At 41.3% G+C, this 60948-nt stretch overlaps 2 protein-coding genes across 5 annotated transcripts; one reads left to right on the forward strand and one right to left on the reverse strand.

Moving 5' to 3' along the window:
* The first annotated feature begins 7970 nt into the window (after positions 1 to 7970).
* CRH (corticotropin releasing hormone) lies at positions 7971 to 10289 on the forward strand. Its single transcript, XM_003274809.4, has 2 exons — positions 7971 to 8402; positions 9174 to 10289. The coding sequence occupies exon 2, from the start codon at positions 9188 to 9190 to the stop codon at positions 9776 to 9778; it is 591 nt and encodes a 196-aa protein (XP_003274857.1). The 5' UTR covers positions 7971 to 8402; positions 9174 to 9187; the 3' UTR covers positions 9779 to 10289.
* Positions 10290 to 11193: 904 nt separating this feature from the next.
* Positions 11194 to 60697, reverse strand: TRIM55 (tripartite motif containing 55). Of its 4 annotated transcripts, XM_003274802.3 has the most exons (11): positions 60157 to 60550; positions 59116 to 59288; positions 52435 to 52600; positions 50405 to 50500; positions 37596 to 37829; positions 37239 to 37261; positions 37012 to 37136; positions 34875 to 35122; positions 33153 to 33440; positions 31775 to 31862; positions 11849 to 12207 (listed from the first exon to the last, which is right to left on the reverse strand). In XM_003274802.3, exons 1-11 carry the CDS (start codon positions 60322 to 60324, stop codon positions 12197 to 12199), a joined length of 1620 nt encoding a protein of 539 aa, XP_003274850.1. In that variant the 5' UTR covers positions 60325 to 60550; the 3' UTR covers positions 11849 to 12196. The 4 variants fall into 4 exon arrangements, with proteins under 4 accessions (XP_003274849.1, XP_003274851.1, XP_003274850.1 ...); XM_003274801.3 differs by lacking the exon at positions 31775 to 31862 and having other exon boundaries at positions 11194 to 12207; XM_003274800.3 differs by lacking the exons at positions 31775 to 31862; positions 33153 to 33440 and having other exon boundaries at positions 60157 to 60697.
* Between the last annotated feature and the right edge of the window lie 251 nt (positions 60698 to 60948).

The raw sequence follows: 60948 nt of genomic DNA on the forward strand, positions 1-60948 counted from the left end.
AATTGATGTATTATGATGTAAATAGAAAGGGCAATCGTGTCTGTCAAGACCAGGGCTTGTAAGAGAAGCAGAAACGTGCTGGTTTTCTGATGCTCTGAGTCATCTTCCCCAGGTCAGTTACTTCTCAAGTTATGGAAAAATAGACACACAGGTAACAAAGTCGGCGTCATTTTCTCAGGAAAGGAGATAAGACACTCAGTGATGACTCACGGGTGCTGACAGAATTTTTGATTGATGGGGAACTGTCCCCACCAAAACGTGGACAGCGATGTGGCTGCCCACAGGTAGAGAGTCCTGGGCTCCTGGGACACTGCCCTTGCCTTCCGCACCTCCTGTTTTCCCTGGGCCTGTGATGCTCATTCTGTGGAGGCCCAAGGCTAATAACCCAAAGACCATAAGTCTCTTTTCTGCCTTCTGGCCCCACCAATGTACCCTCCATACTGCATTCAGAGGGGTCTTTCAAAATGCTTGTGTGTTTACCTCTCATTTCTATGGGACTCCATTAAATGATAGTATAAACCCCAAATGATGAAAATAACAGGATAAAAAATGTAAGCAGGTGAGAGGGTTTAGCAAACTTCTGAAATAATGAGAGCAGACAAGATGGTGTTTGAGGAAGCAAGGAAGAGAAAGCAGCTGTAAGGGGTCCACAAAAGGACAGGAAGGAGGAGGACAGAGAAGACGCAGTGTCTCCCAAGGAAAATGCAGATGAAGTGGCTGTAGGAGGCAGGCAGCTGAGGAAGGAGCCCATCTGCAGAGCCTAGGAGGGGCTCAAGGCTCAGAACCTCCAAGTCTCGCCAAAGACAGGAATGAGAAAAGGGTCAAAAATATGGGGAATACTTGAAAGTTTGTATATGGAAGAGTCAACCTCTCCACCAGCTTTTCTCATCCCATGTGGATAATGCCAGACGTTCAAATGTCTGCCTGTCAGGCAACAAGCAAACAAAGAAAGAAACATCGCCAGGTGTATTGTTATTGGCCTAAATGTGTCTCCTAGATGTAGAAAAATTCACATGTTGAAGTCCTAACTTCCCATATTTCAGAATGTGACTGTTTTTGGAAACAGAGCCTTTAAAGAGGTAATTAAGGTTAAATTAGGTCATATGGGTTGGCCCTAATCCAATATGGCTGATGTCTTTGTAGGCAGAGGAGATGGAAGCATGGACATGCACAGAGGAAAGGCCATGTGAAAGCACAGGGAGAAGATGGCCAACTACAAGCCAAGGAGAGAGGCCTGGGAAGAAAGCAACTCTGTTGACAGTTTGATCTTGGACTTCTGGCCTCCAGAAGGGAGAAAATAAATTTCTGCTGTTTAAGTTATCCAGTCTGGTATTTGCTATGGCATACTCAGAAAACTAATACATACATTTTTCTTAAATAAAATTGAATGGCTACAGAGAGGAATTCTCTACAATATGATATTCATGGGTATCCTGAGTAAAGACTAGCTCACCATGTGATCACCCTGGAAGGAAGGCTGCTTGGCGAGAAGCAGGCTCCTTATCCTGCACATAGAGTTCTTCATCAACTTTGTACTGAATAACTATTAAACATGAGAGTGCTACCAATCATACACAGGGTAGCCTTCAGGGATTTCACAAAGATCCCCAACATAAAATTGAGAAATTAAGATAAATAAAGATTTTTAAATGACCACGGATGGAATAGATAATTCAGGCAAAGAAAGAAAACTTAGAAACCTTCTAGTTAACATTCTTAAAGAAATCGGAGAGAACATTCCACTGTAAAGCAAGAACAGGAGTTATGAAAAAGGAATGGAAAAAGAATAAAAAGTCTGGAGGTTGAATATACAGTTGTAAAATGAAAGTAACTGAAGAGCTGGAAGATATTGAAGAATATCTTAGAAAGTAGAATCGCAAACTAAAAGTTCTAACAGGACAGAAAATAGTAAACACAGACGGCCAATAGAGGGGAGAACATCTCATAATAGAAATCCCCAAAAAGAAAGAATAGAGAAAATGGAAAAAATTAAAATATAAATAATACAGGAGTATTTTTTCACCGTTGAAGAGTAAGAATCTCCAAATTAAAATGAGTACATGAAAAAAAGACCCAAAGACCATTCTAAAATTTCAGAACATCAACAAAAAAAGAAGAGACTAAAAGCTTCAAGAGAGAATAAGAAAAAAGGTCCTGTGAAAAATGAGAATCAGGCTGGGCATGGTGGGTCACTCTTGTAATCCCAGCACTTTAGGAGGCCGAGGTGGGTGGATCACTTGAGGTCAGGAGTTCAAGACCAGCCTGGCCAACATGGTGAAACTCCATCTCTACTAAAAATACAAAAATTAGCCAGGCATGGTGGCACATGCCTGTAGTCCCAGCTACTTGGGAAGCTGAGGTAGGAGAATCGCTTGAACCTGGGAGGCAGAGATTGCAGTGATTTGAGATCGCACCACTACACTGTCCAGCGTGGGCAGCAGAGTGAGACTCCATGAAAAACAAAGAAAGAAAGAAAAGGAAAATTAGAATGATACTGGATTTCTTATCAGCAGCACTGGATAATACAACACAAGAGAATAATACTTTAAGTTCTAGAAGAGAATTATATTTAACTTGAAATTATATACCTTGGTAAAGCATCACTCAAATATCTGGGTAAAATATAACCATTTTCAGGAATGCAAGGAGTCAGAAAACATGCTTCTCATACATCCTTTCCTAGAAAGTTACCTGAGGATGTTCTCCAGCAAAATAAAATTCAGAAATCAAAAGGGAAAAAGTCCTGTGATTCTGGACAGGGAATTCAATCCAGGGAAGAAGAAAAGAGAAGTCCCAGGAAGAAACCTGTGTGTCAGATTTAGAAAGTAACTAGTTTGAAGGCAGCAGGTTAGCATGCTCAAGGATCGAGGTCTTAAAAAGAGGGGGAGGACTTAATAGATTACTTATCATGATTGAAAATTTGAAAGAATATGAAAACAAAATTAAGGCGGCTTGTAATTCTAGGAAAAAACCAAACTGGGATTATAAAAAATATAAAAGTGTCAATAGAAAATTGTAGGAAAAAAAACAAGATAGGAAATGTAATCAGTCTATGATCTTATTCTTCAGTGAACAATTTACATAGTCAATAACTGACTTCCCACTTTTAGAATCTATCTATCTAACTATCATCTGTCTATCTATCATCTATCTACATCTATCTAGAGCTTCTTGGCCTTTTGGCTAAGATCAAGTCTAGAATCAATTATAGTAAAAGCACAAAAGCATGGGAGATTTAACTATGATTATAAAAATAATTCATATGGACAATTTAGAAGTAAAAGTATAGATGAAAGAGACTGAGAGATCAAGGTGCAGGAGGGTGTCTGAAAAGTTGAAGGGATAAATAATCTTATCTTACAATCTGAGAGTTAAGAGATATTGTTTATATTTGAAGAATCAAGAAATAATTCTGTGGGTATATTACTTAAAAGTGCAAGGGTAAAATGAAAAAGAATAAAAAGCAGGTCATTAGGGCAGTGATCAACAATGAAGAATGAATAGAAAATTTGGCACATATTAATGCAATACCACGCAGTAAAAAAAGGATTTCATTTAGATATAAGAAAATGCTTGAGATGTAATTTTAAGTGGAAAAAAGTAGATTATAAAATTTTAACTATAAAATGTTATTTAGTTATGTCTGGATAATATGTACGGTTTGTGGGTAATTTTTATATTTCACTCATTCAACAGATTTTCTGCATTTCATTAATTCAACAGGCTTACTGGGAATCTACCATGTTTGGGGCAAGAGAAATGGATATGGCAACTTACAAAGATGATCAAAGCCCTGCTACACAGTTTACTGTCCAGCAAAGGAGGTACATATTGTACCAGTAACTTATTGTGAGCTTTACAGTGAAGGACATTCATGCTGTTAGGAAAATATAAAGCACAGGTGCTGAACCTCATATAGGAATCTGGGGAAGATTTCTTCAACAAATTATTTTGCAATGAATTAATTAATGTAAATTGACAAGTAAAAATTGTATATGTTTATGGTGTATGACATGTTTTGATATATGCATATATTGTGAAATGGCTAAATCAAGTTATTAACATATCCATTACCTCACTTACTTACCAATTTCTGGCGATGAGAACATTTAAAATTTACTATCTCAATTATTTTAAATGTTAAAATGAGAGTTTTTTTTTTTTAAGCAGAGATTCAGTATTAAGAACATGGTGTTATCTAAATTATGATTATGAGTTCAGGAAAAATGCTCAAGGGAAACAACAAAATATTAATTATCTGTGGAGATCTTTAGATTCTGATATTCTGAGGAATTTTATACTCTTTATGCTTTTCTGATTTTTCTGTTTTCTGCAAAGAGCACATATGGCTTTCATAATCAGAAGAGACTAACAAAAGTTATTGTTGCCAGTGAAGCAGTTAGATACTTTGCTGTTTGAGAGCCTTTCCTCAGTCCTCCTGTGGAAGCAGAAGGCAGTTACTTAATCTATCTAAAGAACAGTTACAAACAATTACCAAACCACCTGTCCACCCTAGGCATTTCTGAAGGCTGTCATTGGAAACGGTAGTTTCATTTCAACAAATGTTTCTGTTAGCCAACTTGGAGATGGTGTTTGTTCGCCACGAGCTGTGCTAATAGAAGCTTGTGAAGGTACAAGTTGATGTGAGTGACAAAAATATGCCCACCAATTACCTATTATTTCTGATATTTCTTTATTAGACTGTTGTGTTGGGTCTGTTTTAATTTACCTATACTGTATATTATGTAGCCATTGAAAAATATGATTTAAAACATGAAGTAATCCCTGTTTTTGTGCCCATGTTTCTTGGATTCTGTTTTTAGGTTCTAAAAGCATTGAGATTGATTTTCCAATGACTCCTTTCCAGAAGTTATTCTTACATGTAAGATCAGATCTGTCAGTGGTGATTTCTATGGATTTGGATATTTAGTTTATGGCACATTTAAGTTATCTGCATTATGTTACTTCTCAAATCATAGATCTATATTATAATTTTAAGAATCCCTTTCACCCTCCATACTGTATCCAAAGATCACTTTATTCAAAGGTCACCTAGGCAGAATAATCAAATTAATGCTTTTAATTTGGTAATACTGAAAAGTAAATTGCAATGTATGCACACACAGATTGAAAATCAGGTGCCACAGACACGAGCATGCACAGAGAATTTCTGCATTCTCATGCCTTAGTTTATCAAATAAGGAAAATGTACAAAAAGCTACTCCACAATTGGTGTGTGAATATATTACTTTATCTAAATGCATCTTCTCAGGCCAGGCATGGTGATTGATGCCTATAATTCCAACTGCTCAGGAGTCTGAGGATCACGTGAGCCCTGGAGTTCTAGGCTGCAGTGAGCTACCACAGTGCCTTCAGCCTGGGCAAGAAAGTGAGATTCTAGCTCTAAAATGTTTTAAAATTCATCTTTTCACCTCAGTTTGTGTGCCTCTGCTGGAAAAGAAAGTCCAAAAGTTATTGTTACATTATGCAAATAATATGGGCTGGCAATCAAAAGAGCTGGGTCCTAATTCTCACTTTACCACTAACTAGCTGAGTGACTTCAGGTAAGTCACTTAACTTCTCTGGTTCTCATTTAAACCAAGTGATCTCTTTAAGTCATTTCTAATCTGAATACTGGGTGATTTAATGAAATATACATTTTGGATAATGATATGGTTAGGTTGTGTCCTCACCCAAATCTCATCTTGAATTGTAGCCCCCATAATTCCCACGTGTTGTGGGAGGGACCTGGTGGGAGGTAACTGAATCATAAGTGTGGGTCGTTCCCATGCTGTTCTTGTGATAGTAAATAGGTCTCATCAGATCTGACGGTTTTAGAAAGGGGAGTTCTCTTTCACATGCTCTCTCATGCCTGCCACCATGTAAGACATGCCTTTGCTTCTCCATTGCCTTCTGCCATGATTGTGAGGCCTCCCCTACCATGTGAAAATGTGAGTCCATTAAACTGCTTTCCTTTATAAATTACCCAGTCTCAGGTATGTCTCTATTAGCAGTGTGAGAACAGACAAATACAGATAAATTGTGGCTGTGCATAGCTTCTCTTCCTCTGGGGTTCAGGAACATTTTTTTCCTTACTCCCTAGTTGGAGCCACTTTGGCTCCGTTAATGACTTACCCCAAGAAAATCTCACAGCAAGGACTCAACAGTGATGAGGGAGTTATACTAAAACAATATCCCCCAGATAGCCCAATGGGAGAGAGGCTGGTACGGGCATGGGGTTAGTCAGAGCCCAAAACTTGTTGTGTCTTCTCTGGAAGAACCTCCCAGACCTCCCCAGCTAAACTCATAACCACATCCCTTTCCTAGTTTATCTTCTGTATCCATTTACTGCACTGAAACTTCCTATTCCAAGTCAACGTTTCACCTCCAGATTGACATCCAAGCTGAAATCTGCTAACGGGGTCAAAAAACAGGTCATAAGGGAAAGTAAGCAAAAATGTTGAACCCATTCCAGCTTAATAAAAAAAAAAGCCCACAATAACAAAATCTAAGGTTCTGTGTGCTTTCCTACTGATATAAACCATAGCTTTCTCCCAGAAACTCAACCATTTTCCATAATCATGATCTTCTATTAACAACTCACATCTTTCCAAGTAGGCACATTCTCTGTTCTCTTGTGTCAAAAGTACATAACATGGTTCAGTGATCCAACTATGGGCTGGCTTCTCTGCAAATTGTCAGCATTTCTCTCCCTGCCTTCCTTTTGTTCCTAAGAGCAGTTGTGGATTGGTATAGACCCAAAATGGAAGTTGAAATATGCGTTGCATCATTTGTCACATTAGCTACAAAGGAAGCAGCAGAAGTAATCAGAAATGAGGAGGAGGAAATTTCCGATAAACAACTCTGATGGTTATTTGGAAGCTGAATTGAATCACAGGCACAAGAACTTGGAATTGCATTTTGAATTGCAGAATTAGAGGTAACTGCCTCCCACCTATATGATAGTGTCAATTAATTCAAAAATTGAGTATAGTTTTACAGGCTTAGCACTCCATTCCATTCTGCGACATGTTAGAGAGCATTTATTTATTTAACAGGCTCACATGAAGCACATTTGCATTTGGAAAAGGAAACGATTAAAAAGAACCTGGGTGGCCCAGATGTGGATACTATTATGGATGTTGATAGTATTTGGAGGTGAAATGAATGAGACTTTTTTTTACAGACTCAATATTGATCAATGAAAACATGTAACTGATGAATTTAGCCCTATAGTCGAGCAGTTTAAGCCTTTTTCAACATAGATTAGGAAGTTAGAATGGATGCCTTTCATTGAGTTTGCATTCAGTAGAATAAGTAAAGCTTGTTTAACTCATGCATCTCTCACTGGCCTTCTCTCTCTTTAATTTGGGAATAGAAAAGGGAGTCCACAATTAATTTTAGATTGTGAGAAGAGACAAAGAAGGAGCAGAGAGTTTCTGAGATAACCTAAAATCTTTGCCGCACCCCTTACTAACCCTGGTTTGTGCCCCTTCACTATGGGAGTAGCTCTTGTCATCATTTAAAAAACTTGAACTGCATTTTGAGAGACTTATTGGCCTTGCTTCTGCAGGCTCATAACTCCTTTATGTGCTTGCTCTTGGGAGGAAAAAGCAGATAGACGTTTAAAAGCTGGATGTTCCTGCACACCCCTCTCCTGATGCTTCATTCTTTTCCAGGCAGAAAGATGGTGGGACTCTGTCTCTAGCAAAGGGATATTTCCAGATACTGAGGTGTTGTCAGAGACACCTGGTCAGGGAGGTTAGGAGAAGGGGCATCCAGATCCACCCCCTCCAGCTGGCTGCTGCTTTCCTGGCAGGGCTGCACTGGGACACCTCCCTTCCTTCCCACTTCCCCTTCCTCCTCCCATTCGCTGTCTCTTTGCACACTCCTAATATGGCCTTTCATAGTAAGAGGTCAATATGTTTTCACACTTGGGAAATCTCATTCAAGAATTTTTGTCAATGGACAAGTCATAAGAATCCCTTCCATTTTAGGGCTCGTTGACGTCACCAAGAGGCGATAAATATCTGTTGATATAATTGGATGTGAGATTCAGTGTTGAGATAGCAAAATTCTGCCCCTCGTTCCTTGGCAGGGCCCTATGATTTATGCAGGAGCAGAGGCAGCACGCAATCGAGCTGTCAAGAGAGCGTCAGCTTATTAGGCAAATGCTGCGTGGTTTTTGAAGAGGGTCGACACTATAAAATCCCACTCCAGGCTCTGGAGTGGAGAAACTCGGAGACCAAGTCCATTGAGAGACTGAGGGGAAAGAGAGGAGAGAAAGAAAAAGAAAGTGGGAACAGTGAAGAGAAAGGAAGACAACCTCCAGAGAAAGCCCCGGAGACGTCCCTGTGCAGAGAGGTGGCAGCACCCGGCTCACCTGCGAAGCGCCTGGGAAGGTAGGGAGCGCCTGGACGGAACACGCCACCAACTTTGCGCTGCCTGAGCTGCCGCGATGTGCGCCGCGGAGCCGGCTGCCCCTGGCTGTGTACGTGTGTATGCGTGTGTGTGTGTGTGCGTGTGTGTATGCTTGTGTGTGTGTGTGTGTATGTGTATGCCTGCGTGCGTGTGTGTGCGCGCGTGTTCGCGGACTGTTCCTTAAGATTACAATAGTAGCTGGGATGTGGCAAAAGCAAACTTAGACGGCTGCTCTTCGTTATCCGTGCTACCAGTTGTTCCTTGCTGGCTGTGTAAAGGAGCTTCCCACCCCCTTCTATCCTAACCCCCGAGGTAAGGCAGCAAGGGCAGGAGTGGAGAGGGAGAACCAGGAGGCAGTAGTTCTCAATTTGGAAAAAAATGCTGAAATATCCGGAAGGCAGGTAGTCAGCGCGGGTGGGATCTTAAATCTGTGGCTCTTCTCTAGGATCGGGAAAATTAGTTTTGAGGATCGTTAGGAAGACGACGCAGGGACCGTCCCTTCAGAGTCTAGAAAGAAGGCGAGCGCGTGAGCTTAGGTGCGGAGCCCTGCAGGAGCCCCCTATCCCCGCTCCCCAGGCGCTTCAGCACCGCGGACAGCGCCCATCAGACCCACAGAGGCCAGAGCCCAGCACGTCTAAGGTAGTCCAGTAGGAAGACCCCGTGTGCACCTCCCAGCTGAGCAAACTCTGACCAACTCTTTCTTTCTCTCTTCCCCTCCCTCATTCCGCCCTCCGCCCACCTCTGTGCCGCAGCGAGTGCCCCTAACATGCGGCTGCCGCTGCTCGTGTCCGCGGGCGTCCTGCTGGTGGCTCTCCTGCCCTGCCCGCCATGCAGGGCGCTCCTGAGCCGCGGGCCGGTCCCGGGAGCTCGGCAGGCGCCGCAGTACCCTCAGCCCTTGGATTTCTTCCAGCCGCCGCCGCAGTCCGAGCAGCCCCAGCAGCCGCAGGCTCGGCCGGTCCTGCTCCGCATGGGAGAGGAGTACTTCCTCCGCCTGGGGAACCTCAACAAGAGCCCGGCCGCTCCCCTTTCGCCCGCCTCCTCGCTCCTCGCCGGCGGCAGCGGCAGCCGCCCTTCGCCGGAACAGGCGACCGCCAACTTTTTCCGCGGGTTGCTGCAGCAGCAGCTGCTGCATCGGCGCTCGCTCGACAGCCCCGCGGCTCCCGCGGAGCGCGGCGCTGAGAATGCCTTCGGCGGCCACCAGGAGGCACCGGAGAGAGAAAGGCGGTCCGAGGAGCCTCCCATCTCCCTGGATCTCACCTTCCACCTCCTCCGGGAAGTCTTGGAAATGGCCAGGGCCGAGCAGTTAGCGCAGCAAGCCCACAGCAACAGGAAACTCATGGAGATTATTGGGAAATAAAAAGGTGCGTTTGGCCAAAAAGAATCTGCATTTAGCACAAAAATAAAAATAAAATACAGTATTCTGTACCATAGCGCTGCTCTTATGCCATTTGTTTATTTTTATATAGCTTGAAACATAGAGGGAGAGAGGGAGAGAGGGAGAGAGCCTATACCCCTTAGTTAGCATGCACAAAGTGTATTCAAGTGCAGTAACAACACAATGTTATTCGTTTTGTCTACGTTTAGTTTCCGTTTCCAGGTGTTTATAGTGGTGTTTTAAAGAGAATGTAGACCTGTGAGAAAACGTTTTGTTTGAAAAAGCAGACAGAAGTCACCCAACTGTTTTTCTTGTGGTCTGAGCCAAAGAGAATGCCATTCTCTTGGGTGGGTAAGACTAAATCTGTAAGCTCTTTGAAACAACTTTTTCTTGTAAACGTTTCAGTAATAAAACATCTTTCCAGTCCTTGGTCAGTTTGGTTGTGTAAGAGAATGTTGAATATTTATATTTTTAATAAAAGTTGCAAAGGTAATCATGACTTTATTTTTTCTCTTCGGTGCTCATACACTGGAAATACTCTCATCTCTTAGCTTCCTCCAAATTGTCTTCAGCACCAGAAAAGAAAAACAAAACTTCCTGCATTATATTTTTCCACTAAAAATGCAAACATATGTCAGTGGCTTACACAGACCCTGTAATCACGTTGGGCCCATCTCTGTGCCATGGACTACTGCTCTGAGGTTGAGTTAATAATTCAGGAAGTTGCTCCCAGCATCTCTAAAACATGGTAATTCTAAAAGGGAAGATCATTTTATCATGGAAATAACATTTAGCCCTGATCGATTAAAAGATGTGAAATAATTGGAGATAGTGGGGACAAGATGAAAGGAAGAGAGAAGTGTCAAGGTAGAAATTCTTCCAAACTATATGGCCAAAATGCTGCATTCTTTTTCTATGAGCAAGACTCACTCTGTCAAACTACTACTTTGGTACCACAAAACTATTTTTTCTAAGCTATTTTCCAATGACTACATCTAATAAGAGAAACTTAATAGCATCTCCACTTAAGACGACTAAATTTAGTCATTATAAAATGTCACATAGGAAAAATTTTCTTATGAAGAACATTTTGACTTTAATAATTACACAAATATCCTCCACATTTATGCCTATGTCAACCCTAATCACTTTTATTCTTAGGAACAGGAACTACCTTTGTTCATTTCTAAAACTGAGCAGCACATTTAATTAGTTTTACAGTGCATTTACATTTGGTAGTTTAGTTATAGCTTTAAACAATTCAATCAAATGTTTAATACTTCAAAATTAATTTGTCTGTATGAAGATGCATCTTATCCTGGGACCCTTGAAATACACTTAACTAATGGATGAATAAGATAATACAGAACATTGAATAAATCATTATAAGATGAAGCTTTTAAAAACATCATTTATTTAAGAGTTCATATAGAGTAAAGTTACACTTATGTTCTGAAGGAGGCATTACGGTGGGACAAATATTAACAAAGCATGATTTAAATATATATATTTAATGTGTGATATGTTTGTATATATATTTAAATACATGCAATTGTTCTACAGTTTACCAGATTGGTGCCACAGTGAATACAAGAGAAAGTAGACAGCTTTTGCTGGAAGATTCAACTAAAGTGCCTAATATGTGAAAATCTAAAACTAATATTAGAAAAATGTCACAAGAGATGCCCAGGCCTTCAGCTTTCTGGACCATGAAAGTGTCACCAAATTCAAAGAACATTTCTGAATGTACATCCAGTGACATCTGTTATGCAAAAGAGGAAAACTTTGTGAAACATTTCATAGCTTTGGTCAATGATTTACTTTTTGTCCATGTATTGATAAATCAGTCACTTCTGAGTTGACACTGATTTTCACTGACCACCTGCACTGTTAAAGAGGAAAGGAAATGAGAGCTACTATAATATAATAACAAAAAGCGCCTATGAGAGACAAGAGCATAGTGACCACTTTTTTCACCATTTGCCAGTTGTTACTGACATACACATGTACCACACATACACACCCTTCACAATGTTTTCCACACAATAAAAGATTTGTGTAAGATCAAGTTTATTATTTCCAGTGCTTTCTGCAACTATTTTCTCACAATATTCTTTCCTCCCAAGATGTTAGATAAGTCATCTGGAATTACAGTTTTGGGTTATGTTTGCAGAAATCCTGTTCAGAGGTCCCTTTCATCATCTGCATAATATTAATTTCACTTGGGCTTCCTGCTGCCCACATGCATCTCAGCCAGGCAGACAGAGAGGCAGCAGTTGGAATGAATATCATTCATTTAGGGAGTTCAACCAGGAAAAGGAGAAGATATGGCGAGCTGGCTCAGAATCAGCTCCACTGCCACTCGCTGGAGCTGCAGCCTGTCCCTGGAGGGGAGGAGCCTCAAATCCAATCTGCAATGGAAGAAAATGGGAATCAGAGAAAAAAGAGGTTTGTTCTTTTTGGATTGGTCCAGTCACTTTTCTACTGAAGAGAAAGTATAATAATAATAACAATTATTATAATAACAATATTATTATGTGGCACATAGTTATTAGAAATAGAAAGCAAGCTCAGATTATTTTGGCTACAGCCAAGAGTCATGAAAATAATTCACACTCATGATACAAAAAGAAGGAACAGTAATGCATGCAGTGGAGAGAAGTTCTTGGGAAAAAGGAGTTCAGGCTATTCTAGTTTTTTTTTTTTAAGTCCACTTGTACATGATTTATTCAGATGAAAGTCTCATTGAAACTGCTAGGAATTGGGTTTAGAAAGGGTTGCAGAATTTTAAAAAATTCCAAATTTAAATGGCACTGCTATGCCACATGACATTGTGGGACATATTAATATAATCCCTCCACTGCTGAAGAAGTTTCTACCATGCATATACATATATATTTTCTTACTATAATTTTTGCAAAACTACAGGCTTAATTTTGGGCAAATCATGATGGGATTTTTTTCTCTAGGTAATAAAATCTAATAACCATATCTATATTAAATCAAATCCAATATAAGCATGTCTAAAGAAATAATTATCTTTTATAGACACCTAAGATACACAGGTTGCAATTCTGAATTCACTGATTAATCTAATGTCATAAGCAAAATTTACTTATGTTGTTTTGCCTTTAAAAATCGCAACTTAATGGAATGAGGGACAATCATGAAGAAGTCTTGCTGTAATGCAATTTGATTTTATGAGCTCAAACTCTTTACATTTCAAGGTACCATGACAAACACCGTTCTTCCTAGGAGAACTATGGATAAATAAGCAAATATGTTCCGACGACATCACTGGTAAAACTATCCCACCAGATCAGAATGCCACTGATTTCAAAGCAATGAGGTAGCCGCATGCATTCAGCTCAGAAGCCCTGGATGATTTTATGAAGCTGCGATATGAGTGGATAATACCTGGCACGAGCAAAGCAGAACTTTGGTTAAGTACGTTGTTTTACTGCCACTCAAAATAGTCTTGAGAGCAAAATGAGTTATTGGCCTGCACTTTACCAGATTTTACCCTAAACATATGTTTGGGGATGATGTTTCAAGAGCAATAAAATTATCCTAAGTCTTTATGGCTTTGGGATAATCCTTTGTACTGCCACATTGCTTCCTGATAGAAAGTTAAAAAGGGCCATGAAATCATATTAGCCACAGTAGAATAAAACTGAAATATGTAGTTTTCTATGAAGGAATAGTGGAAACATCAAGTGAAATTGGGCTTTTTGAAAAAGAATGTTACTAGATTCTGTTGGTAATGTGTCAGATACCTCAATGTCCTTGAAAGTGAAGTAAAATAAACATTATCCTGACAGAATCCTGCACTTATTTTTACACGTCAAACTCCTCCCTTGCCCACCATAGTCCTCTTACCCTGGCTAATAAACAAACAAACAAAAAACAAACCCTTAAATCTCATGTATGGTTTATGCAAACAACAACAACAACAAACCCCGAAAGCCCAAATGACCTGGGCATATATAAAAAGACTTATTTCTAACCATTCAATTTGAGTGAATAGTGAATTCCGCCTGGATGAACAGACCATCAAGGTCCATTTTGTGGCCTCTTTTTCTTGAAGGCGGTTTCTAATCTAAAGGGAACTTCCACGGCAGCTGTTCTGACATAGCTGAAGGGTGACACAAGTTGGGTAATGTGTTTTCTGCAGAAGGCGTAATCTTTGGGAAACTGCTGGTAGCGAACAAGCCCCTGGGACTGCTTTTGGAATGTGTATAAATTGTTGTGTTTCCTGTTCTAGAGATTGACATCTATCTTCCATTTAAGATGTTCTCGTTGTTGACCCGCCATTGCCTTCATATTTGGGATTACATAGTTTGAGTTGGCTTCTCTTACACCTCCGTGTTTCCAGGAAATTATTAAGTTTTCCTCCAAGCAATATGGACCAATGCTGTCTTTCAGAAAAGAAAAGCCAGTACCAGAGTGGGGGGTTATCCAATAGCAGAGGTTATCCTGAGTATCTTTAGATAATTGCACCATCTCCTTGGTCTTGTTTATATCCACTGAGGACCCAACAACCAGCTCAGCAAAGAAAGTTCTGTGCAAAGAGGCTTAGCCTAGTTTTGAATCCAACACCAACTACTTATTAGCTGTATGACTTGGACAAGTTAGTTAACTCTCTGAGCCTTAGTTTTCTCTTCTGTAAAATAGAGATGAGAACCTACCCTGCAAGGCTGCTGTAAGGACTGAATAAAGCACTTTACACATGCCTCACTTATATTAGGTTGGTCCTTCCTTCCTTCTTTCCTTCTTTCCTTCCTTCCCCTCTTCCCCCTCTCCTTTCTTTCAACAGTGAAGAGGCTCCTCTGCCATGCAGAATCACCTGGGTACTGTTTATGACAAACCATATACAATAGCACTGACCCCCAGTAAGAAAAGACAATAGTATTTGCAATCTCATTTTTCCAGAATTGGGCATCTTTTCTATGATTTAATCCCTTCAGTGTGCTGTAATCACAGGCATCAATGACACTGTCCAGTGTATCTCCAAGAGGCCCAACTTCATACATGGCTACCTCATAAAGGAACAATGAGTTAAAGATCTAAAACTCTTTTCCATAAGTACAGCCCATCAAATCAAAAGCAGATCTTTTTCCTACAGCCTTCCCGAGATGGAGTTGTATATATGTGTTCCTTCAAATAGTTTCCTAAATGCTGTCTCTCCTTTATCACAGGAAGTGCTATTTCTTGGGAATAGTGATGTTCTATGAAGCAGAACAAGGGACAGAGAATTACAAGCGCTGATCTCTTCTACCTGCTTGGGAGCTTGTCCTGCATTCCAGTTTGGTCTGATATGTATAAAAAGGTAAACAACAGATTGTTAGTTCCATATTATAGTCACGTGTTTTTTAATGACAGGGATACCTTCTAATAAATGCATCCTTAGATACTAAGCAGACATAAAAAAGAACAAGATCATGTCTTTTGCAGAGATGTGGATGGAGCGGGAGGCCATTATCCTTAACAAACTAACACAGAAACAGAAAACCAAATACCACATGTTCTCACTTATCAGCGGGAGCTAAATGATGAGAACGCACGAACACATAGAGGGGAACAACACATACTGGGGCCTTTCGGAGGGTGGAGGGTGGGAGGAGGGAGAGGATCAGGAAAAACAACTAATGAGTGCTAGGCTTACTACCTGGGTGATGAAATAATCTGTACAACAAACCCCCATGACACAAGTTTACCTATGTAACAAACCTGTACCCCTGAACTTAAAATAAAGTGTTTTTAAAAAAGAAATGCATCCTTAGGTGATTTTGTTGTTACGTAAACATTATAGAACGTACTTACACGAACCTCAGTTTGGGTTAGGCGAACACTGTCCATACCATGGAACAGTACACAGAGACAGATGTCCACAAGGCTCTGACAGAATGCATGCTCATTAACACCGATCAACAAGAAATGATTTTAGATTTAGGTTGCTTCTACCTCTTGGCTATTGTGAATAATGTTGCTTGAACAGGAGTGTGCAAATATCTGTGTGAGGCCCTGCTTTCAATTCTTTTGAGTATCTACTCAGAAGTGGAATTGCAGGATTTTATGGTAACTCTGTTAAATTTTTTGAGGAACCTCTGTACTGTTTTCTATAGCAGCTGCTATGGACCATTTTACATTCTCCCAGCAGTGCATGAGGGTTCCAATTTTACCACATCCTCACTCCTAATTGCTTAATGTTTGCAGGGTATTTTTTTTTTAATGTGAATTCGTTGCAAACAAAAAAGAAGGACCTGGCACAGATACTTGCCATGTTCACAGAAACATTATTCACAATAGCCAAGAGGTAGAAACAACCCAAGTGTCCATCCATGGAGAAGTGGATAAACAAAATGTCATGCGTACATATATCGTCAAGAATCAATGGAATAGAATGGAACACTGTTCAGCCTTAAAAAGGAGAAAAATTCTGGCACATGCTACAGCATGGATGTACCTTGAGGACCTTATGCTAAGTGAAATAAGCCAGACACAAGGGGACAAATATTATATGATTCCACTTACATAACGTATCTAGATAGTCAAATTCATAGAAAGAAACTAGAATGATGGTTACCAGGGGCTGGGGAAGGGTGAAATGGGGAGTTTTTGTTTAATGTGTATAGTGCAATTGGTTGCACAATAGTGTGAATACACCTAACACTACTGAACTGGACACTTAGAATGTGTAATGGGAGTATACACATTATATACTCCCATTTTCTGTTCTACTGTTTATACTAGCATGTTTTCTGTTACCTGGCCTGCTTTTTCATTCATGTTACCTTCTTGCCTCCTAAAGACACACAGACTTATTGCCCTTAACAGACACTATAGACACTTAGAATGTGTAATGGGAGTGGTTAAGATGGTAAATTTATGTTTTGCATTCTTTACTAGAATTAAAAATTTAACAAAAAATTCAGGCAACATCACATTAAAATCTGGATTTGCAGTTTCTTTGGTCAAAGCAAAAATGAACAACCCAGAACTTGCATGGAGAGCTAAGCAGTGCTGTGCCTTGGATTGGGAATGCTCCCTCCCTTCTGCCCATCTCGGTCAGGGTCACCGTGCCCAACACTCCCTTTGCTGCCCCTGCTGCAAGGCTGCTTTCAGTTGCCATTTAGCTGTGTGCTTACACAGTTGCTATGCTCAGAGTAAAAAGGAAAGCAATCAATGTCTTGTATTTATGCTTCTATTAACATTTTTCTGTCACCTGGCCTGCTTTTTCATTCGTGTTACCTTCTTGGCTCCTAAAGGCGCACAATCTTACTGCTCTTAACAGAAGGTTAATTTTTAGTATGAAGGTGTCAAAGAAAAGAAAGTAAAATGCTCAACGGAGATTTGGCTTGATTTTTAATGTTAAATGTGATGAGTGATTTTTTTTAAAGCTAAAGTGTGTCTCATGGCAAGAATCTTGACAGTGAAAGCATGAAACTGCCTTTAAAATTCATTTGAGTGCAGATTAGTCCCCAGGATCTTAGCATAAGGGATATAACTGGGCACAGATTGGTGAATATGTGCTTGTTTGGGCTTGGGAGTCAATGCCAGTAGCCCCCTTTACCTAAATGCATCTCACCCCACCTCTTCTACTTAATGAAACTAAACAAATGCTTTCCTGACATTCACTCTGGCACAAGTTTGAGTAGCCACATTTAGGGGAGGATGCATTTTTTTTTAGCTACCCCAAAGTAGAAGAGTGAGCTTATTTTAGTCAGTGACCAGTGCCTTTGAGTCTCTAAGTTTCCAGGGCCTCCATGGCATGCCAGCATCAGCCCTTCCCCACATGATCATTCTCTACATCATCCATGGCTCTGATCCACTAACGCTTACCTGTCTTGTGTTCCATTCCTTAAGGCTCAGTCAAGCGATAGCAATCAAGCTGAGAAGATGAATTGCAATGAAGACATTAATGGATAATGATGGCCTCAAGTATGCCCCTGTCAGATAATACTTTACCTAGAAATATTCATGTCTTATCCTGAGGGATGACTGATGCCAGGCCATTGAGAGATATTGGGGGCCTTGAGGAAATTTATGCCCAGGCCTCCAGAGCTGGGCTGCCATTTCCTCAATCTCTGAGTGCTACAGGGAATGCCAGTCAGAAATTCAACCTGACATAGGATCTGGTTACCAATGCATGTTAAATGCCTGTCTTTCTGGGTCAATTTAAAGAAAGCTTTGCCCACCTATCATGAAATGCCTTTGCCTTAAAGGAATGTGGACAGGAGAGATATGGCTAGACTTAAGGCTGCTGAGTGGGCAACCACCCAGTATCCACCTTGCACCTGCTAGGCTGGGTCAGAGAACCAAAGCCAGATGCTGGAAGCAGGTGTGAGTAGGAACGCTGAGACCAAGTTTAGGATGTTTATTCAGAAAAATCAAGCCCAAGCATTGGCCTGCTCCTCTACTTAGCATTCCTCAGGCTCTTGGATAGTTTAGGTATTACAGATTCCTAACTGGGAAGGAGAGTACAGCCAAGAACCCAGGCCAGTCACCCATGGTGAGAAGTAACTGAGGCACTATCTCTGACTCACAGCCAAGGGTGGAAGCCTTAGAAACTCTGTTAGGCAGCTCTGCTGTCATGGATGTCTCTTTCACAGGAATGCAGACATTTCTGCTTGGGGCAGAGCAATCAAGCCATGTTAGGAATGAAATGTAGAGCTGTGAAAATACAGCACAGCTAGAGGAAGCAGAAAATAGGAACCCCCAAAAAGAGCTCTGGAAGGAAAACACTCGCTAAAATGCATTTTTTGGCCAGGGATGATGTCTCATGCCTGTAATCCCAGTGCTTTGGCAAGTTGAGGCAGGAGGATTGCTTGAGGTCAGGAGTTTGAGGCCAGCCTGGGCAATATGGCACGACCCCACCCCTACAAAAAACTTTTAAAAAATTGCTGGATGTGGTGGCACGTGCCTGTAGTCCTAGCTACTCAGGAGGCTGGGTGGGAGAATCATTTGAACTCAGGAGTTTGAGGTTGTAATGAGCTATGATCACACCACTGCATTCTAGCCTGATTGTCAGAGCGAGATCCTTTTTCTAAAAAAAAGGAAAGCATTTTTTCTTGGGAGGATTCACAGCCATACAAACTGAGTGATTAAGGGAGTGTGTGGAGTGAACTGACTGGGGGGCTTTGTTGCCATCAGCTGCTTCCTTCTTGCTAAGAGAAAATCGGAAACGAGAATAATTTCCTGAGGCCCATCAAACAAGCAGGAATTAAACTCACTTCTTCCTGACGTGGAGGAGGATGCTGTGGTGTGTACTGTTTGGTTTGTGTTAAGTGTGTTGTCCAGGAATTGATGGGATCAGGGGGGAGAGGATGGGTTATGGAAGTTGATATCACAGCCTGGCAAAAACTTGCAGCCAGTCTTCTCAGATATGGAGCTGACAATTTTGTGTCATATAGAAAGTGTGTATGTATTCTTGCTCTTCCTGAAAAGAGAACTGGATTGTGAAGAATTAGATCATTAATTATTCACAGACAGGGGTTTCTTACATTGTATTAGGCAAACAGACCCAACAGGTTGTCCTTAAGAACCATGGGAGGTTGATAGTATTATTATCAGTTATAGATGAGAAAGTTCAGACTCAGGAAGTTTGAGGACTTTGCTCAAAGTAACTCTAGGATAAAGTGCCAAGAGTTGTTCATAGTGACCAGAAGTCCAAAAGGAAACAGGGCAGCTGGTGTTGTTGCACACCTGAGACTCGGGACAGGGTCAGCCTCTCCACTGAAGGCAGACAGAGAGGCAGGTTGGTTGACAGCATGGGATGCATCTGAAGGATCAGCTCGCCCTCATTTGCAGTGGACAGCTACATCCCTGCCAGCAGTGGAGGCCTAGAAACGACCCACCTGTGCTTGTGAGGCTGTGCCAATCTATCCTGAGTGGTGCGTCAAAGCAGAAGAGCCCCTGGTCACGCTGATTTTTGCCTCAGTCCCATGAACCTAAGTGAAGTGGGGATTCCTCCCCTTTTCTTAGATGCTGCTTGGCTTCTATTATACTGCATGCCCCATTTGGGGGAGGATGAGAGATCAAAAGGCAACAAGCTCCCAGCTACTCTGTGATCCTAAGCCAGTCATGCCTCCTCTAGAATCCTCATTTTCCTCCACTATAAAATGGGGAAGTTTAACAGTTCCTACTGTAGTGGGCTGTTGTGAGGTTTAAACAAGAGAATCCTTATGAAAGACTTTGTAGATGATAAAGCAACGGACACACATTTGTTACAGCCACTGCCATGTGCCATTGTTTTTTCAGATGCATTAACACGTTGGTGGACTAACTCTTCACTTCGTGGAGTGTAGCGGAAGAAAAGGTGTACCATGGGAATCACTGAGATACACAAATAAAGACAGAAAAAAACCCACAGGATGTACAACACTAACAAAAGTCTTAGGTTAAATCAGAATAATAAACAATTTGAAAGCACAGGAAGCTTAGCTCAGCTAGCTGTGTCATAACAGCTCCCCAAGAGAGCTCACCCAGAGCTGTAGTCACAGAATTGTAGAGTTGTAGGCACAGGTTGCCAGGGGAAATGAATGAATTCATTACCCTACTCACACACAATTTACATTATATTTTCCTCTTTAAAATGGATACATCCATTTTAGCTTCCTATTAAAGTGACATTTACTTAGGATGCCATTTGATCCTGAGAAATGTAGTCTACAATTTTAGTATTGACTTTATTTTGTCCTTCTGGTAAAACCCCCAAATTGACAGTTAATAGGAGATATAGTGACAGATATTGGGGGCCTTGAGGAGATTGAGGAGATGGCAGCCCAGCTGTGGGGGCCTGGATGTAAATTTCCTCAAGGCCCCCAATATCTGGCACTTTCTCAGCAGGAAAACAAAAAAAAAAGCCCAGAAAAATAATATTGCAGTTGTAGGGTACAAATGAAAAAGCATTAATGATGTTAATGTAATGGTCTCATTCAAACTTACTTGTTAAAGTAAAGTTACTTGTTAAAGTAAAGTTACTTGTTAAAAATCTTACCCTCTCCTACAATTTTTTTCCTAGGTAAGAAGGTCTGCATCTTGATACCATAGCTTCTTATAATTTCCAGGATTATTAGGCCCCGGACAATGTTTTGGAGTAAATATAGGCCAGTCCTGAGGACTGATCAGTTTTTCTCTATTGTTATCAAGTTGAAATTCCAGCACAGTCAGGGTGCCTGGCATATCAGAAATTTGTAAGCTTGAATATCCTAATTTGTAAAACACGTAGCAATTGCTCTCAGTAGGGATCTCTGTTTGAAAATAATTTGACACCCTGAATCCTTCAATTAAATTTAGAGAACAGAGTTAAATTTTCATTCACTTCCGTTTGTTTTGGAAAATTAAATAGATCATTTCAAAGAACCCGAGACCTATAGTCACACTCATGGGAAATCATGTTCTTAGTCTCTAGTTTTTTTTTTTAATGCTTTGTAATATCTTGTGAAATTAATCTTCTTCAGAAAAGCAGCTTCCTGGCCCTCTAGCCTCCTGCATCTCTCACCTCTCAGTCTCTAGTGGCAGCTGGAGTGGATGTTTGCACTTGAAATCAGAATGTATAGCTTGGTCTCAAAAATCATTTGCATAAAAATGCTTTTATCTTTTTGCATGTTATACCCAGTAGAGATGCGGGGCTCACAAAGGTTGCTCCTCCTTGGAACTTTGGCCCATTGTCCATCCTGGCTTAGGAAAATATGAATATTTTCAAGGGCACTGAACCTTGAGTGATGAGAAAGGCTCAGGTCTGGGGACACATGTATTGGTTTCTGAAAGCCTGGGAAATAAACCCTGGGCTTCAAGAGGGAAAAGAGTCTGCTAGCCCCTTCCTCCCTCACCCGCTACCAGTCTTTTAAACCATTTAAACTGTAAGTCCCTTCCTTCCTCCCTCCCTTCCTTCCTTCCTTCCTTCCTTCTTTCCTCCTTCCCATTTTTCCTTTACCTTCCATTTTCCTTTCCTCCCTGCCTTTTTTCTGTAATGTAATGTTTTTTATTTTCCTCCGGGATCACCTTTATAATCTTACAAAACAACAATCACAGAGCCTGGGTTGGAGACTAAGAGGACCGCAGGCTGGTTTTCCTTGGTGACATTTTCTCCACTGCATCTGTCTATATAGGCTATTGGCCTTGCCCTCTGCATCTCTGCTATTTGAGAGTGAAGAGCCGTAAGGTGTGAGGAACCCACTTTGTTCCTGAGGCTGTCTCTGAGATAATGACATGTCAGATAGAAAGAAACTGGGGACACTTGGGAAAGGGGAAGGGACTATTTGCACCTTTTTGTTGATACTTGGGCTGGGAACCATTGGACTTTCTCAGCCAAGAGGACAAGCCAGTGCTGGAAGTCACTGGTCCATGACAGGTGGCCTCTGCAGTTTTGTGGAAACTGGTTTAGACAGAGAAGGGATGAACTAGGGCACAGGTATGTCATGAAAATGTACAAGAGATATTAGCTTCTAAAGCAAGTGATATCAAAACTTAAAATAGAGCCCCACAGAACAGTGACAACTAATTATCAGATTGTGAGGTTCAGCTTAGACACTTAAAGGTATCAGGCACCTCAACCGCCCCAGTCTTTGTTGTGCTTGGCCCTGCTTGTGGCTGAAGGAGGAAGGGGACACAGGCCTGTTGGATTCAGGCAGTGAAGCCTTCCCCATGGCCTGCCATGTGCAATAATGCCTTCATGACTGTCAGCATAGTTCCCCTCCAGGCGCCCCACCCCTATCTTTTTAAAGTTACCTTGGAAGATGTTGTATGTGAATGAGGACCCTCTCTCTACCCATTTCAGCATGCAGACACAAAAAGAGGAGAGGTAGACAAGTTTTGCTTTAAAAAAACACTCATCTTGGAATCAATTCTTCAAGAAAATAAATAAACAATGCTAAATGTGAATGTACCTAAACAGTTTCCAAATACATGAGGCAAAAACTGATACTGTAAGAATAGACAAATCCACAATTCTAGTCAAAGATCTCAAAATTCCCCTCTCAGAAACTGATGAAACAGGTAAACTGAAAATCAGTATGGACATAGTAGACTTAAACAACACTATCAACCAACTGCCTTAATTGACAGGTACAGAACACCATGCCCAACAACAACAGAAAACACTTGTGTTTTCAAATGCATGTGGAACATTCACCAAGGTTGATCACATTCTGAGACATAAAACAAATCTTAATAAACTTAAAAAGATTGGAAACATATAAAGTATATTCTGGTCTTTCTCCACAACAGAATTAAACTGCAAGTCAAAAAGAAAGATATCGGAAAATCTTCAAATATCTGGAAATGAAATGCCACTCATCTAAACAACCCATGGGTCAAAGAAGAAACTACAAAGTAAACTAGAAAATGTTTTAAATTAAATAAAAATGAAAATACAACATATCAAAACTTGTGGGATACAACAAAAGCAGTGATGAGAAGTAACTTTATAGCACTGAAAGCTTATATCAGAAAGCAAGAAAAATCTCATGTCAATAATCAGAGCTTTAACCCTAACAAACAGAAAGAGAAGAGAAAATTAAACCCAAAGTAGGCACAAGGAAGAAAATCATTAAGAGCAGAAATGAATAGAATAGAAAAACTGACCAAAAAATGGAGAAAACCAACAAAGCCAAAAGCTGGGGGTTTTTTAAAGATAAATAATCAAAACATTGTGGAAACTAGATTGAAATTGGAGACTACATTGACTTATTTGGAGGCTTCTATTAAAGCTATAATAATCAAGACAATGTGGTATTGGGGGAGGGACAAACATATACATCAATGGTACAAAATACAAAGTCCAGAAATAGACTCACACATATATGGTCAATTGAATTTCTACAAAAGTATTAATGTAATTCATTGAGGAAAAGGATAGCCTTTTAACAAATAGTGCTGGAATAAATGAAAAGCAAATAACAAACTTCGATCCTTACCTCATCTACACAAAAATTAACAAAATGATTTTAGACCTAATTTAAGAGCTAAAACTATAAAAATTCTAGAAGAAAACATTGGAGAAAATCTTTGTAATTTTGAGTTAAGCAAAGTTTTCTTAAATGGGACATAAAAAGCACAAACTATAAAGAAAACAAAATTGGGCTTCATCAAAACTAAAAATGTTTACTCCTCAAAATATTCTAAGAAATGAATAACAAGCAGTGAGATTGAAATGGTAATAAAAACATTGCCAACAAAAAAAGTCTAGGACCAGATGGATTCATAGCTGAATTCTATCAGACATTCAAAGAAGAATTGGTACCAATCCTATGGACACTACTCTAAAAGAGAGAGAAAAAGGGAATCCTCCTTAAATCATTCTATGAAGCCAGTATTACCCTAATACCAAAACCAGGGAAGGACATTACAAAAAAAAGAATACTACAGACCAATATCCCTGATGAACATAGATGCAAAAATCCTCAACAAAATACTAGCAAACCGAATCCAACAGCATATTAAAAATTTAGTTCACCATGATCAACTGGGTTTCATACCAGGAATGCAGGGATGGTTTAATATACATAAGCCAATAAATGTGATATGCCACATAAACAGAATTAAAAACAAAAATCACATGATCATTGCAACAGATGCAGAAGCATTTGACAAAATCCAGCATCCCTTTATGATTAAAACCCTCAGCAAAATTAGCATAGAAGGGACATACCTTAAGGTAATAAAAAACCATTTACAACAAACCCACAGCCAACAAAATACTGAACAGGGAGAAGTTGAAAGCATTCCCCCTGAGAACAAGAACAAGACAAGGATGCCCACTTTCACCATTTCTATTCAACATAGTACTGGAAATCCTAACCAGAGCAATCAGACAAGAGAAGGAATAAAGGCATCCAAATTGGTAAAGAGGAAGTCATACTATTGCTGTTTGCTGATGATAGGATCGTATACCTACAAAATCCTAATGACTCATCCAAAAAGCTCTAGAACTGATAAATGAATTCAGCAAAGTTTCAGGATACAAAATTAACGTACACAAATCAGTAGCTCTGCTATACACCAGCAGCAACCAAGCTACTCTTGATCAAATCAAGAACTCAAACCCCTTTCACAATACTTGCAAAAAAAAAAAAATACCCTTAGGAATATATCTAACCAAGGACATGAACGACCTCTACCAGGAAAACCACAAAACACTGTGGAAAGAAATCATAGATGAAACAAACAAATGGAAACACATCCCATGCTCATGGATGGGTAGAATCAGTGACCATACTGCCAAAAACAATCTAAAAATTCAATGCAATTCACGTCAAAATACCACCATCAATCTTCACAGAACTAGAAAAAAGAATCCAAAATTCATATAGAACCAAAAAAGAGCCCTCGTAAGCCAAAGAAAGACTAAGCAAAAAGAACAAATCAGTAGGCATCACATTACCCAACTTCAAACTATCCTAGAAGGCCATAATTACCAAAACAGCATGGTACTGGTATAAAAATATGCACATAGACCAATGGAACAGAATAGAGAACCTGGAAATAAAGCCAAATACTTATAGCCAACTGATCTTTGACAAAACAAACAAAAACATAAAGTGGGGAAAGGACACCATATTTAACAAATGGTGCTGGGATAATTGGCAAGCCACATGTAGTAGAATGAAACTTGAGCCTCATATTGCGTCTTATACAAAAATCAACTCAAAATGGATCTTAAATCCATCTTAAATCTGAGACCTGAAACCATAAAAATTCTAGACAATAGCGTCAGAAAAACCCTTCTAGATATTGGCTTAGGAAAAGACTTCATGACCAAGAATCCAAAAGCAAATATAACAAAAGCAAAGACAAATAGATGGGACTTAATTAAACTAAAAAGCTTCTGCACAGCAAAAGAAATATCAGCAGAGTTAACAGACAACCCACAGAGTGGAAGAAAATCTGCACAATCTATACATCCAACAAAGGACTAATATCCAGAATCTACAAGGAATTGAAACAAATCAGCAAGAAAAAAAAATCCCATCAAAAACTAGGCAAAGGTCATGAACAGACAATTCTCAAAGAAGATATACAAATGGCCAACAAGCATACGGAAAAGTGCTCAACCTCACTAATTATCAGGGAAATGCAAATCAAAACCACAAAGCAATACCACCTCACTCCTGCAAGAATGGCCATAATCAAAACATTAAAAGAAAAAATGTTGGTGGGGACGAGGTGAAAAAGGAAAAATTTACACTGTTGGTGGGAACGTAAACTAGTACAACCACTATGGAAAACAGTTTGGAGATTCCTTAAAGAACTAAAAGTAGATCTACCATTTGATCCAGCAATGGGATACCACTACTGGGTATCTACCCAGAGGAAAATAAGTCATTATACAAAAAAAGATACTTGCACATGCATCATATGCATGTTTATAGCAGCACAATTCACAATTGAAAAATTATGAAACCAGCCCAAATGCCCATCAGTTAATGAGTGGCTAAAGAAAATATGATACAGACACACACACACACACACACACCATGGAATACTAATCAGCCATAAAAAGGAATGAAGTAATGGCATTCGCAACAACCTGGATGGAATTGGAGACTATCATTCTAAATGAAGTAACTCAGGAATGGAAAACCAAACATTGTATGTTCTCACTTATATGTGGGAGCTAAGCTATAAGGATGCAAAGGCATAAGAATAATACATGGTACTTTGGGGACTTGGGAGAAAGAGTAGGGGATGTGGAGGGATAGAAGACTACACGTTGGGTAGAGTGTACACTGCTTGGGTGCACCAAAATCTCAGAAATCACCACTAAAAAACTTATTCATGTAATCAAACACCACCTGTTCCCCAAAAACGTATTGAAATAAAAAATAAGGCCGGGCGTGGTGGCTCACGCTTGTAATCCCAGCACTTTGGGAGGCCGAGGCGGGCGGATCACGAGGTCAGGAGATCGAGACCACGGTGAAACCCCGTCTCTACTAAAAATACAAAAAATTAGCCGGGCGTGGTGGCGGGCGCCTGTAGTCCCAGCTACTCGGAGAGGCTGAGGCAGGAGAATGGCGTGAACCCGGGAGGCGGAGCTTGCAGTGAGCCGAGATCGCACCACTGCACTCCAGCCTGGGTGAAAGAGCGAGACTCCGTCTCAAAAAAAAAATAAATAAAAATAAAAAATTAAAAGAAATGGAAGGGAAAGCCACAGACTGGGAGAAATTGTTTGCAAAACATCTATCCAATAAGGAAGTTTTATCCAGAACGCATAAAGAACTTCTCTCTAAGAAGATAAACAACTGAATAAAAAGTTGGGCAAAAGATGTGTACATTTACTTCACCAAAGAAAATATAAAGATGACCAATAAGCACAAGAAAAGGTGCTAACCATTAGTCTTTGTCAAAATGCAAATTAAAACCATAAAGAGATACCATGCATAATCATCCACCCAGAATAGCTGAAATATGAAAGATTGACATAATACCATGAGCTGGTAGAACGTAGAGTAGGTAGAGCTCTCTTACCTTGCTGGTGGAAACAGAAAAAAATAAATAACCACTATGGAAAACAGTCTGACAGTTTCTTATGAAGTTAACCACAAACTTACCATACAATCCAGCAATTCCATTCCTTCATTTACTCAAGAGAGATGAAAACATGTATTCACACAAAGACCTATATGTGAGTGTTCACAGCAGCTTTACTTATTATAGCCAAAGCTGCTAAGAACACAAACATCCATCAAGTGATGTATAGATAAATAACTAGTGGCATACCCACACAATAGAATACCACTTGGGAATAAAAAGAACTGAGATACTATAAATGCCACAAAATAAACAAATCTCAGAAGCATTATACTAAGTGAAAAAAAAAGCCAGTTATAAAAGCATACAATACTGTATGTTTTCATTCACAGGACAGTTTGGAACTGGCCGAACTATAATGACAATCAAACACATCAGTGGTTGCCAGAGGCAGGGATGCGGGGAAGGGATTTAATGGTAAAGACACATGAGGGAACTTTCTGGGGTGGTGAAAATATTCTACATCTTGACTGTGGTGGTAGCTATACAATGCTACACATTTGTCCAAACTCACTGAACTGTACACTTAAAACGGGTAAATTTTAGTGTATGTATATCTCAATAAAGTTGATTTAAAAAATCACGTCTTTCATTTCTTCATCCACTGAGTGTTCTGTGTCTGCCTCTGCTGTGTACATCCTGTCTTTGCTCTACTGAGCAGTGAGGTCTGTAAGTAACTTTAGGCGACTTCAGAGTGGAGTCATCATGGATGTGGAGTTCATGGAATCTGAAGGAGGTAATAGCAGCTGTGTAAACATTCAGTTAAACGAGTGCCTAGGGAGAAATCTGGAAAATGGTTTGGGAAATTGGGATTTATGTAAGAGCTTCAAGTCAAGAAATGTACTTTGAGAAATGCAATGGACTCTCTAACTCACTGAGAATCTATTGTAATTACTGTCACTCATAATGAGTTGTGTCAGGCCTAAGTCCATAACCCTCCCAATGAAAATACCTGAAACCAATTATAAAATTCCTAGTACTAGATTTTTCACTGCCTAGTGTGAAAATAAATGAATCTATTCGTTGAGTAGTCTATTTTCCTGATGAGAAAACTGAGGCTCAAAGAATTTAAATGCCTAGAGTCAGACACTGAAGCAGCTCCAGGACCAGATCTGAAGTCCTTTCTTCTAACTTTTGGATCCTTCCACAGTCTTGAGCTTTGGCAAAATTTCTACCCAATTTGTTTGTCTATTTTTCAGGCTTGAAGAATAGAATGTGAAAAATGGATATTTTTGGAATAACAAATCGCTTTGATATAGTAAAACTTTCAGGGCCTCTTATCACTGCAACTTTGTGTCCTGGTGAAATACTGAGCTGTGGTTCTATATATAGGGAGAAATCGCAAAGATTTCAATGCCAAAGTCCCTATCTCCAAAGCAACTGGCTCTGGCTGCAGTGTTTGTGTGTGTGTGTGTGTGTGTGTGTGTGTGTGTGTGTGTGTGTGTGGTGGGGAGATCCTCTTACCTTGAGGCAGCTGCTGTGTCCAGCTCAAGTATCAGCCAGAGCAGCTGCTGAGTTAATCCACCAAATAGAGAGACATTTCTGTGGAAACCCCTGTTCCCTGCATAGCTCCCATTAAATGGTCTGGGCAAATTCTTCCAGGTGAGGCCATTAAGTGGCACTGGGAAGGGAGGAAGGGAACTAGGAGGGGGCTTTCATTGCTGCTGCTCCCACCTCTATAACAATTTAATTGCCACACATAGCCCCAATAAAATGCCCAACGTCCATGGGGAGTGGGTAGGGGGTGGAAGCAGACTGGAAAAGAAATGGCCATAAGAAGGCATGCCCGAGAGACAAGGCCTCACAGAGACTGCTTCCAAGACAGCCAACCTGTCTCACAGCATCCTTCTCCCACCTTATTCATGCCTTGTTTTCTGAGGTTGACTAGGGCACGGTGTAATTCTTTCAAAATAAATTTTAAAATTAACATATGAAGTAAATTAAAGGTTATTTCTACCAAACTCTCTTTGCATTGACTGAGAATACAGCAGGCCTGGCTCAGAAGGGCAGAAACTGAGAGGATGACTCTGCAGCTTAAGATCAGTTCATAAGTGAGGGCTTTGCACGGTTTTCTGGGAGGACTGGGGTTTGTGGAGGTTTCAAGTGCATCCTGTAGAAGCCCAAGGAAACTCGGGCCTTTGATGAGTTCAAATTCACCACAAGGCTGAATCCAAACCTTGCTTTTTCTTAGAGAATGCCCATGGGGGAGCTACAGCACTCTTCTGATCTAACAAGAAGTAGTGGTCCTGTCCATCACTGGTAGAGGAAGCTGATGTTTGGTTTTTGCCATGACCAGTTTTTTTGCCTGTGTACTTGGGTGAAGAGAGAAGGTATGTGATAAAGTAGAAATTGTTCAGCACCAGAAACCACAGGCAGTAAAATCAAGGGCATGTTTCACTGTGTACATGGATATGAGGAAAGCACCAGGAAATAGAGCATTTGCTTCTAAAAGGTTTGCAGTTCAGCTGTTGTGGGCTGAATGTAGTTTACAGGTCAGCAAGTGAGCCTGAGATGCTTCTGAGTTTTAAAGATAACATTACTCTGACATGGGACCACCTAGTAAAGAGAGATAAGACCACCACTGAATCAAGGAGAACTCTTACCATGTCCTAAATGTTCAAGGTAAGCCTAGTGATGAAATGTGAAATTCCAACACTCTAACTTTGAACTGGACAAATATGAATCTGGTAAACTGGGTTCTGAAGTGGTGAAGGTGAATCAGACCTGCAAAATATTCTCAGAGTCTGGGAATTTGCTACTATAGTGAGGTCTCTATCAACCTGCCCATATCCCATTTCTGGGATCAAAGAGTAGTGCTCCATCATGAACAGGTGTCCTTCTCTATGTGAAAGGCCCTTCCTCAAACACCAAGAACTATACAGCAAGGTTCTTTGCAATACTGGATGTCAACGCCCTCCCTGCACCTGCTCCGCCTGCCCCACCCTCCTCTCCCCAGGCAGGCATGTGGATGTCAGCATACATGACACGGGCTCGGTGGATGGCAGCCTTGAAGCATGACACTCCCTCTGCAGCCTCAGAGAAGCAATACAAGACATATATGTAGCGACAAAGCCCCAAACCCGAATTCTCAGAATGTAAACAGAACCCTTCAGACAATTATTCAGATCCACAATTAGGTCCTGGTTCCAGTAAAGCATGGAGTTTTCTCTCTCACCATTCACTCCCCTGAGTCCATGGCCAATACATCCTCCCACTCCTTTTTACCACAGATAATGTCTGAAGGAGTTGTGCAGCTGAGCAGACTGTAAGGACACTCAGGACACTCTAGGGTGCACAGGTTTCCAGCTGACTATTGGACATTGCGGGCCGGTCCTGCTCACACACAGTTCCAGACAAGGTAGAGACCAATGGAGACACCATCGCCATTGCTGAGCAGACGGCTAATGAGGCAGAAAGTCTATGAAGGGAGCTTCCAGAAGAGTCAGTGTCAACCCAGGGAAAAGTCAGTGAGCCAGAAATAGCTGAGGCCTTTCAGCACCATTGACCCTGAACTGCCTTTGAGCTATAGGCACAAGGAGCTGGGTCTCAGGCCCAGCAGGGTCATTTACACAAAAGTACATGGAAGTTGGAATCTTCAAATATTATTAATTAAACTGAGAACTTTCAAAAGGGTATTAAAGGATTATGATGTCAGTCCTCAAGCAAACCTCATAACAGCAATCAAGCAAAGGCTTGGCTATGAGAACGGAGACTCGGAAATAATATACATGGACTGCTTGATGACTTTATGGCTTAGTTCTTTGGTTCTAATTCCTGATAGCTGGTAAGTGCACATTGATCCTCTGGCTGTTAATTCATTCAGGTCTCACGTGGCTGCAATCCCCCAGATACTTCTTCACTCAGGGCATCTTTCTCTCAGGGACCTCCTCTCCCAGGAGAAACTCTGTAGAGTCCGAGGGTTCAAAAAGAACCCACCTGCTCACCGGCATAGGAACTGCCTAGAACAGCATCCCACCAGGAGTCACTTGGCCACCTCCTGGGCATCTCTGGTGTAAGCAGATGAAATGCTTCTACTTAATCTGTGGAAACCTGCATTTTCCTGCAGGAGTTTTTTGCCGCTCCTTTCTCTATGAGCAGTAAGTCCTCACCTCATTATGGACACTTGAAACTGGCCTCCCCTAATGACCATTCTGGAGGGTTTGCTCCTCCTGGATTACTGAATAATTGCCCATGGAGTCACTGTTCTCAGTCAAGGTTCCCCTCCATGCAGGAATAGATAATGGAGCAATTCTCCTCAGGAAGAGGTCTTGAGGCGATTGCATTGTGGGAGCTTGAGGCCTCCAGTATAATCTGAGAACAATGTTCTTTTTGGGAGGACTGAGCCTCAAGATTTGGGGAGAAATTAATCTCTGGGGCTACAGAAGAGGAACATTGTGGAAGAAACTATGTGAGATGTTAGTCAAGGGAAAAGAAAATATTTCCTACCCATTAAAGTAAAAATCAAGCACTGAATCTGACTCCAGATGTAGTGAAGTATAAGAAAGGCCAAAAGCGCTAGGCAGATTACTAACTCCTGTGAGAAAACAAGAAGAAAGCTTCACTGATATTATCACAAATAATTATTTTCAACATTATTTCAATAGACTTTTCATTTTGGCTTGAGCCCTACTACGTGCTCTTCATGGGGTAGTGCACTACCGTTTTCAGAAAACAGCCCCTCTGCACACAGCTTCTACTACCATGTGTAAGAATTGCCATATGTTTTCTAGAAATAATCAGTCTACTGCATCTTTTACCTAAAAACCACCTCAAAAGATTTCTTCACACTAAACATTTATTTTTGTTACTTTTATCTGTGAAAATAAATATCCAACCCAAAGCATGTTACTCTTAATTTTCCAAAATCATTTCCTTTTACCACCTCATGGAACTGAAGTCTACTTGAGCAGATACAATCAAAATAATAAGTCATTTTCTGATTTTTGAGAACATGTTGTTTGTGGTTCACAATCAATCACCTGATGACCCAGGAGCATGGAACTGGAGAGTGCTTTCTGGCAGCCTCTTGCCTGGGCAACACTCACACCTTACACATCATTTAAGAATGCTCATGAGTATGGAGTCACCATGAACATTCTTCCTTGTGAAGAAATTGTAAAAGATTTCTTCTGTGGACTCTTCGAGATATGCAAACATCTAACCAAGTGTTAGGGGGAAGACATGGACTTCAAACTCATTATATAAAGAGTCTCTTGAAAAAAATTTCTATGGAAGAGCATGTGTGCTTTTCCACTCCCAGGAGCACATGCTTAGGAAGCACAGGTTTAATCAAGCCAAGACTGTCTCTGTCTAGCTGTAGCCAGCACACTCCAAGAATCCATGAATCAGAGGTTATTCTCCAGAACAGACTTAAAACTCAATTCAAGGGTGCTCCTTGGGGGTTGCTGGGAATGACACAAAAGCAGGGGATTAGTCTTTAGAAGCCCAAGGAGGACACAGGGAAGGCTGAGCAAGGGCAAGTGGCCATTGGTAAGGAGGACTAGGGACACAGCCAGTCACTGCAGATGAAGCAGCGCTCAGTAGCATGCCTAAGGGCCAGGCTCACTTGCGCCCCTCCCCTGGGAAGCCAGGTGTGAGGTCACCACGCACCAGCAGAGTGAACTCAGATTTGTTTTGTTTTATGTTTTCTTTTATATAGAGCTCAAAACAAGCCAACATTGGGGGATGAATTATTTCTGTACTTTTCCCCTGGCTGAGGTTTCTCTCTGCCCTGTTAAAAACCCTTTTTCTTCTTGCTGTGGCCTGTTGCAGTGGGACCCTAGGGGGTGTGGGAAAGCATAGACACAAGTGCATTATCACTAACCTGAGAAGTAGCTGCAGGTGCACTAGTTTCCTTACCACTCACAGCTGCCCTCTCACTCGTTGCGACTGCTGCCACTTCTGCCTTCTGTACATTCGAATCCTCAGAACCTGGAGGCCCTATTTGCCCCAGACCTTTGCTCCCTGGGATGCAAGGTGGGTTGGTGGTGGCTTTCCGGGTTTGGCCTTTATACCAACTAGGGTAAAACAAGGGATCCGCAGTTTCCGCTGCTGCAGGGACTGGAGTTTCAGACCCTGTGGTCTGTTCAGAGCCATTGGGTACAACCTCCCCCTTAATCAGAACAGATAAATTCAAAAGTAAAAAAAAAAAAAAAAAAAAAAAAAAGAAGAAGAAGAAGAAGAAAAAGCAGTCGATTTTAGTTCCCTTTGGGTTTGAACACTGCGCGCTCCCTGCATGCAGTGCCTTGGTGGCCGTTTTAGTTCATCCCACCCTCCAGAAGCGCTAAGGGCAGAATGGTGACCACAGTGCCCCTCTGTCCAGCATCCGGATGTGTGCCCTCTTCTTTTCTGAGCTTGTCTTTCACTCATTGGGAGCCCAGGCAGGCAGAAAGCAGAAACCTCAGTGAATGTTGGTTATAAAATATCAGATATGCGAAAAGGGTCAAACTATTGACTAGAATAATTTGTTGGCATTATACGTGAGTCCCGAAAACCTCATTATAAAAAACAAAAATTAATCTTATTGATCAAATCCAACCCTCACTTAGTTACTATACCTCTTTCAATTTTAGTACAACTGAAATGCTCAGAATTTAAAAATTCTAGACTATAAATGGCATTTTAGCCTGGTTTCCTGTGGAGACAGAGCATAGAAATACAATTCCATCTCTGAGATCCCCCTCTGGAGTGCTGTTTCAATCCACTTCAAAAGCAGTTGCAGAAGCAGGACTCCTCTCTGATGAGTCTGCACTGCCTGCAAACTCAAAAGGTTGGGATCCTGTCTGCTGAAGTATCATGGAGTCTGCACAAAGGTTTGAAAACTGGACGGTGACATATTAGAAACATGGGGTCAACCAATTAGGTGCAGCATCTGGGGTGAGCTTATTTCCTAAGATATGTTTTAAACAATTCTGTCAACACACAATCTCATCAAATGCCAAATCCATAGAAAACCAGGCTTCATTGTTTGGTCACTGAAGGAAAAATACATAAGTTGTATTTCAGGGTAAGCAACAGGAACATAAACTAGTGTAGTTTCTCTATTTACCCCCTCAATTATCTACAGAAAATTCAAAGTTCTGAAAGTATAATCACCTTTATTTCTTACCCTATATGCTATTTATTTCTCAACCTATACCCTACATCTACATTCACTAAGTAACAAAGAGCAGACCCAGTCCCCATGATATCAGCTCTCTATGAATTAACATGACACACAGACATGGACACACACACATACACACACACACACACACACACACACACACACACAATTTCCAGACAAAGATTGCCTCCGATTTGAGGACATTACTGGTGGGAAAGTTGTATTAAATTTTGTTAACTAACGATAACAACAAAGAACCTGTTGAATCACCTAGAGGACTTTTCTTCCCGACATGGGGACTGTCTTGAAATCTTTTGTCTACCATATACAAATGTCTGGTATATAGTTATCTTTTTCTTAAGGCAGAATAGGGTAAATTGTTTAGGCTATTCAGTAAGGAGACACGCCCACGTGCCCTGTAGAAAGAAAAGGAGGGGTTACCTGTGTCACAGGGGCATCTGCAGCAGGTGGCAGGGCTAGAGGTGGCTCTGGAGAGGAAACTGGAAGTGCCCCAGGGGCAGCCTGCAGCTCCACCTGAGAGAGCTCTGAAGCTTTTTCTGGGCTTTCATCTTCTCCTGGAAACTCTGTTTGAACATTTTCTACCTCTTCCACTTCTACTGCTTCTCCTCCCACTTCTCCTTCTCCTTCTCTTTCTCCTTCTCTGCCTTCTTCTTCTTCATCTTCATCTTCTGGTAAGGTAAGGTATCTTGTAAATTGTTATAACTATCCCTGCAGCCATGGACACAGTTAATGGCCAGTGCTTATAGCCCTAGTTAAGGTCAAGGCTGGGGAGTTTTTCTCTGACAGACACTTGACAATGGTCCAAGTGTGCCGTGCCGGGGCTTTGTGCTTCTAGTGGAATGTGGACTGGACAAATGTGAAGGAACCATCCCTATCCTCCTTGTTTTCCTCCCCAGTACAAAGTCTTCACCCCTGCTGTGCATCATGCCCTTCATCTTCCAGAGCCCGTCCACATATTTATTACATTATGCCACATCTGCAAGCTCCTGGAGGCCTGGGATTGTCACTTATTTATCTCTGTCAGATTAAATGGAAGTGCAACTGTCTTCCCTATCTCAGAAAACATACAAAGCCCTTTTGTCATTTTAGCTTTCTACCTCCGTTGTTCAGTGAATACCTACTTTTGCCATAATTAATATAATGACTCATTTATTTATTTATTTATTCATTATTTTTTAAGACAGAGTCTCACTCTGTCACCCAGGCTGGAGTGCAGTGGTGCAATCTCGGCTCACTGGAACCTCTACCTCCTGGGTTCAAGTGATTCTGCTGCCTCAGCCTCTGGAGTAGCTGGGATTACAGGCGTACGCCACCATGCCCGGCTAATTTTTTTGTATTTTTAGTAGAGATGGGGTTTCACCATGTTGGCCAGGCTGATCTCAAACTCCTGACCTTAAGTGATCCACCTGCCTTGGCCTGCCAAAGTGCTGGAATGCCGTGACTCTTTTCCTGACCCACTGATCTTAATATTCCCTCAGGCGACATTAAAGACAGGCAATATTAAGCGATTTTTAAAAAAAGATACATCCTAAAGATTTGCCTTTAAAATTTTGTCTGTGGATGTTGGTGCAGCCTCATAGCATTACTAGTGGTCTAGTGGTCTAGCTGAGGGGTGTGATCGTCTAGGTGGGCTAGCATGAGTCAAGGTGATCAAAGTTTTAGTCAGCTCCAAGATTATTTTTCGCTTTTCAATTATTTAATCAGGATAAAATTTCAGAAATGGGATTTCTGGGCCAAAAGGTAGGAATGGGGTTATAGCTCAGGGAGTATAACTGATCACACAGACCCAGGTTGATGTTCAGGTTGTGACTTATTCTATGAGTTGTTACTGTTCTTGTCCCCTAAAGTTTGATTAAGTTGATGTGCTGCAATATCTATCCCACATGCCTCATATGTATTGTTTTTATCTCATCTTTAACCTTGCTCCTGCTGACACTTTACATTATTTTGGCTAACACTGTGCATAGGATTGAAGTTGAGATATCATCATTATCAATTATGAAGCATTTGCTTATCCAGAGTCAAATACCCAACCTGACATTAAAATAGGCACCAGGCCGGGCATGGTGGCTCACTTCTATAATCCCAGCACTTTGGGAGGCCGAGGCAGGTGGATCACCTGAGGTCAGAAGTTCGAGACCAGCCTGGCCAACATGGCAAAACCCTACCTCTCTAATAATACAAAAATTAGACGGGTGTGGTGGCAGGTGCCTGTAATCCCAGCTACTCAGGAGGCTGAGGCGGGAGAATCACTTGAACCCAGGAGGTGGAGGTTGCAGCGAGCCAAGATCGTGCCATTGCACTCTAGGCTGGGCGACAGAGTGAGAGTCTATCAAAAAAAAAAAAAAAAGGCACCATATATGCAAAGCTAAATAAACACTGTCAACAAACGATGTGATCCTGTAATGAAATAGAGCTTCACGTTGGATATGATCCTTGTAAAGTTGTTGACATTGATTCTGGAGGTGATTCTGAATCCCTGCTTTCCTCCCACCCAACTCTTCGGCAGCTTTCACACACCTGCAGCTTCAGCCAAATGGTCAAAAGAATAACAAACCTCTGTAAAAATCAATTTCACGTATTATCTTTTCTTCCCTATTGAGGTTGACTGTGAAGTGGTTCATGTTCTCATAGCCATGTTCTATTTTCTCCATCTGAAATGCCTTTGATGCTTCCGAGATTCTGCAACAAAGACAAGTTGCCACTTTCTGTCACTGTTTAAAATTGGGTAGCGTTGGGTAAAGGTGAAAATATGCATTTTTACATAAAATAAAAAGTTCTTACTTTTGTAGCAGGGTTTTGGCATTCTGTGAAAGCAAACAAAAGATAGTCTTACTTAAATTATTTCCATAAAAGACAGTGGTAAGACAATTATTTCCTTTGTTGACTCTGAGAATCTCATAGCTTAGTTTCTAAATGTCATAACTGCTGTCTTATAACAGAACCCTATTAGATTTGAGCAGTATCATAGGCATGCTTTTTAAGTTGTTTAAATAGATTAATATATAAGCATATGGGGTTTGTATTTTAGTTGGTAAAATAAACAAAAACTGAAATGTACATAAAATAATAAAAATGTGATAACTAATTTTCCAGCACCCACCTTTTGGGTTGTTACTTTGGTGCCAAAAAGAGACTTACCTGCAGAAACACTGCCATTTCTGGCTCATCCATAAACTGAATTCCTGACTCAACCAACTTTGAGACGTTCTCCAAATGATCAGAATACTTTTTGATCAGAGCACGGACACGTTCCAGTTTCTCCTCTTGGGTTCGGGTAATGACTTGGGTCATTTCATTCTTCCTCTCCTCCAAAATGCCGTACAGGTAATCAAACTTCTCACAAAGCTCCTGTTTCTGTTTTCTGCAACATTCCTATTAGTTGGGTTAGCTAATGTTAGAAAGTATTTGAAACAAAGTCGATTTGGAGAAATCACCTAGTTATCCTGGGAAAGAAGAACATTTACTTATGTAGGATATTTTTTTCTTTTCCCTGAAGATGTCCATTTAGGTATGGATACCCACTATGTTGGTGCTTTGGAAATTCCATTTTTAACAAATTTGATATTTAGACTATCTAAAAATCAGTTAAATTGGCTACATGAATCAATGGTTTTCCAATCTTCTGTTCCTTATAAATGGAGAATTTCATAGAAATAAAGAATTATTTTCTTCTATATTATATTCGGGTTACATAGGTTATAAGTTATATTTTGCTTTGGAGTGTGGGTGCATGTGTGTGCATGCAAGGAAAATGCTATGATACTTCTTGGTTTGTACCTTCAAGTCTCTTTCTGCTCCACCTATGCCAATATTGTCCTAGTTTCAGTCCTCCTATATAGATTTTGTAGCTTCCCAAGGACCTCTGCAGCTAGGATTCCCTCCTCCCAGCCAACTCACACACTGCAACCAAGTTAATTTTCTCAGAGTACAGTTCTAATCATGTTTTTTGTTCTTTCCTTTCTTTCTTTTTTGAGACAGAATCTAGCTCTGTTGCCCACGCTAGAGTGCAGTGGTGCGATCTCGGCTCATTGCAACCTCCGCCTCCCAGGTTCAGGCAATTCTCCTGCCTCAGCATCCCGAGTAGCTAGAATTACAGGCACCTGCCACCACGCCCAGCTAATTTTTGAATTTTTAGTAGAGATGGGGTTTCACCACATTGGCCAGGCCGGTCTTGAACTCCTGACCTAAAGTGATCCGCCCACCTCAGCCTCCCAAAGTGCTGGGATTACTGGCATGAGCCACCGTGCCCAGCCTTAATCATGTTTTTTTCTATAATGACTCCCTATTACACAAAGAATAACACTTAAACTTCATAACTAGCTTTCAAGATCCCTCCATGATCTGGTTCCAATTTCTTTCATAATATTCTACTATCCTCCATTGTATACCCTGAATTCCAGCAAAAATAAACCACTCACTTTCTTTGTTCATGCTTTCCCCTCTGTCTACAGTGTTCTTCCCCAAGTCACCACTGCAAACTCTAAGCAATCTCAAAGACATTGTCAGACTACCATTTCTTCAATAAGCATCCCTTGATGTTTATGGCTGAATGCAACTTTTAACTTTCTGAAATCTCATAATAGTTACCATTGATAGCATATATCTGTATCTACCAGATCCTCTATTTATCCAATACTGCCTAAGAATGGGAAATACTGCATCTGGTCTATGCTCTTGGAGAGAAAGGCTGTGTTGGAAGTCTGGCTTGCACATTTGTGTTGTGTGGCTGAAGTATCTCTAGTACCATCCAGATCCCTTTACTCCGGGCCCATCTTTAAATGATAATTAATTATCCAGTTCCTCTAGTCATTGGCCTTTTGGTTTTTCAATCCCTGGTAAGCTTGGTGTGCATGTATGCCAATCTCCGTGGACTTGACCATCTCTGGGTCCAGGGCCTTTATAGCTGAGAGCAGGTTGTGAGCCATAATGATCTAACCTAGCTCTCCCGCACAGTGAGAGCTTCTCGGGAATCCAGCAAATTTATTTCTGACATCTCTGACCATTCTATAGTCTTTATCACATATTCTTTCATTTTGGTAAACATTGAAGTCTTTTATGTCATGTATTGCTTTCTTCCTTTATGTGAATTTCTTAAATATCTAAACTATATTTTTCTTGAGGGTAGAATCTGGGTCTGCCTAGGACACAGAGCACCTTGGATAGTAGCTGTTCAGTAAATATCTGTTGAATAGATTTTGCGTTTTGTATTTTTTTTTTTTTTTTGAGATAGAGTCATGCTCTGTCACCCATGCAGGAGTGCAATGGCGCGATCTTGGCTCACTGCAACCTCCGCCTCCCGGGTTCAAGTGATTCTCCTGCCTCAGGCTTCTGAGTAGCTGGGATTACAGGCACATGCCACCTTGCCTGGCTAATTTTTGTATTTTTAGTAAAGACGGGGTTTCACTGTGTTGGTCAGGCTGGTCTCAAACTCCTGACCTCATGATCCACCCTCCTCGGCCTCCCAAAGTGCTGGGATTACAGGTGTGAGCCACCACTCCTGGCGGAATAGATTTTTTTTTTAAATGTGTTTCATTTCCTCTCAACTTCTCTACTATTCTCAGTACGGAGTGGGGGAGAATGACCTAAACCAAATTGTTGATTATGAAGATACCCTGCAAATGTGCAAGAAATACATCCCTTACTCCACTGCCTTCCTTGGAACACAGTCTATTCTCATCACAGTTCCTAACCAAATTATAACGCATGGAGATCCAGTGGTGCCAACTATTTTAATAGTAAATGCCTTACCACTGTCATCCACCCATTAATTCATGGATTTAACAAACAATGCATGTCATTTGTGTCAAGACTCTGGGGATCCAAAAAAGAATTAACATAGTTCCTATTCTCAAGGAGCTCACAGTTCACTGAGAAAGACTATAGACCAATAATGTAATTCAATATGGTAGGCTGAATAATGTAAATATTTTAGAGATTTATACAAGATGCTTTAGAAGCATTTATGGAATCTTTGTCCAACCCTTTGTGTAGGTGGAGGAACTTTGAGGGGAGCCAGAAATGTTGACTCAGGAAGAGTTTCTTAGAGGAATTAGTGCTTGAGCTTGACCTTAAGGAGGAATAGGAGTAAAGGAGGTTGGGGAGGGGATGAAAATGCTTGAAGTCCTGGCAGTTGTCAAAGTAATGGAACAAGGGCCCATGCAGCATGTCAAGATGTGGAAATTGCCTGGCTTGACAAATTTGCCCTCATTTCCAGCCCTTTAGCTTGAGAGTCGGACTGTTCAACCAGGCCTAGAAACTGAAACCTATTAGTAGCTTTCCAATCAAACTCTCTTTCACTGTATTATCTTTTGTTCCAACCTTCAGGCAACCAGGTGGCCACTGTACACATGAAATAAGCCTCTCTGATATTTAGAAGCTCTACTGTGATCATATAATGGTTTCCAGCTTGTTTCTCCCAAATGAGTTGTGCACTTAAAACATTTATAATATAATGAGTATTATATTAAGATGTAATGCAGGTAGAAAGTCTTTGATTCACAAAAATTTTCTCCTATGTGATTTAATACGTGAGAACATTCAAGTTTATGGCAGCCAAGTCATTTACAATGAGATAGATGCGAAGTCATGTGTAATCTAGTGTACTCTCTCAAGTCAAATAAAGATTAAATCACTTATTTTGACCATATAATTTTTTTGCCAGTTTAAATGGTATAACTAATTTCATTCCTATATTACTTCCAATTCCAAGCATTATTTTATTTCTATTCTTTTTTTTTAAATAACTTACATTGAATGTTAGTAAAATTACTATCATTTGTTTATACTTTATAGTGCAGGAAATGCTACCCCATATGCGGTCTATGCTTTATTAAAATTATTATATCATTAAATACTTTGTAAAGTGCTTATAATATTACCTGGCATATATTGGTACTGGATCAGTGTCTATTAAATTTAGCTCTAAATTCCTTAATCTGAATTATTCAGTTGTGGAATTTTGAAGCCGCATGGAATATTAGAAGTAACCTGCTCCAAATCAATCATGTCATTCATGTGGAAACTGAAACCCAGCAGAGCTGTCACTTTCTCAAGGCCATCCTACCATTTATTATTGGTGCCTGGCCTACAGTCAAGGTCTTTGAATTCCTGGGTCATTGCTACTCTCACCACACCCAGCTGGGCCCATATTTTAAGTAACTTTTAAAAATTATATGAAGTGCTTGTAAATGGAAAATATGCCTTTTAACAAATGTACTGGCTGGGCGCAATGGCTTACGCCTGTAATCCTAGCACTTTGGGAGGCCGAGGCAGGCAGATTGCCTGAGCTCAGGAGTTCGAGACCAGCCTGGGCAATACGGTGAAACCCCGTCTCTGCTAAAATACAAGAAATTAGCTGGGCATGGTGGTACGCGCCTGTAATTCCAGCTATTTGGGAGGCTGAGGCAGGAGGTGGAGGCTGCAGTGAGCCGAGATTGTGCCATTGCGCTCCAGCCTGGGTGACAAAGTGAGACTCCACCTCCAAAAGAGAAAAAAAAACCAAACCCAAATTCACTATGCTTAAGGTAGGTTATTTAAAGGCAAGGCATCTTAAATTGTTTCAGAATTATATTCACTAGTTCTTTCAACAAAATTCACCAACTACTCACTTTGTACCTGGCATTGTATGATCTAATAACCTGCCATAATTTTCCATTGTTCTGGAGAATAATGAAGAAAAAAAAGCATTATAAATGATAAACGTAAAATTATTATATTTTCTAGTTCCTAATGGAAAAAACATTTTTCTCTTGTTTAATTAGCTTTTAATATTATTCTATGCAAAAAATGGTAAGAGTTAGATAAATCTGTTTCTGAAATGGCAAAAATACATGCCTCTTCCTTGGAATTATGAAATTGGAACTTACAGACTTTTAGAAATTAACTCAAAATGTTCAGGTTAACCTAATGTCATATTCAAATGTGAAATACTCCATGAAATAAAGTCTCCTATTTTTTCACACTCTTTGAGGTAGAACCCACACATGAGAGACTAACTTAGGTGCCCCCTAATCTTTCTTGGCTTCAAGACCATCAAAGTGCTGTGAAAGTCAGGGAACAATAAGCACCTCAGGTTATCAATTTGCCCTCTAAGCTGATGAGGGAACAGATATGTGCCATGAAAAAAAAAGTTCTCAGAGGCCACCTAGCTACTGACAGTGATGACTGTGAATTTCAGTACCTACTGTGCCTTTGTTAATGTGAATCTCAACACTTTCAGCAGTGACTTTCTAGCAGCCTGAAAAATGGAATAGGAAAAAATGTGGACTTTTGCATTGTGAAAACGTCTGCAGACAGAACACTTTAAAGGACTGTTACCTACAAAAGCATGATAGCAACCATATTTGTCTCTTCTCCACAAAAACTTCCCCATCTCAAAGATTGCTCCTTGCTTTTAGCGTACTTTTTCATTTACTTGAGTAAAAAGGTATGTATCTTTAAGACCAATTTGGAGCCATATACCTCCCCTCTTCTCTGGACAGTAATTCAATCAAGATATATACTTTTTGAGATTTCGAGTTTATCTTTTCAAATAGTCTCCATTTTCTTCCTTTTGATGTCTGTGGTTGCTACATCCTCTGTGTGTGTGCACCTGTGTGAGTGTGCTTAGCAAGTGAAGTATACCTCCACCATAAATGAAGTAGGTATTGGCCTCCGGGCATACTCTGATGCAAAGCCTCTGGCTGCTGCACAGCCTTCCTCCTGGGTCTGCTAGGACAGTTATATTTCTTGGCTTCTTGGGAGAACCAAATTAAAGTTGTCTATAATATTTTAATGAAAATAAAATTCATCCCATCTCTAGGGAGAATGCAGTGTGGGTGCAATATACCAAAAGGGGATGATTTTATAAAGTGAAGATCATCCTTCCCATATTGAAATGGTAAGATGATGATGGGTGGGATATTTGTTTCTAACCAATGCCAACATTTCTGGATGTAGAGAAAAAAAAAATCAAATGGTCATTTGGTTGTTTCCTTAGAAGTGAGTAGGTAACATTTAACATTGATCTAAAGCCATTGTTGAACTGTTGCCATCATGGAAATGTTAAAATTGGCAGACTCCAATTTCTAGCCACCTTTATATTTTAGTCATAATCAGAAAAACAAAATATGCAACTGCAAAGAGAACCTATCATGGAAAGAAAAATCAACAATAGATGACCTTACATTAAAAGAGAAGACAGCCTTCCAAGCAAAGCACCGTCATACCACTGTTTTAAATGGCTAGATTTTTATTGGTTCACTTTTCTCTCAAGTAATTATCACTCTCTAAAATGATCTTGTTGTTCATTTGATTACTGCCTAACTCCTCTATTAGAATAAAAAATGCCCGTGAACAGAACCTTTAATGTTTAGCTCATCACTAGTTCCCAGCATTATGTGTACAGAACATGGCACACAATGCACACTTGAGAAATATAGATTGAAAGAAAGAAAGAATGAATGAATGGATGCATGAATGAATGAATAAAATGTGATTTGCATCTAGAAATATTCAACCTTCATGCAGAAGCTTCAATTTTGTTCTGTTCCAAAGAAATAGGCATTGAAGTGGATATTCCAAGCTTCTGCTTCATTCAGTGTTAAAAAAAAAAACAAACAAACCCAAAAACCAAGAAACCAGTAAAATATAGCTATGCAACCTTTGGGAAACCATTGAACTTCAGGACAGTTGTTAGTATGTTTGTATTTGTACAGTGAAAGATTGAATTATATAATTGCTAAGGTCCCTTCTGACTCTACAGTTCCAAGACTCTCTAATTTCAGGTAAATGTGAAGAAGTTTCAGAGAGTCATTAGGCTATGATGTGCCTCCCTCTGTTCCTGGCAAGTCTTGTGTCATTGACAGCATTAAGATATACATTACATGTCCTAGCCCTGAAAGCTTGGCACTAGCTTGCACATGTTCCATGGCCACAATAGGAAAAAAACCTAAGGCAACAATGACCACTGCTCTTACCATGTAAGGAACACAGCTCTGTGACCAAAATAGAGCTGAAGATAAGCTCTTAGACCCACCACTTGTCACTGAGCAACTGTGGCTTGATTAGGCCCATTCATATCTCCACCACATTCCTCCAACATTCATCAAGACATACTTGTTACAGCTATACCTTCATTTGAAATAAGGAACTTCAAAATTCCTTTCAATAAGCAAACAGGATTTCCTGCCACCAACCCTCCAAAAAAGAAAAAAAAGCAGCCTGTAGATTAACAATACTGAAAGAAGAACTACATTAAAGTAAGAAGTTCCTTCCAAGAAAATCAAATCCAGCCTTTCATTCATGAAGCTCCAGTTACAAGCACTTGGAGAAGTCCCATGAGTACAGACTAGGATGTCCCTAGAAAGGGAACAGATAAACTACAGCGACACCAACTTCCGGGCACCCAGGCTGGGATTCAGCCCTCCACCAGCTGGCCCCTTTGTGTAGTGCTCAGCAAACAACTCCATTCAGTGGCTGTGGATCTCGGGTCTTCCAAACTCAGGCCCTTTTCTACTACTTTCTGTTGCCGCTCCATGTTCGAAGGATAATTATGTCGTAATTTGAGGGAATTCTAACACTTACTCTTGGGGCTCTTGGCATTTTGGTTTTTCTGGGCTAGGCCAGATCATTTAGAATCTTCTTGAGTAGATGCTATAAGGGCTGAGGGCCAGGTGGGCCTGTTCTGACTGGAGCCCCATGGTTCAGCGAAAGCCACTTGTCAGGCTGAGTAGATGTTTATCTCACTCTGGTCTGCTGTGGGTAGTCACCACGTTTCCCAGAAGAGGCTCAGTCTCCCTTGGTTGCCAATATTTCCAGTTGCCACAAAGCCTCTTAGACAAAGAACGGAAGTCATGTCTAGCTCTTCATTCTCAACATGTCCCTCTAGAGGGAGTTACTCAGTCCTGCCATCACAATTAACTAGGACCTGATAGTCTTCTGACACCATTTAAAAGATGCTCCAGAATCTCTAGAGGTTCCTATTGGATCACATCATCAGAATAAGTGTGTGCTTTCCAAGCTGACTCTGAGGCTGTAAGGTGACATTTGCCAAGCCCCTGGCATGTATCTCTTATTTAAACTTCGTCGTCATGACAATGCTGTGAAGAAGGTATTATCATCCCCACTGTAACGCTGAGGAAGCCAAGGGACAGGAAGCTTAAGTAACGTGCCCAATGTCGTGTAATTAAGCAACAGAACTAAAACTCAAACTCTGAAATCTCTTCTTTTAAATATATGTTATATTGCCTTTAAAATTCTAGCATGCTATTTAAACAATTCAATTATATTCATACTTCATATTTGTAATGGCATGGACAATGTCTCAGAGATTAGAAAAGGTCATTTTGGGTAAAATCACTGTTTTGGAAATACAATGAATATGTAATCACTGCAAAATCATTGGAGGGTTTTATTCAAGTTGTTGTTTTTCAGAGATTGAAAATGCTCAATATCAAATATTTATTATTTACTTGGAACAGTTTCCACTAGACAGGCCATACAAAACAGGGATGTTTCTAGGCCTGCCAGCCTGCCTTTGGGATGGCCAGTATTAACAGCCTGTGCCCTTAAGTATCCAGTGACATAGGATAAGTGCCATTGGTAAAGTTTACAAGAGGTAGACTATGTTCTCTAGGGATGAGGAATGAAAGTCAAGCATGTTTCCCTGGAAGCAGAGAGCTCCCCAGTGGACATTTCCATTCCTACAGGCAGCCCCCCATCCAGCTCCATTCCGTCCCAGAACATCTCCAGGCCTAGAAAGGCAAGTGAACCTTCAGATCATGCTGGGCTCATGGAACAGCCCAGAAGCCCTCCATCAACCTGCAGTCCGGAGTTCAGGGAACGTCTTAGGCCAAGCCACTCTCAAGAAGCAGAGGTAAAAAGACTCACAGCTCAGATCATTCACCATCAGCCCACAGCATGGAAGGAAAATGCCACTCCCGCTTTCAGACCACCCTTTTGCAACTATAGGCATTCTCAAATCCTTCTTCATTATCACTGTAAATTCATGTTAACTGCAGACATTATTCTTAAAGGATAACAAGGAGTCCACAGTGTAATTTACCCTAAGCTCAGCATTGCTTCAGGGCTGGTCCTGGGACAGGTGCCTCTCCAGGCCAGTCCTGTGCGACATTACGTGATTAGGACAAAATTAGACATGTGCAAGGAAGGCACAGCCACCAAAGGGCTCTGGGGCAGGTGTCAGGGCCCCAGGCAGGGAGAGGCTGTGTAATTATGGAAGGATAATACCCACCCCAGGGACTACTTCATTTCCCATCCCTAAGGAGCTCTTCACCAATCAGAAAAGAGAATTCTTTAACAACAGCTTTCCACCCCCTGGCCAGGAACCACTCATAGCTTCTCAGAAAATGTTTCTGGGCAGGTGGTGAGCAAAGCCAGAAAGGGAAACGAACTCCGGGCAGAACCGGAGACACAAGAGCTCTGTGGCCCTGACTCCGGTAGATAATCCACCCGGCTCTCAAGCTAGGACCATTTCACTGCAAGCCAAAGACTGGTTTGCTCCATGTTGTCCTGCCTTGCAGGCTGGCAAGAAGCTGAGCCTCTGGGCTTTGTCCACTGATATGGAACTGGCTCTGGGAGATCGCCCCAGTGATGACAGATGCACAGGGTGGCCATCTGGAAGCGCCCCTGTCCTCAGGGATGCTTCAAACCAAGGTTAATGTGTCAAGAGGGATTCATAAAGTTGGAGACCTCCATGGGGTTTTGAGACAATCTCTACATCTCCAGATGAGCCACCTAAACTGATCTGAAAGAACTATGCTCATGTGAGTCATATTCACTCATTCTTTATTTTGCTGGTTATTAAAAATGTCAGACGTACTTTATAAAAATGTGAATACAGGAATATATAAGGGAGGCAGTGAAAATCACCTGCAGTCCCAGTATTCACTGCCCTTAAACTTTTGGTGTTTTTCATTCCTAATTTCTCCCCATGAATGTATAGGAGGCTGTATGTAAATATCCACAGTCATGGGTTGCTTAACTAGTATGTTCTGAGAAGGGCATCCTTAGGCAGTTCCATTGTGTGAGCATCACAGAATGTACTTACACAAACCTACATGGCAGAGCCTACTGCTCACTTAGGTTGTATAGCACAATCTATTGCTCCCAGGCCACAAACCTATGCAGCATGTTACAGTACTGAATACTATGGGAAAATGTAATACATGGTATTTGTGCATCTAAGCATATCTAAACATAGAAAAGGTACAGTAAAAATATGATATTATAATCTTATGAGACCTCCATCATATATGCAGTTCATCATTGACCAAAATGTTACATGGTGCACGACTCCTAAACAATAAATAAGAATGTATACTTGCTGTTTTTTCATCTTATAAAAACAGGTATGAAATAAATGAAAGAAATGAAATAAACAGGTAAAAGGATGGACTTTTAAGACTCCTGATAATTTGCAGCCTCATCGTAAAGTCTTGCAGGGAATGATTACATACCCTCCCCTAGCCACCTGTGAAAATACTTATTAGAAAAGTGTGTCATGTTCAATGAATTGTATTGCCAATAAGAATGGGGGTAATGATCCTGCCCTTCCCTGCCAGAACGTTCTTCGTGACATCTGCACTAATCCCTTCTGCTGATTTAACTTCAAACCTGTTCCTTCTTGTCATTTTGGTGAATAAAAACAGCACTTCCTACCATGCCCCTGATCGGCTTCTATGAAGAAAACCTGTTGTCAAATCTCTGCGGCCCGCTCAGTGTCCTCTGATGCCGGCTAAAGGGAGCCCCAATCATTTGCATTTGCTCAAGAATCAAATTGCTCAAGGCCCAGATGGACCCCCCCAGGGCTCTTCTCCTGTGCATTCTCCAGCTTCTCCATCCCAGACAGAAAGCCTGTTCCTTCCAACAGACATCTCCAGTAAAGCCCTGAGATTACCTCGCTCACCCGCAAGCAACATGCTCCTATTTATAAACTCAGGACTCAGCTTGGTACTACCCTGGAGTGCTGATTCACGGTGTTATGACCGAATTGTATTTTGCCTTTACTGTAAATAAGTACAAAGAAAAAAGTTTGTACTGTCTGTTTCCTAATCTCTTTTGGCTCTTCACCAAGAGAAAACTTTCCTTCTATAAATGGATCCCAGATTTATCATGGATCTTTTCAGGAATACGAGTGTGGAGAAGAAATGAGATTGATTTTAATAATGTGCAAATTTAAAATGAGATAAGTATAGCTAATGTCCTAAAGCCCTCATTTAGAAAATGGCCTTTAGCTTTCAATAGAACTTGCCTTTCTAATGATAAAATAATAAGAATAGTATTTATTGAACACTCACCACATGCCAGGCACTGTGCTAAGCATTTTGCTTCTGCTTATTTAATTATTCATAGTAACTCTATAAGGTAGGTACCATGATTGCCCCATTTTTACAGAGGAGAAAACTGAGGAACTGAATCTCCTTGTAGCAACGTGAACGGATCTTAAGAACATAATGCTGGCTGGGCGTGGTGGCTCACGCCTGTGATCCCAGCGCTTTGGGAGTCCGAGGTGGGCAGATCAGGATGTCAGGAGTTTGAGACCAGCCTGGCCAACAGAATGAGAGCCCACCTCTACTAAACATACAAGAAATTAGCTGGGCATGGTGGCGGGAGCCTGTAATCCCAGCTACTCAGGAGGCTGAGGCAGGAGAATCACTTGAACCTGGGAGGCGGAGGTTGCAGTGAGCCAAGATCATGCCATTGCACTCCAGCCTGTGTGACAGTGTGAGACTCCATCACAAAAAACAAACAAAAACCCCAAAAACATAATGCTTAGTTTTTAAAAAGTAAGAAGCAGAATGAAAAATACCACATAATACCATTTATAAAATTAAAAGACATGTATATAACACAACACATATTTTATAAGAATACAAACAGAACATCAAACATGTTAGAGTGGCAATCTATGGGGAGGAGAACAAGAGTGGGAAATGAGGATAACGGGAAATAAATAGATAACAAGAGAGGCTTGCACACAGCAATGAGAACTATATGTCATGAACTGAACAGCATTATACCTCCACCCTCTGCAAAGAGGTTCAACTACAAAAACAATGACCCTAAATCTTAGAGCAGGGAGACTGTAATGGACTGCTCCAGTTACAGAGCCAGGGCCTGGACTTGAACCCAGGTGTCTTGCACCTGCCCCAGAGCAGCATGGATGTAACTAGTCAGTGAATCTTCAATTCCTGAAAAGATACCTGTCACATAGCTAACTCTCTTTAGGCTTCCACACCTTAAAGGCCTCCGGTAATGACATACTTTATATTTCATCTTGAGGGACAAGTAGATTTGCTCTATTTATTATACGGCAAGCTCAAATATGAGCTCAACAACTGGCCACTCGTCTCTTCATTCAGCAAGATTTTTTTTTCTTTTTGTATTGATTATGTGCCAGGCATTGGGCCAGGCAGAGGGCAAGTGGAGATGAATGAGCTCGAACTCTGGCCTCCATGTGCTCCCAGCCACTGAGCCATTCTCTAACTACAGCTAGGCAGATCTTTCTCCTCCTTATGGCCACTTCACAGCACTGCTGTAAGAGCAGAGAAGTGCAGCTCAAACCTGCCTATGACTGTCTAAAGCACCGATGAGCATTTCCTAAGACAGTTTGGATTTCCACCAAAAAAGTTTGCTGTAATAGCAACAACACTGATTTCCATGATGGGGGATTTATTTTTCTTGTAGCTAATCTTTCAAAAGGAAAAAAGAACAACACATGCAACAACAGCCCTAGTAATTGTGGTAACATCTGCCTCAGTGACTCATGTGGTAATGTCTCTTTCTGTGCAGGAGGTCAGTATTTCAGAGACATATCAGGAAGGAGGCCATTCTAGAAGTAAAGAATGAAAGGTCAGAATAGGGATGTCTAGTGTGGCACTGAGGAAGTCATAAACCCCCGGGTGTTGCAGGCTTGGTTGAGATACTGTGGGAGTCACCTGACTCACCTCGATAGTTTTGCAGGTGTCTTCCAGCTGGCTGATCACTCCCTGGACTCGATCGTTGCTGCCCACGAGGATGGCGATGCCATCACTGAGCTCAGACTAAGGAAGAGAAAACATGAACCCAATATCTTAGGGGTTTCCTCGTCACCCCGACTGTGAATTGGTCATAACATTGTCTTTACAGGTTCTTAATTTAGGATCCACGCAACCCCTAAGGACTAACAGGGAGGCCTGTGGACCTCCTGATATTGCAAGCAAACCTTTGTGTATGAATTCTTTTGTGCAGGGAAAGGTTTCACAGTTTTCATCAGTCTTAATATTGAGATCAACATGTTCAAGCTAAAGAATTCTAAGTATTGTTTATAAATGGCATGGAGACCAATATGTGACTTCAGGGACCCAAATGGAATTATTTACCTAGTGGAACTAAGGGTTAATTTTGCTTGGGAAATGTATATAGTAAATACTCATTTATTCAACAAATACTTATTATGGGCATAAGAATGTAGTGTATACAGACACAAACACTCACACATTAGACTAAGTCATTACAAACTTCACACTGAAACAAAGAACTAGTTCTAGGGGAGAAATGTCAACTTTGAAATTCCTTTGCTCTTTTGACTTAGGAAGAGATTCTATTGTTCCTATTTACCCCCTTCCCAAGACTGGCTGATGGAGCCACCAGGAGCACTGGAGGGGCACTTGGGAGACCCATGCGCTTGGTCCAACTCTACCCCCAACTTCTCTGTGATATTGGGCAAAACATATATTCAATTTTGACCCTAATTTTCTCACATTTAGAAGGAGATTGGACCAGAATAGTGATTATAAAATATTTTAAAGCTGCAGAACCTTCTTCAAGTGAAAGCTAATATGGAGGTGAAGCTGCTTTGGCCAAACGGGAGCAAGGGTGAGGGTCCCACCAGTCTGTTCTTCTGTCCTTCTCACATGAGTCTCCAGGCTCTGAAGGAAGGAGTGTGAAACAGCTACCATCCAGTTCTATCATGCTATGCTTTGGGGGAGGTGGGCAGAAGAGAAGGGGGAATAAATTGTAACTGGCTTCAAAAATAAACAAATGTTGTGGATAATTTGCAAAATCTGCTTCTTTAGGACTTAGTGGCCACTAGTTGTAATTGGTGTTGCCCAAGAGTTTTGCTTCCAAATTTGATTCCAGCACAGATCTTCACAATGAAACACTGATCAAATGTGGAACTGATGATTCTAAATGAAAGAAACTGAGAGGTGGAACTGCTCAAGTTCTCAGTGCCCGGAGTGGCTGCGCCTATTGGAGTACCCAACTCCACTTTTATCTGCACCAGATGGATAAATTCTGACCTGCTCGTGAATGAAACCAGGTTGGCAGGCTGGTAATGTGTAGAGGGAGACACTGTTTTTCTGTCTGCTCAGAATTAGGGAGCTATGGCTGAGGCCCTGGGGTCAGGGAGAGGCACCACACTCAGAGGGGCTTTTAGGCAACTGGCCCTGGTGACAGGAGGGCCAGCACAAGTCTGTGTTTTAAAGCTGTTCTGTAACTGCATGTCATTAATGTAACCCTCCCTCACTAAGAGTGCGGGATAAAAGGCATTGAGGAAGGCCAAAGAAACCTTTCATGGGTGGATGAAGAAAAGTATTCTGTGACTAGGGTAAAAAGCCGTCCTTTTCTTATCTGCAGTCTAAACTTCACATAATCTTGAGCAGTTTGAGCTTTTGCTGGGTCCCCTAACATTGCTCATCTTCAGCAACCTCAAAAGGGCACAAAAACAGGGATCCTGCCGTTCTGCACCCCTTCCTGAACCTGGGCACCCCTGCCCTGTCTCGCCTTTCCCCCCACCGTCCAGGGAATTTGGTGTGTGCCTCGTGCACAACTGTGCACGTCTTCCTGCAGACCTTGTGTGCCCTCCAGTGTCCCATGGCCCTGCGTGGCTTGGGCTTCCTCCTCCACCGCAGGGAGCCACTCACACTGGCCCCAGGAAGGCCCTGAGGTGTGGAGATGGGGAGGGGTTGCGGGAGGGAGGGAGCAACTCTGTTACCTTCTGTCTCTGGAACACATGAGTGAGGGGAGCCACCTGGCAGTCCTTGTGTGCACCAAACACCTTGCACAGAGAGCAGGTGGGTACTTCGCAGTTCAGACAGTAGATGTTGATGCGCTCCTCTTCATGCTCCTCGCACATGGGCTGGTCCGACTTCTTTTCTGGCCTGGGAGGAGGTAGGCAGATAAATGTCCATCAGCTCTCACTGAGGCACTCTCATCAAGGCAGAACTGATGTTGCTCTGCCTTGCAAATTCCTTCTCGTCCCTGTATGCCCAGCAACTCTATTCCAGAAGACCCCCAGGGGCCCTTTCACATGCTCAGAGCCCACCAAATTCAGCTTCCCTGCAGGTGTAGCAGGGGAGTGCTGGCAAATCTCTAACAACCTGCTTGGGGTAGGGACAGAGACGTGGAGATCCTGATTTGTACCATTTGCCCATTTCCATGGTGTATTTCCACATGGCCGATTTTAAGTTATTTAAGGTCTAAGAATCTGCTAGTGAAATTCCTGAAAGTTGAATATCAAACCCTGGTGAGCCATCAGGAACGTGGTCCAGCACTGTGTCTATATGCTCACGAGTTTCTCAAGGGATACTTTCCCATTATGGACCAAGAACAGGAAGTTGTTGATGAACTAAAAGTCAAGTTTGCACCAGCTTTTAGGAGGAGCTAGATCGCCCCCCTCCAGCCTCTGGCCCCAGGAAAGACCCTTTTCACCTGAAGGAATGAGGATAGATGTGGCTCACATGGAACCGAAATCTTCTGATTATTAATTCAAGTACTGGTTGGATGCAACTGTGCATGAGAGGCAAGTGCGGGTGTACCTTCTTATATAAACCCCAGGAATTCTGATATATCCTATCTAATGACTGAGGCTGCTAATAGTTTTCAGAAGTATTCAAAAAATTCAAATCCAAATCCAGAAGCTTTCTTCAAATTTCCAAACACGTAGTTATTTAGCAACATCTTAGATTTGGGACTACATTTTTTTTTGTTGCTATACAGATCCAATTTTTAAAAACTACAGGTTTTTATGAGCCATGAAATCAATTTAGGGAGCTATGATCTGCATTGTTAAAATAACAATAGAATGGAATAGCAAATACTGTGAATTACCTGTAGTAAGAATAAGTATTGCTGTTTGAAACTTTTGTTTCAGGTGTACGTGTGTATATATGTGACTGAAACAAAAGTACATGTGTGTTTGTGTGTGTGTTTGTGTATGTGTGTATATACGTATGTACATGTATGTGTATATATATCCATCCATATATGTAAGTGGTCACAATGTAAAATGCACTTCCTACTGTGAATCATGAATAGAAGTGTTTGAAACCCATCGTTTTTGATGTTTGGTATCTTGTAGCTGCAGACCCAGAACTCAGAGAAAGGCTGAGAACATGCTGATGTGCCTCTGTAAGACGCTAATGTTCCTTTATAAGTTGCTAGGTGGACGTCAATTACTTGAGATTAGGCTAAACATTGGGAGAAGCCCTGGGTCTTGTAAGAAAATTGCATGGACTTCCAGTTTCAAAATTTTAGAATGTGATTGTTGCAAAAGGAATTTCTGTCTGGTCTTGCAGCAATATGCTTTCCATGAAGTCTATGACCTTCTGATTTGACCACATTATTTGGAACTCAAATAAGGAAAGTCAACTCCACAATTGAGAAAATTATCCTCCTCTCAGGTCTGTCTGTTTCCTCCACTAGAATATCAGCTCCATAAGGGCAGGGGCCATGATGAGTCTTCCTTTTTGCTGCATCTCCAGTACTTGGAACAGTGCCTTGCACAGAGGCACTGGCTCTGTAAATATTTGTTGCACAAATGAGTGAGACAATGAAAGGGAATCTGACCTATTAATGGACAGGATTCCCTGTGCTCTACTGTAACACCACCCAGCTGGAGAAGGCATAGCAAATATGGGGAAAGCCTGGGATCACCTGGCACTCCTGAGTGGCAGAGGAAGAGACCAGACCACATCCTGATTACTCCTTTAATAAATGACAGTGCTCTCTGGGGTTTGGACTGGCAAGTTGGTCTCTGCCTGGTCAAAGGCTTCTTCCCCTCTAAACCCTTCCCTCCTAGGTATCTCCACCTTATTATTAATGTGGGCTAAGCAAGAGTGGGCAGCTTGGGTCCCACATGCTGTTCTGATATCAACGGCTGTGACCAGAGATAGCGTCATAGAGCACGGGTCTATGCAGTATACGCAAATATTGAAAATGTGAAAACAGCCATTTAGTTTTGTTTGTGATTCAATTTATTTATTTTTTTCATGGTGCTGTATACACTGAGAACGATTTCGCATATTCCTCACTGGGTTTTTCTTATTTAGGTGGTAGCCCAGCCCCAGAGGCACCACTCACTCGTAGATGAGCGTATAATGAAACCTCTGTACAACTTCAAACATGTAACAGCCTTGGGACAGATTTGGCATGTAAAAGAAAGACATAAATACATGTTTATGAGGTGAGATCAGCCAAGCTCATAGCTGTGGTCAGGGCCCAGTGCTAAATATTGGCTGTGGCCCCTCACCGTTCAGTGTAGGCTAGACTGAGGAGCATATAGCCTGCTGTCTCTGGTCCCTGAGGTTCCCGGGGCCACCCTAGAGTTTCCTGAGGAGTGGGCATCTGGTCTTGGTGAGGCAATTCGAGTAGTAACTTTGTAGTCAAACTGATATTTTTTTTGAGATGGAGTTTTCCTCATCGCCCAGGCCGGAGGGCAATGGCTCAATCTCGGCTCACTGCAGCCTCCACCTCCCAGGTTCAAGCGTTTCTCTTGCCTCAGTCTCACAAGTTGCTGGGATTACAGGCGCCTGCCACCACACCTGGCTAATTTTTCTTGTATTTAGTACAGGTGGGGTTTCACCATGTTGGTCAGGCTGGTCTCAAACTCCTGACCTCAGGTGATCTGTCCACCTCAGCCTCCCAAAGTGCTGGGATTACAGGCGTGAGCCACTGTGCCTGGCCAAACTGATCTTAAAGCTTCATTCCAGCTCAGCTTCTCCATGTAGTGGCCATGTGGTCTTAGACAAGTTACTTAACCTCTTTTGGTCTCAGTTTTTACTCGTATCAAAAATCGGATTAAGGGTCTTCTAATTAAACGTGGCAGAATGAACACAAGCATGTATTTATTTATGTATTTATATATGTATGTATGTATTTATGCATTTATTCTGCTGAAATCCCAGTGAAATGAGGATAAGGAAATAAAAGGGCATAAATCAATAAGGACAAAAAGTGAGCACAGATGACAGCAGAAGAGAAATGTCAATCAAATGTTGGAAATTAGGAACATCTGGATGAAGGGACATGACCTACTTGAGTTGCATCTTAGTTCTGTTACATTCCTGCAGTGAGAAGCTTACAATAAGCAAGCTGACTTGAGCTATGAAACCCTGGAAAGGCTCTGGAACTGCAGGAGCCAGGAGTCCTGAAGGCGGAAGTAGGTGGTGATGGAGTGGGAGAGGCTGAAAAGAGGAGGACTTTGTGCACATTTTAAGAGATTACTTGAGGATGTGCTCCATAGAAACAAGAGAGTAAGCCACCAAACAAGGAGACCTGGAATCCAGGGAGCAAGGGGTTCGACCCAGGGGAGAGTAAAATAATTCCCAAGTAGAGGGTAAAGCCCAGCCATGTGAGGGCTCAGTCCTAATCGTCTACAGTGGAAAGTCAATAGAAAATGTCTAAAGTTGAAAAATCAAAGAATAGGAGCATACCAGTAGTATGCACATGTCGTTGGTGATAAATAGCAGAAAAACAGCTAAAAGAATTAAAAGTGGTTGACTCTGGGGAATGAGGCTTGGGGGTAGGTAAAGAGAGAACAGAGTGGAGACAGCATTTCTCTTCAGAGGCCTAGTAGTAATGAATTTTAAAAATTGTGCATGTTGATTACTTTAAGAAACTAAAAACTTTAATAGGGTAGTAGTAATTATAATAATCAACACTTCACAGGATTATTGTGAGAATTAAAGAACTGCACATGATTCATGCGTTAGGCACCCTGAACAGTGTCTGGCACATAGCACATAGTAGTTTTAATTGTTATATTTTAAAGTTAATTATTATTATATTAATTATTAATATTAGCCAAAATAGTACCTTCTCTTACCATCTCCCACTCCCAGCTGTGGCTAGTCTGGCACCATGCAGAATTCTGGATAAGAATGCCAGGTTTTGGCTTGGCGCGGTGGCTCATGCCTGTAATCCCAGCACTTTGGGAGGCTGAGGGGGGTGGATCACGAGGTCAGGAGATCAAGACTATTCTGGCTAACATGGTGAAACCCCATCTCTACTAAAAATACAAAAAAATTAGCTGGGCGTGGTGGCAGGCGCCTGTAGTCCCAGCTACTTGGGAAGCTGAGACAGGAGAATGGCGTGAACCCGGGAGGCAGAGCTTGCAGTGAGCCAAGATCACGCCACTGCACTCCAGCCTGGGCGACAAAGCTAGACTCCATCTCAAAAAAAAGAAAAAGAAAAAAAAAGAATGCTAGGTTTTGTGGAGACTTACAGTCTCCAGCCTTTCTGGAGGAGGTCAGAGTTGACCAATAGCATCCCAGTCTGTGATTGGTCACCGCCCCCCCACCCCCTTCCAATAGTCACAGCTGAACTCTTCTCACTCTGTATATCCAAGGTCATTCCAGCGTTACCTAATGTACCCTGAGGCTCAAGGTTCTGGTCTAGTAAGGCTGCCTGCCCCCAGGGGACACCTGCATTTCCTCCCAGACATGTGGCCAAGTGCTCTGTGCAACTTGTGGTTTTGCTACCAAGTAAAATTGTCTCACAGGCAAGTCTCAAGTTCAAGAAAAAACAGCATAACAAAATCACAGAAAATCACAAAAGCATCCCTATTCCACTCAACTATGAGCTTTATTGTTGGAAATTTGGTTAATTGCTTTTACGCAATTTACTTCCCAGCCCTGGGTACTATTTTTGGCAGCTGCACGAAGCCAACTTCACAGTTAAGGTGAAGATGTGTTTTGTAGTTTTACTAATACTGCAAGTTTTAACATCTCTTCTCTGGATTTCCTAACAAGTATTGCTATTTTTTCATGTCTCAAGTTCCCACTGTGACAAGTAACAAAACATAAATTTATTGCAATAAATAGAACATGTAAGAATATTTGTGGTGTTGCTTAATCAGCTGGGATTTATGGGGCAACTATTCTGTGCAAGGCACTGTACTAGCTCTGAAACTTGTTATGTAAGAATATTTGTGGTATTGCTTAATCAGCTGGGATTTATGGAGCAACTATTCTGTGCAAGGCACCGGACTAGCACTGAAACTCTTGTTATATAAACTCTCTTAATATTAGGTTGGTGGAAAAGTAATTGCTGTTTTGGCCATGAAAAGTAATTGCAAAAATCCCGATTACTTTTGCATCAATCTCATAATTAATTGGGTTTTAATTGGCTGGTTAAGTTTTTAAGAGACAAGTGTGTATTTGTATTTTAAAGTAGTGAAATACAATGAGATCAAATCTGTAAAGTAACAGCAACAGCAATAGTACTTTTGTTCTTGTCAAGAGACTTTGGAAGCAAGGGAAACAGCCAGCTGCAATCTCTGCAATATGTCATCAGCAATTCTTCCCCAAACCCATCTAGATCCTGGTACTGTCTAATTTAGTTTTGGATCTTTAGCAGAAATTAATAGCTATAATAATTATAATAATTATGTTAGATTTATAGAACAGCTTTCCTTCCAAAAGCACAAGCCTCTTAGAGCTCTGCAGATGTTCCATAAATACATGTCCCCTAATGGAATCATAATGAGGCCATTTCTAGATGGTCTCAATATTGCTATCAAGCTTTGTGGACTGGACTGACCTGCACACAATTGAAAAGGGGCTCTTCACACCGTGCCTTCTAGGAACAGGCTTCCCGCAGCATTGTGTCTAGGAAAGGAATTCTATAGCCAATGTGGTTTGGTGAATAAGAAGCCTTTTTTGTTATTTTTTAAAAATGAATGGATAGATGTATAATGCTATCACAATGCTATTCACAATCAACAAGTGAATGCTGACAATGCAGTAAATACAGTATAAGGAATAGGGAAACATAACCTGAATTTCATCTTTTTTTTCTTCATGGCTCTGAAGTTTAAGCCCCTAAAGGCCAGGGTTTTGCCTTGCTTTGTGACTTCCCTTAGAGTAAATACATGCTATGTATTTACTAACCTATGTTAGAGGATTTTGTTTTTATTATTATCATCCAAACAATTTTAAGGCAAGACTGTCTGAACTAGGAACTGGGCTACTTTGGAAGATGCCATTTCTATTAATTTTCTATTAAGTTTTTACTAGATTTTTTTTTTTCTTTGCTTTGCAGGGATCTGGAGCTACAAAGGACGTGTGAAGTGCAAAATGTGTAAAATGGATGTAATACCAGGCTTTAAGGTAGAGGGGGACAGCAGTATGTCTCTTTCAGCATCACCATCTGGAATGGATTAGTGTTAATGAGTCACTTCTTTCTTAAATTGATACAAAAGCATGGGCACCAACTCCCCTCTCTCCTGCTGTGAGCAACTCTCACTCTCACTGGGAAGGACTGACTTGGAAAAACATTTTTCCATAAAACAGTCTGTGATTGATAAACAAGCATTCAGTGTAGCAACCCATTAAAACAAATAAACAAAAACAAGTTTCAGATGGGCTTGACACATGGAAGAGTGGAAGAGTGTTACCTGGTGGACTCCTGCTTGTAGATGTCAATGATATTTTCCACCAGCAGGTTCCTCTGAAGTCCATATACCCCATGTCTATCCAAAACCACTTCATGTCTACAGGATGGGCAGCGGAATCGGCCCCCTGATGCCATGGTGGTGCCTCCTCTTGTGGGCAAATACGGGTTAGAGGCCTGTTCTTGCCAAGTAAGAAAAAAGGAATTGGGTAATGCCACAAGCAGCTTCTCTGAGACTTATTTTCACTCTCTGCTACTACAACATGAACTTCTACTTTAAGCTTGCCATAAGATCATCCCTCAGGGCTTTCTCAGCAAGTGGTCCTGAAACACAGGGTCAGACCTTGTCCACAGTCATCTGCAAATATACCATTGTCCACATAAGGTGCTTTTCCGTCCACCACTTTCAGAACCAAAAGCTCCAGCCAGAAACTCCACACTCATGTCTTCAGCAGTTACTCATTTATAGTTTTGAAACACATTAAATGGTTTGATTTAAAAAAAAATATGATTCTTAGTATTCAAATAAAACTAGATTTGGGAGTAAAGAGGACACGAACCAAATCATTAAAAGAAATGTGTTTTTCTTGAAAGTAAATGCAACTTTATAAAGTTTTTTTGTTTGTTTGTTTGTTTTTCTTTTTTTGAGACAGAGTCTCGCTTCGTTGCCCAGGCCGGAGTGCAATGGCATGATCTCGGCTCACTGCAATCTCTGCCTCCTGGGTTCAGGCAATTCTCTTGCCTCATCCTCCCAAGTACCTGAGATTATAGGTGCCCGCCACCATGCCCAGCTAATTTTTTTTTTTTTTGTATTTTTAGTGGAGATGGGGTTTTGCCAGTTTGGCCAGCCTGGTCTCGAATGCCTGACCTCAGGTGATCCACTGGCCTCAGCCTCCCAAAGTGCTGGGATTACAGGCGTGAGCCACCGCGCCCGGCAACCTTATAAAGTTTTGTAAAGGATTTCACCTCAATGTTAAGCACTTGATTCCAAGAGGAGGGAATCTTTTCCACCCCCTCCCCTCAACCAAATTCCAAACAAACCTACCTGGAAAATATCACTGGCACATTTCCTACACAGGTTGTGCTGACAAGGGAGAATGACCACAGGTTTCGTGAACATCTCTAAGCAGATGGGACAGATGAGTTGCTTCTCTAAGTTATCCATGGTCTGCTGCTCTTTGGAAAAAGATTTGTAATTCAGAGATGCGCTCATCTCCTCGCTGTCCCCAAGTGTGCTGCCAGGGAAGGGTGCTGCGAGTGGCTCCAGCAAGTGTTTCCTGGATACTATTCCAGGGATTGTGTGATCAAGTGTCCTTTACGTTTCTCTCGGTGGAGGACATTGTTTCAGGCCCTGGTTTGGAGTGGGTGCCGGAGCTGTTTTTAGCAGCCTGCGGTCACGTGACGGTGGGCTGACGTGTCCATATAAGCCAGTGACAGGAGGATGGATCCTGACAGGTGACGGAGAGCAGGAGTCAACATTCTTGCCCCAGGGAGTGAAGAGAGTGGGTGGGAAGGAGGATTACAAATCCCATTTAGACGGGGTTGTGAGGAGAAGGAGGTTGAAGCTGACAGTTGTCAACAACAAATGCAAATGTGCATGCCTAGCCACTGAACCATGCCCTCTGTGAGCACTCACTGAGAACTTGGCCATGGCTTCTCCAGGAAGGGGCAGAACCCAGCACAGAGTCTGTGTAACTAATGCCAGCCCTGTCTTGAGAGTATAGGAATTGAGTCACCAAAAGTAGCCTAATAGCACCTTCTTAGGTGAAAACGAACAAAACATGTCTTGAAAATTGTTATCCTGGCTTCACAAAGGCAATCATCAAAAAGACTTTCT

Source organism: Nomascus leucogenys, chromosome 16, assembly GCF_006542625.1.
Source record: "Nomascus leucogenys isolate Asia chromosome 16, Asia_NLE_v1, whole genome shotgun sequence".
NCBI lineage: Eukaryota > Metazoa > Chordata > Mammalia > Primates > Hylobatidae > Nomascus > Nomascus leucogenys.

Excerpts from the sequence above, each read along its gene's own strand:
- TRIM55 (XM_003274801.3), bottom strand. The coding sequence starts at position 60,324 with ATGAGCGCATCTCTGAATTACAAATCTTTTTCCAAAGAGCAGCAGACC. Across the intron at positions 52,601-59,115 it reads TACAAGCAGGAGTCCACCAG|GCCAGAAAAGAAGTCGGACC; the intron begins GTAACACTCTTC and ends ACCTCCTCCCAG. Across the intron at positions 33,441-34,874 it reads CAGATGCCCCTGTGACACAG|GGGGAGGTTGTACCCAATGG; the intron begins GTAACCCCTCCT and ends GTTCTGATTAAG.
- CRH (XM_003274809.4), top strand. The coding sequence starts at position 9,188 with ATGCGGCTGCCGCTGCTCGTGTCCGCGGGCGTCCTGCTGGTGGCTCTC.